This window comes from Megalopta genalis, chromosome 4, assembly GCF_051020955.1.
Source record: "Megalopta genalis isolate 19385.01 chromosome 4, iyMegGena1_principal, whole genome shotgun sequence".
NCBI lineage: Eukaryota > Metazoa > Arthropoda > Insecta > Hymenoptera > Halictidae > Megalopta > Megalopta genalis.
This window is the reverse complement of record NC_135016.1, coordinates 30,392,061-30,464,149: the sequence shown is the minus strand read 5'-3', so window position 1 is coordinate 30,464,149 and position 72,089 is coordinate 30,392,061. Positions and strand designations below refer to the sequence as shown.

The 72,089-nt window shown below is 34.4% G+C and overlaps 3 protein-coding genes across 9 annotated transcripts; all 3 read right to left on the bottom strand.

Annotated features, from left to right (window-relative positions):
* Positions 1-426: 426 nt before the first annotated feature.
* Positions 427-12,724, bottom strand: LOC117218408 (uncharacterized). Of its 3 annotated transcripts, XM_033466752.2 has the most exons (12): positions 12,517-12,724; positions 11,870-12,001; positions 11,628-11,720; positions 10,636-10,800; positions 9,863-9,994; positions 9,585-9,790; positions 6,779-7,039; positions 6,000-6,329; positions 5,650-5,934; positions 5,252-5,402; positions 1,247-1,467; positions 427-674 (listed from the first exon to the last, which is right to left on the bottom strand). In XM_033466752.2, the coding sequence occupies exons 1-12, from the start codon at positions 12,707-12,709 to the stop codon at positions 546-548; spliced, it is 2,298 nt and encodes a 765-aa protein (XP_033322643.2). In that variant the 5' UTR covers positions 12,710-12,724; the 3' UTR covers positions 427-545. The 3 variants fall into 3 exon arrangements, with proteins under 3 accessions (XP_033322643.2, XP_033322644.2, XP_076377066.1); XM_033466753.2 differs by lacking the exon at positions 12,517-12,724 and having other exon boundaries at positions 11,792-11,932; XM_076520951.1 differs by lacking the exons at positions 427-674; positions 1,247-1,467 and adding an exon at positions 4,542-5,178.
* Positions 12,725-12,869: 145 nt separating this feature from the next.
* On the bottom strand, positions 12,870-31,977 carry LOC117218410 (endoglucanase E-4). The gene is made up of 7 exons (XM_033466756.2): positions 31,621-31,977; positions 27,079-27,448; positions 20,934-21,171; positions 19,347-19,625; positions 18,346-18,683; positions 16,708-16,957; positions 12,870-15,067 (listed from the first exon to the last, which is right to left on the bottom strand). Exons 2-7 carry the CDS (start codon positions 27,106-27,108, stop codon positions 14,781-14,783), a joined length of 1,422 nt encoding a protein of 473 aa, XP_033322647.2. The 5' UTR covers positions 27,109-27,448; positions 31,621-31,977; the 3' UTR covers positions 12,870-14,780.
* Positions 31,978-36,304: 4,327 nt separating this feature from the next.
* On the bottom strand, positions 36,305-68,864 carry LOC117218442 (alpha-tocopherol transfer protein-like). Of its 5 annotated transcripts, XM_076520950.1 has the most exons (12): positions 68,769-68,864; positions 67,751-68,157; positions 66,714-66,870; positions 66,151-66,366; positions 64,263-64,525; positions 62,265-62,543; positions 57,676-57,735; positions 57,564-57,611; positions 42,822-42,960; positions 40,307-40,466; positions 39,599-40,068; positions 36,305-37,685 (listed from the first exon to the last, which is right to left on the bottom strand). In XM_076520950.1, the coding sequence occupies exons 1-12, from the start codon at positions 68,854-68,856 to the stop codon at positions 37,534-37,536; spliced, it is 2,439 nt and encodes an 812-aa protein (XP_076377065.1). In that variant the 5' UTR covers positions 68,857-68,864; the 3' UTR covers positions 36,305-37,533. The 5 variants fall into 5 exon arrangements, with proteins under 5 accessions (XP_076377065.1, XP_033322709.1, XP_033322708.1 ...); XM_033466818.2 differs by lacking the exons at positions 57,564-57,611; positions 57,676-57,735; positions 62,265-62,543; ... (3 more) ...; positions 67,751-68,157; positions 68,769-68,864 and adding an exon at positions 52,147-52,321; XM_033466817.2 differs by lacking the exons at positions 57,564-57,611; positions 57,676-57,735; positions 62,265-62,543; ... (3 more) ...; positions 67,751-68,157; positions 68,769-68,864 and adding an exon at positions 47,460-47,522.
* Between the last annotated feature and the right edge of the window lie 3,225 nt (positions 68,865-72,089).

The window sequence follows — 72,089 nt, the reverse complement described above, 5'->3', positions numbered from 1 at the left end:
ATATTATTGTTATTTTTACAAAGTAACATAAAATAGTTGTTTTTAGTGCTCCGTAAATCTAGTATCGATAATATATAAAGTTTGTATATACACAATTTCAAAAATGAGAGACGTTTACTCGAATGGGGTATCTGTGGTTGTTTACGGCTATCGACGGGATACGCGCTCAGAATTTCATGACACCGATCCCAAAGAAAGTACATAATTCCCGCGTTCGCGGATGTATAACACGGGAAACTTAATGACAGAGGATTAATGACGGTATGAAAATATATTCCTCGTCTTACGTAAACTTTCTTACCGTTCTTTCGTGCTCCATTTTGGCTCATGTGCGGTCTCAATGAAGCCGAACGTTCGGCACTTCTCATTGAACAAAAGGTCTCATTAGCATTGAAATAGGGTTCGCGCGATTCTTCCTCGACGGTACTCGAAAAACACTACTTTTATTATTACGTCAGTTTATTAGTACATCATATTGACGCTACATCAATTATTTGGTCCGAGTAACATTATCAATTCGATTATATTAGTCAATATGTACTGTGTTATGTTTTGTTATTGCGATTTTTAACATCAACGTGATCGTGGTCACTGGAACCGTAACTTGGTAAATTGTAAAAAGACTGAAGTCCCTTGTTTTCATAACTCGGTTCACGTGTCCTTGATTCCTTTTCCTGACGGCAAAGGTAAAAACTGGTTTATACTTCAGGTTGAGACGAAGTCGAAATTCTGTAACGTTTCAAATCACAACTCTCGACTTACAGGAATTTCAATTTTTATTCTGAATTTTATTCGTGCGGAGATTAAAGGAAAAGTTCTTTCATATTAATTAAAAGATTAAATATTAAAAATTAAATAAAGATATCAGTTATATACATTTCTTGAATATATATATATATATATATATATATATATATATATATATATATATATATAATTATATTATATACTTTAATGTAAAAGTGTGGATTGAAATAATATTATTATAATTCTTACATCTTACAAAATCGTATACATGAAATAAATACGAAAGAAATGCGGATTATGAATAAGTAGTCCACAAAAATATTGCAGTATCAAAAATTAAATAAATAACAATGAGTTAATAAAATCGTGAGGTGAACTTTCGTCGTTCAAAATTAATACTTCGCTTATAAGAATATTCAGTGTTTTAGACTGTAGCGATTAACCTAAATCTTTGCCAAGAATTCTGAAACATCATAGAATCCAGGAAAGTAGTATGTACCAAGTTTTCGACGTCCGTGTTTCGCTTCAACTCGTTCGAAGAATCGTTAGCTAGATCCATTGCTTCAATTAAAGTTTGTATATACGGTAGCAGAGCGTCTTCGTGCATCTCAAAGAAACGATCTAAATCTGCTGCATCATTATTCTCATTCATGATTTGGATCGATGATATCCCTGTATTATCGCCTCGCGATTGATCTGGCCGATTAGATCTCGCGATGTCTGAAACAGTGGAACAGAAATATTTTTCAAAAGCTCGCTACGATTTCATGACAACCATAAACTCAACAAGGACGTCAGAACTGCCGGTAGAAGCAGCAATTACCTACTCAATAGTTAATAACATATATTATATAACAGTTCTACCGTGCAAAGTGTTTCGTAGCTAAAAGTGGATTTCTACGAACGAACTGCTTGTTCTGAGAACAGATGAAGGATTCTTGTAAAAAAGGACGAGAAGAACATTTGGCAAGTTTTGTTGAAGAAGTCGATTGTGTTATAAATAGCTTAAACGTAATCCTTCTCACGTTCCTAATCCTGACCTAAACCAGACCCAAACCAGATCCAGACCTAATCCATGTGGACTTGTTTATGGAAAGAGTTAAAGTAAAGAAACGAGAATTTTTTTACATTTCTTTTACTGCATGAGAAAAATTCATTTTTGAAGACGAACGAACAATTTTATTATACACGTACAAGAATTATTGTAGATCGAAAGTCATTCTTCATTGGTGATTTCTGCCCTTTTCATTTGAAAAAGAAAACGTGAAATTAAAATGGAAATACAACCTAAATTCCCAGGTGTTCCGGATAATAATATTCCAGGCATCAAAACTGTGTGTTGTGTTCCACCACCTTGTGATCAGAAGAAATTTCGCTGATGGGTTTTCCCAATATCTACATCATCGTTCGTTTCCAACAATGGTTAAATAACTCCAAAAACATAATTTCAGGAAGAGAGTTCGAAGCTCTAAATTGTTATAACTTTATAACAACGTCGCATTCAAATACAAAAATTGACAAGATGTCAAATCCTATTCTATTATAGTATATAATATATACTATAGTATTATAGAGAATAGGATTATATACTATAATAGAATAGGATTTGACATCTTGTCAATTTTTGTATTTTAATGCGACGTTGTTATAAAGTTATAACAATTTAGAGCTTCGAACTCTCTTCCTGAAATTATGTTTTTGGAGTTATTTAACCATTATATATATATATATATATATATATATTATTTTTATTATATATATATAATACTATATAATAAAAATAATATATATATAGTATACTCTAATATATACAATAGTATTATATATATATAATAAAAATAATATATATATATATAGTATACTATACATATTGTATAGTATTTGTAAAATCATCAGTTTATTATGTATTATTATATTTCTTATACGACGTATCAATAAAAGTGCTAAAATGTTCATGATCTCCTCCCGCCTTTTCCCTAATCATGAAGCCATGCGGCGGTGATGTAATTTATCTGGCTCGTCCATCCGTGAGAATAGTTTCGCCCTTCGTGTTTCACAAGGGAGACGTGAGGGAGAGCTCCAAGTACTCGAGGCGTTCTGTTAGGTGTACAGAACCGTCAAATCTCCCCTTGTGAGTTCACGGACCAGTTCCACCAATGGTTCCCGTAATCCACTTTAGTTAAAAAAAATCTTAGAAAAAAAAAATCCTATCTTCCTTCATTCTTCCTAATTGGGTGTGTAGCCAACCGTCTGGGCACTGTTAAGGTTGCTATCCAACCCTAAGCCGCACTAAGTGCTTCCTTGTCAGTGTCAACAGTGGGTATTGATTTTTCGGATATGCGTGTACAGTTTTGCCTGTATTCGATGAAGTATTTCCGGAACAAGACATAAATTCGAAGAGCTGTACCTTTTATGGTTGACGTTAACTGTTGTATAGCGCAGAACGATTTACCCGGTTATAGTAATTTTATGATCGGAAAGACATATAAAGAAGCAAACCAAATGTCAACGAATGCATATATTGATCTCACGTTTTAATGTTATTTTCTGTTGTTAAATTCTCTTGGAAAACGCGCGTGTGGAAGGGTTAATGACTAGATTGTGGATGAATTACTATATAAAGTTGGAAAAAAATTTATTCCGTTGGCTAGAACATCCCTTATGGCGTAATAAATTAGAAATGTTTCTAATGGACTAGGGATTTCATGCATTTATGATTTGAAACGGTTAAAAGATTGAAAGAATTAAAAAATATTAGATTATTATATCCAACCTGTTAAAATGATTCAAACATTTATTTTTCATAATTATTAAAGTCTGTTTAATTTAATGTTAAGCTGCACGTTGAGTATAAAGTTACTGGCACATACTCACACATGCACAAAAATGCATTATCTCTTAATAATCGAATGGCTGGTGTCTGTATAAAGATCGCATTTTTTAAATAATTGGTGAACAGTGATATTGAAGGAAAAAACCCATCTCCTTTTATCGATATAGGAAGTAAGTAGTTCGTGGAAACACCTGCGGTTTTTAATTTCCCTGCAACATTATATAATAGAATAAAGAAAAAAGCTCTTAAAAAGGGATTGCGTCACTCAACGCAACTTTCTAAAAATGTTAAATCAATTGCCGTCGGCCTCAAATTAATGAAAACTAACCAGGATACATAACGGTCTTAAATATGTTGCCAATTAAAATTACTTCTCGGTGGAACCAGGTTTTTTGGTTAGAGGGGGGGGGGGGGCATCCGGAATCGTTGCCCGCTACCTCTTTTTGTATTTTTCTGGGGGACCGATTTACGCACGCTTTAGACTACAGCTGTTTGGTAGCTAACGATGCTGAATTCGATAAATTATAGTCCCAAGGGGGTAACGATACGAAACTAAACACCGTGAATTTTATACGCGATATAATAAAAACCGACGGATTTATTTTAGCAGCGATTCGTTTCACTTTCATACTTTCGAGGAAATTTTAACAAGTAGCATATTTGTTACTCACTTTACTAACGAAAGTTTATTTTGCATCTTTCTTTCTGCTCCCTGCAAGGTAATTATTCGATCAATTTTATCTTTTCTTTACATAATTAGTAAAGAGCTCTACACGTTATATCGTTCTTCCTTAAATAAGTTGTTATATCAATAATATTATTTGTTAGAATAATAATATATTCATGATATTAGTAGACATGCGTACAAAGAATTCAATTCTTCAACGAAACTCGAAGTGCATTTTGGAGGAAAGTAAAACAAGTATTCTGTTGTTATTAACTAAAATTAATGTTTCAACTGTTCAGAAAAATTCGATTTATTCGTTTGCATGCCTAGTCTTTCATATTTTCGTCGTTCATATTTTTCTTGAATTTTTATTTCTACGAAGCACGGGGCAGCGTCTTTAACATATCTAAAGTGGAGAATTCAATTAATCTTTCCGCTTGTTACTTTCGATTTATTATGGACAATTGAAGCGCCGTGTAAAATGGAAAAATTGAATACATAGATGAATATTCTTGGGTGTAGTAAACTTTGTTAACGTAGGATAAAAATTTGTACTGTGACAACGAAAATATTAGTTTTATTTAAAACAAATTTCTTAATATTTAATTCTTATTTCATTTTGTATTTTCTTTTTCTCGTTATTATTCTTTTATTTGTCATATACACAAAATTGCAATACACTATTGCAATATAAACAATGCGTTATATGCTTAACTATAATATTTTAACATTTAATTCGATAAAACGTGTATTTATTGAAATATCAAATTTTATTCAAATGTTAACGATATGTAATGGTTTTTAACTTTCGTCGACAAGGGTTGATCATAAGAACGGATTATCTATATTTGTTTCTTTCCATTGATTGTTCATAACTGGAGCATGATGTTGAATAAAAAAAAACATTAATGTATTGAGGTCTGCACCATATCTGAATCATTAAAGTGTAATGGTCTCGGAAGTTCAGGTATAAGCAAACTTACTTAACTTGTTGAAGAACTTACCATCGATTCTTGGTTCGGAATTGTACGTGAAGTTTATGCGAGCTCCGCCGTAGAAAGAAGATTGGTCTGCAACTTCTTCCAAGTTTTTGCTCGTAAACCGGTCTTCACCGAAATAAGGTACTGCACTTGAACTGTAGTTTTTATTCGCATTCTAAAACAAGCGGACAAATGCAGAAATTGCTTTCAGCATCGTTGATCTTGTAATATTAATGAAATTATTTTCACAATAAACTGTAAAGTTATTGATTACGTGCACAACTTAACGAGTTTCTAATAAGAAGAATCATCGATCAGTATCGAAAACTGCGTTCGTATTTTTAAGCACGATATCTTGTAAGTGTTGCATTCGGGAATATAAAAAGAAAAACTACTTCTACAAATAAAATATAAGAACTTACATTTGGATGATTCCGATCGAATAAATTTTCATCAAAATTTCCTTGCACATCTTCGAATGAAAAATGCGGCAATGATTTCACTAACATTTCTAGGAAATCGGCGGAAACGTTATTTCTATATCGTTCCGTGCCCGAATATGTTTCAGTTTTTGAGATTTCGTTAATACGAATGGTAGTATCCGCCTTTCCAGAAGTTTCCTTGTCGAAATCTTGATCGAATCCCGTCCACAATGATGGCAGTTCATAATTGCCGACAGATAAATCCCTTAACGTTCCTAGAACGCTCTTAACAAAGAGAATGCAATAAGAAACAAGACTTGTAAACCGATTGGTTAATAGGAAATACTTACGAGAGAGAAATCATTAACTTGTGCAGTAGGAATTTCTTCATTTTGTGATGTTAGTACAATTTGTTTGTGAACATTGCCACGAGTATCAGCGTTAGGACTGCTGATTTGAGTGTCCACGACCTCCATGGTGGCATCTTCATTGTCTGGTGACGAAATTTCCTTTTCCTTTTTCCGATGATACAAGGTATCTGTTTCTGAATTATTATGTACCGGTAAAAAAATATTTTCGTTAATAAACGACTTGTCTTTCAAATTCGTCAAATTCCATTCGCGTAGAAGGCTATTTATTTCTTCTGATATCTTGTTTAAATCGTCTTGGGTTGGTTCATCCTGTAATCGGTAAAATAATGAGAATCAATGATAATGTTGTGTTCCTCATATTTTAAATAAATTAACTTTTAAAAAGGTACAGATGGTTCATAAAATTCTTCGTACAGAATTATATGTAATAATAATATTCAATTGTAATGTTATCAATTTTACGGTAATTATTAAATATGTCAATCGGATTGAATTAAATTTTATATACGTAAAATCAAATAAGTATTTGGAATGATGTATTCGTTAACGCAAAAATCAATATTTATTCCCGATTAATTAATGCTAACCCAATCTACTAAATGTTCTCTGAAAACAGTCTTATTTTTTATTCGAAACAGCATTTCACCCAGACCACGACCCACTGACGATTTCGCTCCCGAATGTTAACTATTCCACGAATACCATCAATTAATTTAATCAGTGCACTGAAAATGCAATCGAAATTCTGCCGCGTTTACCAATGTATCGTAAATGGAATATTGATTTCCCGCCACATCCTGTGCCCCTTCCTTTTCTGTCCGCACTCGTCCCGGAAATTTCAATTTTGCGCGTATGCTGTCATGTTTATCCACTTTGCGAGAATCGTGTGTCTGCGACGCTCTGAGCCATTTTCGAAATTCCTCGCTGCGCGACGTCGAGGCAAGAATTCCCTCGACCCAGTCTGCATACGCACTGGGAGTCAGTATATCGCGAATGGATTCAAGCCAATCTTGAAATTGCTGGAAGTAGCGGATCGTAAGCTTTTATCGTGGAATGTCAAGCTCGTGAACGCAGAATTGTATTACTTAGGATATTGCGCTCCGGCAAGAAAGTAAACGTCATTTTCTGGGCCCGGGTTGGTATGGGACAATAAACTGGCAACTTCCTTGCTTTCGCAACGAAACCAAAAAATACATCGAAAAGTTATATTCTGGGAATAACCATAAAAAAGTGAAACAGAGTTATATTGTAATACGATTCAAAATCATTCATTTAAGCGAATATATAGATTTTTCGCAACATAGGACGCGCCACACGAATTAAGTTACTGTAAGATTGTATGAAAGTGTAAAAGTTTAACCACAGAGCGCACCATCGACTTTTGCCATGAAAAAGTGAATAGAACGTATTTAGGGAAAGCCTGTTTCATTCTCTGTCCACGTTGCTCGTACCATTTTCCCAAAAATTTTGGGAAAAGCCATGAAAGATAGCGAGCAAGAAAGTTATCGCAGAAGAGCTATAGTGTTACTGTGCGAATGACGAAAGAATAACCTTAAAAAAGTGAAACAGAGTTGTAGTAATATTGTAATACGATTCAAAATCATTCATTTAAGCGAATATATAGATTTTTCGCAACATAGGACGCGCCACACAAATTAATTTACTGTAAGATTGTATGAAAGTGTAAAAATTTAACCACAGAGCGCACCATCGACTTTTGCCACGAAAAAGTGAATAGAACGTATTTAGGGAAAGCCTGTTTCATTCTCTGTCCACGTTGCTCGTACCATTTTCCCCAAAATTTTGGAGAAAGCCATGAAAGATAGCGAGCAAAAAAGTTATCGCAGAAGAGCTATAGTGTTACTGTGCGAATGACGAAAGAATAACCATAAAAAAGTGAAACAGAGTTGTAGTAATATTGTAATACGATTAAAAATCATTCATTTAAGCGAATATATAGATTTTTCGCAACTTAGGACGCGCCACACGAATTAATTTACTGTAAGATTGTATGAAAGTGTAAAAGTTTAACCACAGAGCGCACCATCGACTTTTGCCATGAAAAAGTGAATAGAACGTATTTAGGGAAAGCCTGTTTCATTCTCTGTCCACGTTGCTCGTACCATTTTCCCAAAAATTTTGGGAAAAGCCATGAAAGATAGCGAGCAAGAAAGTTATCGCAGAAGAGCTATAGTGTTACTGTGCGAATGACGAAAGAATAACCTTAAAAAAGTGAAACAGAGTTGTAGTAATATTGTAATACGATTCAAAATCATTCATTTAAGCGAATATATAGATTTTTCGCAACATAGGACGCGCCACACAAATTAATTTACTGTAAGATTGTATGAAAGTGTAAAAATTTAACCACAGAGCGCACCATCGACTTTTGCCACGAAAAAGTGAATAGAACGTATTTAGGGAAAGCCTGTTTCATTCTCTGTCCACGTTGCTCGTACCATTTTCCCCAAAATTTTGGAGAAAGCCATGAAAGATAGCGAGCAAAAAAGTTATCGCAGAAGAGCTATAGTGTTACTGTGCGAATGACGAAAGAATAACCATAAAAAAGTGAAACAGAGTTGTAGTAATATTGTAATACGATTAAAAATCATTCATTTAAGCGAATATATAGATTTTTCGCAACTTAGGACGCGCCACACGAATTAATTTACTGTAAGATTGTATGAAAGTGTAAAAGTTTAACCACAGAGCGTACCATCGACTTTTGCCACGAAAAAGTGAATAGAACGTATTTAGGGAAAGCCTGTTTCATTCTCTGTCCACGTTGCTCGTACCATTTTCCCCAAAATTTTGGGAAAAGCATGAAAGATAGCGAGCAAGAAAGTTATCGCAGAAGAGCTATAGTGTTACTGTGCGAATGACGAAAGAATAACCATAAAAAAGTGAAACAGAGTTGTAGTAATATTGTAATACGATTCAAAATCATTCATTTAAGCGAATATATAGATTTTTCGCAACATAGGACGCGCCACACAAATTAATTTACTGTAAGATTGTATGAAAGTGTAAAAGTTTAATCACAGAGCGCATCATCGACTTTTGTCATGAAAAAGTGAATAGAACGTATTTAGGGAAAGCCTGTTTCATTCTCTGTCCACGTTGCTCGTACCATTTTCCCCAAAATTTTGGGGAAAGCCATGAAAGATAGCGAGCAAGAAAGTTATCGCAGAAGAGCTATAGTGTTACTGTGCGAATGACGAAAGAATAACCATAAAAAAGTGAAACAGAATTATAGTAATATTGTAATACGATTCAAAATCATTCATTTAAGCGAATATATAGATTTTTCGCAACATAGGACGCGCCACACGAATTAATTTACTGTAAGATTGTATGAAAGTGTAAAAGTTTAACCACAGAGCGTACCATCGACTTTTGCCACGAAAAAGTGAATAGAACGTATTTAGGGAAAGCCTGTTTCATTCTCTGTCCACGTTGCTCGTACCATTTTCCCCAAAATTTTGGGAAAAGCATGAAAGATAGCGAGCAAGAAAGTTATCGCAGAAGAGCTATAATGTTACTGTGCGAATGATGAAAGAATACTTTAACGTTGTCTTCGGGGGATTGAACGTTAATGTCTTCGTTGCTCAGCGATCTTCTCGCAAAAGATGAATTATTTTGCGGTATCGCGATGCATGTTCTATTCACGTTGCAGTTGTTCGATTCGCAGGATGTCACAGTTTCCGCCACACATTTGTGCTTTCGAGGACATATCCATCCGCGACAATGCTCATCCGCCATTTCATTTTCTGTTAACATCGCGAACATAATAATTATCTCGATTAATTGTACGAAGACGTTACATTTCTTCTCCATTGTACCTGCAGCCGTTATGCAATCCGTCGTATGTTTACAGGGCGGATTCGAGCAGGTGTTCCGTGGTCTTCGTAAGAAGCAGTCAAACTCCGATGAACAACCCAAACTTCGACATTCGCCGAACCAAGTGTGCACGTCTAAGAAATAGATCTTTTCCATTAAAGATTATCTTCGAGTCGATAACAATGTCAAACAACGATCATGCGTTTACTTTAATAAGCGTTCTTATAGATTTCGATGCGCTGAACACGAATCTAAAAGTCGTGTATAAATTAATTGTAGTTGATTATAAATGATTAATCGACCGCAGTTATAGTGCAATAATTCGACTCCAGATTTTACGCAATTATAGCAAAATTGAACGGTTGTAATATAAAATAATAGAAATATTCAAAGAATTTAATAATGTCAATGTGTTATATCTGCTAAAATTTATGACGACAAAATTTATGAGTATTTTAACTCTTCTGGTTTCGGTCTATCTTTTTTAAGACGTAAAGACGAGTAAAAATCTGTGCTCGGAGATTTTTATAAGCGATAATTTACTTAAAAACATGTTTTACACAAAAGTGTTTACACAAAATCTCTAATAATATCGTTAAGTTGCAAATAATCTAACGATATACGTAAATTCGTTTAATCTGTCTATTAGTTTAAATTTCATCTACTCACATTTTTTATAAATGTATCAAATCTGCGATTCAGGTATAATAAACTTTGACAGGAATTAAGACTAACACAGTTGACACTGCGAGTAAATAATGGCGTTAAGATTGACCTCTGTTCTTGCTGCAGCTCCGTAGTAGTTTGCAGGGTGGATTGGCGCAAAGTGACTCCCGGAGGATACACTGGTGTCCTTGAAGGCACTTGAACCCGGCACAGGATGCCGGACCATCGTAATACTCCTGCTGAGACACGCATCTTGCTATCTGTTGCTTGCACTCTGGTAAATACGATGAAAACCAGCGAATCATTTGGTACTCTTGAAACTCTTAAACGTTGTTGACCGTTTGAGATATCGTTATCGATTTCTATTTATCCCTTTTTCAACAATTATAATACTTAATAATTTTATAATACGAATAATTGGACTGCGGTTGTTTATGAAAAACAAAAATTCTCCGCAATTGCAACAAACAGGAGCTAAATAAACATTTATTTAATCTCTCAAGCATTTCAATAAATTGAAAATAATATTATAACAATCTCAAATTCCTCTAATATTTTTACTATTTAAAATTGTATTAGATCTACTTTAAGAAATAGTAGACATACAGAAATTTCTCTCTCTCTCTCTCTCTCTCTCTCCCTCTTTTCCTCTCTCGAATAATCTTACCGAGTTGGAAATAATACATCGACGTCGTTAAATTCTTTTAATCTGCCTAGTGTTTCAAAATGCACCATCTCGTTTATGTCTCGAAAGATCCGCAGGTACAGAGATCAGATAAAACAAACATTGTTCTATTGGATCGTTCGAAAAGTTGTTTCGTTTTTCAAAAAAATTGTATCGGTGTTTAAAAGGCACTCGAGTCAGTATTTTGCGAATAAAAAACAAGGTCTTCTACTAGCATAAGATTTCAAAGCTGCCAGAAAACTGACAAAAGTTTTTGTCTTTTTTACACTAAGCATTAACAAGTCGTCTTCTTTCATTTTTTTTTTTCGCGAATGAACGAAACAACTTTCCGAACGACCCAATATAATTATCTTGAACGTTTCCGATTCTCCGATTTTTCCTCAATTCCGTTTGCGTAAATTTATCGATCTACTTACTCTGGTCCCAAATGCATTGTCGAACTTTCACCATGCACAAGAATCCGTTGCTACAGTGCACGGTATCGCAGGTAGAAGGGCCTCTCTGTGATTCTGAATATTTGATGCGTACACGAGTTAACGAAATCCATATAAAATCATTTAATAATGCACTCAATGCTCACCGAGAGATTTTCGAGACCTTGACTTGTAATACGCAGTAAAGACCTCCATCTAGTTAGAAAATTCGCTGAGCTGCTTACCTTTACGAGATTTCGCGCAATAAAGCATGCCGGGACACGGAGGATTTTTGCACCGAAATCTACGGTGCACGCATGACTCGGCCTTCTCGCAATGCACGTACGCGCATGCTAAATGATTATTGCCACCAATTTCTATTGTTAAACAAAAAATCACATATTCCGTAATCAGGATACGAAATAAATGAATCCTATCAATCAATTCTGTTCCAACGAAACTATTCTTTATATCATTTGATAGAACTGAAATAATTTTGTAATTCGACGCGTTTCGTGGATTATGTTAACGAATGTCCGATTTATTTTAGTCAATTAGATCGAACGAGAATATCAATTTTTAGGAAAGTACATTTACGTAACGAATATTTTGCAGAACTGTTTCTATGTAATATAGAGGAGAAGATAATCTATCTAATATAGATAATTCTCTGTCTAATATAGAGAATAATAATAATAATCGTAATTTTACAAGAAGCATAATCACGCATTGATACAGCTTCTAGCTTATTTGCGTGTCAATCAATTTGCTTGATTTTGTGTGTTTGCAAGACAATTTACGAAGATGTCGATTGATTTTCGTTGAAATAGTTTGTTTGCATAATGTAATTATAAAAAGTCGGAGATTATAGTAATAAAGCAAATGACCTTACCTGTTCTAATCAGGTTCTGAAGATGCACACTCGTTACGAACAGAAATAGAACGATTAACGTGAAATACTTCAAAGATTTCCTCGGCATAGTGATATGAACAAGAGCGGTAGATGCTACGGAGTAATGATCGATCGTGATTGCACTTGTTGCCAATACAATTGACATAACTGGTACTGGCAGACCATTGTACATTTCGTTGCACACAGTGCATTCAGCGACGTTGTCAGTTCACTGCGAATTCATTCTCCCTTTCCTTAACCATCGTTACAATTTCTTACGATTTGTTTTATAACGAAGGAAACTTCGATGGTAAAACTTCTATTGGACAACGCAAAATTTCTGTTATTCATAGTTTCGTATTAAAAAAATTTATTAAACGATACAATTGACTAACGGTGTTTGTCATGAACATTAACAGTTGTTTGTATACTATTATTTTCTGTTGACCTCCTTATTCATCTATTACAATTTTCTACAAAATTACCGAGAAAACTAAACCACGTTGCACCTGCGTAAATGTTTATAAATATCTGCGCTAGTAGAAATAATCAATAATTGTCAGGCAAATCTGATAATTATTACATATGCTATGCGTACTAGGCTAATTATAAAAATTCCATTCGCTACGATATACGGTTCTATGTTACGTCATAAATAATATTTCTGTTTTTTTTTTCTTTCAATTTGATCTATTTGCAACCGAGCGAAGATATAACTCTGAATTCACAATTTCTTGTTTTAAACAAGTTCCCCTTAAACGGTAATTTCAAACTCGCATAACGAATCCTAAATAATGCTTCCAATTATATTAATTAACTGTGTTGTTATATTCGATCTATTTCATAGTTATTATGTACACAACGTATTCTAGTAGAAATAATTCTAATTAAAATCAGCATCAACGTCTATCACATGAACTAGTTACCTTTCTGTGTAACACTTTATTAGTTTGCAAAATCTGTCACCGTTGCATGTGAAGATATCAAATAACTGGTAATATTAAATTGAGTTTTCAATTTTATCCTCCATTGAAATTTATTTCATGTTACTTAATAAATATTTCGCTTCTTTATTTAATATCTTCTAATATCTAGCACCAGTGACAAGAAACTAGTACTATTTATTTATAAAGGGCGTTTTTTTTAGTTAGAACTTAGGCGTTTTTAGATAGAACTTTGAATTGGCATAAAACACATAAAAATTTAAGATTGAAGCCAATTTTTTTAATTTTAAAGATAATTTTGTGACATTTAAGTTTTGAAAATAATTTCCGTCATATGTCTACTGCGACTAACTTTGATGAATCGGATTGGATCGGTTCAATTTTTAACCACTTTTTCAGGTAATTGGGGATGTATTTCGTTAATAACACGAGTTATGTCTGTTCCCATGGCGTCAATTGTTACTGGTTTCTCAGCATAAACCTCCTCAAAAAAAGAAAAAAATAATCCAAAGGCATAAGATCGCATGATCTTGAAGGCCAAATCACTGGACCATTTCTTGAAATAATTTTGTCACCAAATTGTCCTTTCAATAAATTGAACGAACCGAACACTGATTTTGGAAATAAATTTCCACAATTTGTAAACGTTGCTGCGGCTTCAGACTTTCCACGTTGATTTGTCAAAGCTTACTGAACTGAAATGTCAAAACAAAATGTTATCTACCAAGTGTCAAATGACAGATAACCATATTGGAAGTTCTATCACTCTAAAAAAAAACACGCTTTACAAATCTGAACTGAGTTCGATTTAGATTCTTATCTTCTTTGCGTTCGGTATGCTTGTATTCTTTACTAATTATTTGATCAAACTGATAGTTTCCTTTATGCATAATCTCTCTATTATAACAATTTAATGAAGAATTTCCGCTGAGAAAAGCATCACGAACAATTAGTAGCGTGAATCTTTATGCATCGACAGCATAACAATCTTATCGAAAAGCGATAAAGAACAAAATTCAATAAGACTTGATACAATTCTCAGTTATCTGCGATGAAATTCTACTTATTCCAATTTTCTTCTATACTTCGTCTAAAACGAAAAATGAGAAATCGCATGAACAATTTCTCATTTTAAAAATTAATAATTACATAAAATTTGTTCTCGCTTAGGTTCACAGAACGTATCCGTAAAATTTAATCCTCGGCGAAGTTCTAGAATCATGGGTCTCGCAATACCGTTTCTCGCGCAAAAACGTCGCTGAAACTAACGAACTGATTCATTCGCAATTAGAAGTTCGCGCTGTGACCAACGGTCGCTCGTTAAGTGGTGCTTTTGACCCGTAACTGCAACAACCCTGCGAGCGCGCTAGTGAAACCAGCATTATAGTCCAACGTAACTTCGGTGTACACGTAATCATCTCGATGATCATGGAACTTGTCTGCCTCATCGGGACCGGAAACCAACGCCCCGTACAGAATTTGAGGATTCGGAGCATCCTTGTCGAATTCAGGCCATCCGCAAGCCGCGGGTTTGTCGGGGCAAGACGAAGCCGCGTGGTGGGGCTGCTTCGGAGGATTTCGACCCCAGCCGATTACGTAGCTCCTCCCTAATTGCAGAAAACTGATAGTTTATAGTCTGGTTTATAATAGTTCGTGTACGGAATCTAGTGAAACCGGTTTATTTTCGCGTTAAGGGGATACAGTGGTGTCTCCCTAATTGACGCTAAGATTCTGCACAAAAATGGACAATTTAGGAAGAGGATATACAATTATTCGAGCCTTGTAGCTCGTTTTTATAGTTGTCGACGATTCGTAACTATAAAAACGAACCGCAAGGCTCGAATAATCGTATCTCCTCTTTCCAAATTGTTCATTTTTGTGGACAACCTGAGCGTCAATTAGAGAGAGAGAGGGAGAGAGAGAGAGAGAGAGAGAGAGAGAGAGAGAGAGAGAGAGAGACATTACTGTGTTCTCTTTTGGAAACGTTGAAGAAGTGTTCTTTTCTGTTGCATCTTTTCATTGTCAGATGCGTATGCTTCGATTGAAAACAATGACACGGATGCCAAAAATTGAAGAATTGAAACACTACGCGTAAATGAAATGGCGCATGGGGCAAGGGGCAAGGGGAATCGGTCACCCGCGTTCCACCTGGTCTCTTCCAATATTTGTTGATCCCAGACTTTTGATTATTATTGGCTATGCTACGCGCTGAACAAGTGACGTGATTAGGTGGAGCGGCCGACCGATTCTCCTTGCCCCTTGCTCCTCGCGTGGATTAGCTTGTGGGACCTCTTGTTTATCAATAATAGTGGGTTTCGGGAGATCATTTGGAGGGACTACGGGCGTGCAGACTAGGCTGAGCAAGTGGAATACCCCCTCGCCCCTTTCTTAGCAAGGGAAAATATCTCAATTCTTCAAAGTTCTGGACAGCAATTTGGTGAACTGTATTTCAATTACGTTGTATTCGATTATATCGTATTCAATTAGATTCTATTCAATTATATCGTATTCAATTAGATTCTATTCAATTGTATCGTATTCAATTAGATTCTATTCAATTATATCGTATTCAATTAGATTCTATTCAATTATATCGTATTCAATTAGATTCTATTCAATTATATCGTATTCAATTAGATTCTATTCAATTATATCGTATTCAATTAGATTCTATTCAATTATATCGTATTCAATTAGATTCTATTCAATTATATCGTATTCAATTAGATTCTATTCAATTATATCGTATTCAATTTGATTCTATTCAATTACATTGTATTTCAACTTTCTTTTATTTCAATTGCATTGCATTTGAATTTCACTCGTCATTAAAATAATTAGCAATTGAATTAACTGAAAGGTTTGAATATTGTTATTCAATTACAACGCGGTTAAATTACTACGTAATTGAAACACAATATAATTACATTGCGAATTTGAATTACAATGTAATTAAATTAGCACGACTACCTATGGTGCATACAAATATACCCATTAGGAGAATAAAATTGCTAAATTGCATGTTAAGGAAAGCAAACATCAGAAAATCTAAATCTTAAACATCAGAAAATCCTCCAAGATACTTTACGAAAATTATGACAAATTCAGGGAAATCTAACGACAATCCAATACGTGGACAATGTCCATTGAATATTTTTGTACCTTGCGCCGCATTTATTAACGAAAGTAATAGAATTTTCTAGGTTACGACTACAATTCTTTGCAGTACCGTTTTATTAAAGCTTACCACCACTGCCCAGCATATAGTGAACTTGCTGTTCGGCGAATTCACGGTATTCCTGGGGATTGCCGATATCGGGAGAGTCAGCCGCCTCCAGGCAAACGAACGCCACGTTCGCGGCATGGCACAAAGTACCGAATTTGTCGATATAGAGCAGCCCCTTCGGGGTGCGTTTTTGCTGGCGCACCGAGAAATCGCAAAAAGCGCGCGCGGCGTTCTGATATTCCGTTTGCCCCGTCAATTGAGCCAGCAAAACCTGCAACAGAAAAACGATTCGATATTCGCGCTTTTTGGTGATTTATCGCCGGCAGACGCAACAAACGATCCGCGCGACTCACGGAAAAAGACTGCTTCGCGAACATTGTTAACAACAAGTTAACGCAATTTGCGAGTCAACGCATCGCGGTTACGCTGCCGCGCGTATCGATCCACGCTGTCTTAAAGTTCACGTTTTAAAGATCAGTTAAATAAGATCTCAGATAAACTACATGCTTGCACGAACTACAACTTATGTTGTGGGACATTTTCTAACGCTTTGCGACTCTGAAGTGACACTGAAAATTGCACGATTCAATGAAATGCAATGTAAAAATTGTTCTTAAATTTCTTAAAGCGCAGTTTAAATAAATACGTTTAATGGATCGAACGAAATATCTGGAGCCAAGACAATTTACAATACAAAGGGCTGAAGATTGCATTTAACCCTATGCGAATCGAGCGAGTAAATGTCACCAAGCAGTGAAAGCATCTGAATAATGTAAGAATATATATATATATATATATATATATATATATATATATATAACGTAGCAATTCCTCTCTTAACGAAAGAATATATATATAAATAATAAATATATATATATATATATATATATATATATATATATAAATAATAAATATATATATATATATATATATATATATATATATATATATATACATATATATATATATATATGCAATTTTATATAATAATTTGTGACGTTTAAAAGAAGCTTTCGCCTTATTTAAGACTGTTTTTGCTGTATATATATATATATATTCTTTCGTTAAGAGAGGAATTGCTACGTTTTTATTTACCTTCTGCTATTTACAATTGATTCAGAAAAATTTCGATTTTGCATAAGAATTCGCAGACAAGTAACAACAGATAGCAAAAACAGTCTTAAATAAGGCGAAAGCTTCTTTTAAACGTCACAAATTATTATATAAAATTGCATTTATGATACAAATAGGTTGGCTATAGGTTGGCTAACAGTGGGGAGATCAAAAGAATGGATGTTATTAACGCCTCATTAAAATCATTGAACAAAGAAGGAAATTTCTGTGCTGTCTCTGTTGCAACTTATAAAGAAAATTTTTGTTCCGCACAAAAGATCCATAGTTCACTTATAACTAACTGAAAATTGAAACGGTCGGAGTTAATTTATCTTCAGGTAGTTTGCGAAAGATTAGAAAGAATGTTAGTAGCGTTTTTATTGGATTCGCTTGAAATCATTTATTCTTGCGGAAGGATACTAAACAGGAGCAATTGTCGCATAAATGAAATTGGGTAAACTTAAATTGACATGTCTCGTCGCTAACAATGTTTCGAAAACGAAAGACGTTGATTCACGTCGCTCGTTGATAAAGCGCTCGGTTTACCTGAACACCGGCGACCTTCTTATTGTAAAAGAATTCGTTCGGCCTCTCTTTGAGATGGAAATGTTGGTAATGATGCTCTGCGTCGTCGAGGTAAATCGAGTCGTTTGTTGCCTTGTAGAGCCAGGCAGCCGCCCAAGCTAATTCATCGCCGTAATCTGTGCTCTCGTAGTATTGAGCAGCGCTGCGAATCGCTTCGTGATAGAGTCCCCGATATTTGATCGCAAATCGGTACAACTCTTTGGCGTGCTTCAAACACAGATCACTGTACTCGGGATCATGACGAAAGACAATGCTCGACGCCGCGAGAGCGGCCGACGTTTCTCCTGCCAGGTCGGAACCTAAACAGTTTTATAAAAATTGCTGTAGTATAAATATCGGAGTACGATCATAGGAATATTTCTAATTATACATTCATTTTATTTAGCCCTTATTATCTGTTCCATTAGACAATTTTGTATTGTTCCTAAAAAAGTAGCGCATACTGCAGATCGATTTTTTATTTCGGGGCGATGCAAATATTTGAATCTTTCGTTAGTCGTTATCGTAATTGTTCATTTTCAAAGAAAATATTTATAGATATTTGTTCGTCTGTTACGTCGCTTTTTTATAAGGTAAGTTGAACAAATAAGAGATACGTGGCAGCTAACGAAGTAACGTTTGGAAAATGAAGATCTATTATCGTGTCTAAGTACTCTTTGTATTTTGTAGCATCTCACAGATTTTAATGTTCGTTAAATTTAGCACACTCGGTACGTTATGAAAAAGAATTAATTTCTTTTTAAATTTAGACAAGTAATTGTCGCTGCGAACGTGTTAAATATGTAATGATTATGTGTAGATCGTGCGGTAATCGGTACGTAATAATCGATCCGTTAAAGAAGCTACTTTGAATTCGACGCAATTTATTTATCGATTCGCATTATGCAAAGACCTGTTCTTAGATTAAATCGACCTGCTAAATTCCCGAGGGTTTAAGCGGTTTACATATTTCATCGACATACCAGGATGTTCTGCATCGATTTTGTAAGCAGGTCTGCTGGTATTCAATTCCTCGGGCCTTCCCCAAAACGTATGGTCAAGAGAGAAATCGCCGACTTGCCCGTAAAACACGCATTCGCTGACGTGGCATTTGATGAAGTAGTCTGTAGCCCATTTGATGGCTTCGCGAAGTTCGTCAAGTTGTCCCGCAGCGTTGTACGCCTCCGGCCAACTAACCGCACCCCAGGCTAAAAGCGTTATCGTTGACGCCATAGTGAATCCGAATTTCACGAAATCGCCAGCTGAAAAACCGTATAAAAGGATATCATTCCATACAAATATTCTGCGATTTTTACGAATCGAATATCTATTTCAATGTTAAATATCCGGGTTTCCTTGAAATCAGCGACAATCATTTTATCGACAATGTCTTCATCGTCACGATTTCAGCGACATCGCATTTCATCGACATTGTTTACATACCGATACATTGAAATCACCGACAAAAATGTTTACATCGACTCATAATGATAATTAACTCTATGCCGTCCGGTGGCACCACGCTGGTGCCATGCAAAAACTATCTGTTGTATGCCGGTGGTGCCATTTGAAAAAACTGAGATAACATTTGAACTATATTTCTTGGGTGTTAAAAGGCAGCAAACTAACTATAGCATTGTGCTTATTTAATTAAGAATTAAGTACGAAAATTCTTGGATGACATATCTTAATTTTAGGAATTTATATTACCGCCATCTTCGAAAGTCTTTTTTAAATCTAAAATTTCCAAGCTATTATGCCAGTGTCAAACAAAAGAATCGTATCTAACATCTGCGGACGGCGTAGTGTTAATAAAAATGTTGATTAATAAAGAGTACCGATATAAACATATTATTGTCTCTATTTCTACGTTTCTTATACACGAAGCGTCGATGATATGAAACGATGAAACGAGCGTCGATGTAAACATTTGTCGGTGATTTCAACGTGTCGATATGTAAACATTGTCGACGAAATGCGGTGTCGCTGAAATCGTGTCGATAAAAACATCGTCGGTGAAATAATTGTTTGTGATTCCAAGGTAAGCCAAACTTTCCAACTTGTGAAAATCATTAACCCGAGAAAGATAACCTACGTCGCAGAGGCGCCTGCGAAGACTGTTGATTTTTGTTAATTTTTCATAGAGGTCTAGTGATTTAAGTTTAAAATTACTTAAAATATAAAAAAATATAATATAAATGCATTTTATTTTTACAACAATGCCAAACCTTTAAAATGACTAGATTAACTTAAATAAATATCCATTGTTAGTATAAAATTGACGCCTTAGAAAAGCATGCGCCTCTGAAGCGTATGGTTATCTTTTACGTACGTTGTCATATGGTTATCTTTCTAGGGTTAAAGAAAGAAACAGATTCCTCCTCCTATCTTTTGCAATAACGAATATAAACAATTTTTATTTCGCATAAAAATCAGCGATCTACCAATTAGAATATATTTGTTAGCGTATACCATAGAATAAACAATTGCTCGAACTGCAAAGAGAATTTGGACGTATAACGTGCCCTCCGTATGTAATCACCAAATTGTATACTCGAGATTGCAATTACCATCGTAATAACCACCAGTCAGGTCTTCGCCATTCAAACCATGATCATCCAGTGCCGAGTCCTTCCTCCATGGAATTCGATTGTTCTTCGGCAATTTCCCTGACCGTTGCGCTTCATAAAACAAAAGCGAGAGCTCCAAGACCCGGGCGTAGTCGTTCTCGTCCTCGATGGGTTTTACGTAGAACGTCGGACTCGCATTTATAACATCGATCAATGCGACAGACGTTATGATCACAGTCTGTAATCATTTCGTTTCTACAAGTTCAAAACGATTTGGCAGAAGGGCTATGAATAAGTAAAGCAATAAAACGCATTCCGAAGTATTTTATCCGCCATCCATTAAAAGTTCCAGTAAACGAAGTATTGGGTTGGCAACTAAGTAATTGCCGATTTGTTCAATGAATTAAAAAAATTTTTTTTACTTGGAATGAAGTTTAATCTGTAATGTATTTTCCATTTTGTTCGATGACCTTTTGCCATCTCTCTGACAACTTGAAAATACCACGCTCGTAGAAAGTCTGATCCTTTTCGGCCAAAAACTGAGTTAAGTGAGATTTTACAGCGTCATCATCATTAAAAGTTTTACCACGAAGGGAGTTGTCCAGGGATCGAAATAAGTGGTAATCCGATGGCGCGAGATCAGGGCTATATGGTGGGTGTAACATCAATTCCCAACCAATATCCATGAATTTTTGCCGAGTGGACAAAGACGTGTGCGGCCTAGCATTGTCCTGCTGGAAAATGACACTTTTACGATTGACCAATTCTGGTCGCTTTTCCTTGACCGCTGCATTCAATTTGTCCAGTTGCTAACATTCACGGATAATGAAAAATAACATAATCATCATAATAATAATAATTTTACAATTTAACATTTACGGATATCATAAAAATGGGAGTGAGAGACATCTATAACTGAAATCGGCAATTACTTAGTTGCCAACCCAATACATTTTCCTTTTTGGCATAATTTAGAAAAGTTTTAATTATAAATACTTGATAATTATAAAGTTGCGGTTGTCTCATACATTTATGGTGCACAAGCAAATTTATAGAATATTAGAAACAACTCTAGGACAACTTGTTCCAAATCATTCTTTTCATAGTTGTAAAAATTGTAAACCTACTTTTGTGGATCACTGTTTATAACTTTATTTACTCCTGCGCGTATTGAAATGAAGATCGCATGTTTCATTATATTAATAAGCATAGATTCATTGTATGCAATCTTTTTTTATTGTATACTTATGAAAGCGAGTGTACTTACTCGTATCGCATTTAAATTTTTAGTAGCTTATTTAGTGCAAAATTGATTTAAATTGGAAAAACACACGCCAATAATTTTTGTAGGACACGATAAGTCAGTTACTTTTATTATTTTTAGTGTTAAACAAAGTCAGATGTATTCTTGTCTTACTGTCAACATAAAAAGTCCTCCGTTTAACGAATAAAATGTTTCCTTGAAACTGAATGCGTTGAAGTTAACAAATCGTCGGTACAACAAAGTACAACAAATTCGTCGATAAATTACACCGTGATTACTAGTAATTACTTCAACGATTTCGGAAGTTGAAACTGGTTCGATCCAGGCCAACGTTAAGCTTCGAGAATGAAATTCTTCTGTTCGAATTTCGGAACACTGCGAAGACAATTTTTACTGTAAGTATAAACAGAGCGACTTATCGTTGATACAGGAGGCAATACGATAAACTCATAAAACTGTGATCAGTCCGCAACGCACGTACGAAAAGCCTACGTGACAAATTTTAGCAGAGGCCACCGAGGACTCGTGGACTAAAGTTTCGTTATAACATTAGGGGCTCGATAGAAAATCTCCCGATACGAAACCACTCCTCACTTCGCGCGCGCGCGCGCGTGTTTCAATCGCGAGAGTATCCTCAACTTGCAGTGCTCGTAAAAGTTTCTAAAAGAAACCGCGAACTTCTACGAGTTTCGGAGGAACGAAAGTAATAGGTTGTGTGAGAGAGATCCTTCTTCGCTATACTCACGCGTGGTTAACTAAGTTCTCACGTCTTGTTGCTGATAACTAGACGGCGGATTTTTATGCAGAACAGAAATTGTCCGCGTTAATTGCAACATCGATGTTTATTTCTTTCCTTAATTATTTTAACGAGCTAGAAACATACGTCCGTACCGTTTTGCTTTTGATCTACTCGTTTTCCTGATAGATTCATAAAATCTATACGTAATCGACTGTAAATGTTTGCGTGAATTATAATTATAAAGAATAGGGGAAAATTTTATTTATTGTAATAAAAACTAGGAAAAGTAGAAGCGACATGAATGTTTCTAAGGAACGTGCGAGGATTACTTTAATGTGAATGAAAATACTGTTACTATTACGATAAATATGTAAATGGTAAAAATCTTTTGAAGATTGAAATGATTTATAGATGAATAAAAAATTGACAAATCAGAAAGTAAATCTTTTTTTCTAGGCTTTGATACACGTAGTTTATGAGCAGAGTGATTAACCCTCTCAATGTTCAGTCCGTATTAAATAGTTTGTAAATAATTTAAATAAATAAATAGTTATAATACAATAGTTATAATAAAATAAATAGTTTATGTGAAAAATTTAATCGATCATGATCTTTGTATAATATATAACATGATTATAATTTAACTACAAATAATATGCTCTGCAATACAAAGTAATACGGAATTACGAAAATAATATAAAAAGTGGATGCTATATTTTCTGATTTTAGTCAGCACTCAAAGGGTAAATTCTTGAGTCCGGGGGACGGGGTGAAATATCAAATGTGCGGTTAAAAAAAATGATAACAGTTTTCCGGCAGTGTTTACGGAGTTTCGTTAAAAATAAAATTTGTCCGTTTTCCAATATTACTCATGAAAGCTTGCCGAAATGTTTGTTGACAGTAAAAATTAATTATAATTTGTTTTTAGTAGTTAATAGTTAAATTGTAATTTGTTTTTCATTGAAAATCTATTTTTCCGTTCTTAATAAATAATCGTTCCCCCAATAATTATTCATAAACATTCCGGATTCTCTGGTACCGGTGCCGAAGAACGCGTGTGCCAGCGATGTGAAAGAGGTACGTGGAATGAGTTTGGAACCGTGTTCGGAAACTCTTCTTTGCCCAGGCGTGTACGTCTGTTCCGAGAAGTTCTCAAGGTTCGTCGACCACGTAATATCTGTGTGACAAACGCCAATACCTTCCGCAAATACCGCGCCTATTGTCAGCTTGTGTGCCTGCGTTTTTGCCGCGGCGACGACAAATTTTGTCTAAGCTCGGTTCACCTGCTGAAACCCGGCGAACGTGGATTCTAATATTTTCGATTGTAAACAGTCGCTTAACATCTTCTGTGACAAACGCGAGAGACATCGCAAAAAGTTTGTCAATTTATAATTAAAACGTTAAACTATTTGAGATTTGTTTCAACGGGTATCGGATAATGTTACAACGCGATGCGCATTACAGCGCGACATTTAGACAAAGAAAGGATAAAAACGGTTGATTCAGTTCGTTGCCTTCCAATTTACATTTGTTGGGAACTTTTCGCCCTACGTATACGCCCTACGTATTCCCAATTGCGGGTGTAGTACCGTTCGAAGGTCAGTCGAAGCAGACAATAAGAATGCAGACTTGCGTGATGGTAATACACGTCTGCCCATAAGACTTGGGACCGGAAGTTGATGTCCAGGTCGTTACGTCCGGCCACACGAATGAGTTTATGGTCGTCAAACTCGGGGATTCGCAACGATCGGGAGAAATATGATTTATTGACAAGCTATCATCATATGCGAAAGTGAATTCCATTGTTCGTGTGACCTACTGTTACTCGATTATTTGACTTTTTATTTTACTTGTACGTTTTATAAATTAACGATACAAATATCAATTCGATGTTAACTCGTATAATTAAATAGTCCAGTTGCCTGGTAAATATAAAAAAATTTTCATGTAGCTTATATAACATGGTAACGATAATTTTTTAGTATTGTCGAAGGTTAAATATCTTATTCCGTGTATAGAGAATTTGTCGAAAGAAATTAATGTTGATCGAAAGAAAGAGATGGATAAATATAAAATGTTTCAGTATGCGATATCATGTGTAAAGGTTCATATGAATTGCATCATGCGAGAAATACCAATAGGTATTCAGTGATTCAATGTCTCGCATCTTGCTTGATAAGCACGTAAGTTTTCCCGATGATGAAAACAGCACGATGAAGAAATCAAATTTAACACACGTTCAGGCGAGTTTAACAAGTCAATTCGATGTTGCATCGCATTTTTTGTTCCACCGAACGACGAACAGATTTTCAAGCTTTTGTAATTTAGTCCGTTTCTCTTCGAATTGTTTCTTAACCCCTTGCCTTACGATTTATTTTAACGGAAACGCGCGTGTGCAGACAACTTAATTTAACAGAATTATATAGCTAAAATATTCCGATTTTTATTTAATATATTTGTATAAATGCGGACATTATTTCACTTGCAATGGAACAGTTTAATAAAGTAATGCTGATATTAGACAAAAATTTGAAAAATATATCCGTTACAATGAAATTAAGAGAAAAATTCTTAATTGAAATTATCGTTAACAAAATTTACAAACTATTTAAATTCCTTTCTAATATTGTTTATTTTCTGATCATTCATTGTAACTATAATGATATTATTTTGGACAAAAAAATAAGGCGAGAGAATGTATAAGTATTATAACTATTTTTCTTAGCAGTTAGAAAAAATTTATATGGTTTTTAAACATTTAAATATGCAGCGGGCGTCGCCTCGTCAGATTCGAGACTAGTCATTTCCGCTTAAGTGGTCAATAAGCGACGATGTCTTTGGAATTTTGTAAGAATTTTGCAACGTTGGATATAAATAGCTCAGAATTCTCTATGAAGATTATACTTAGCCTCGTAACCGCCGTTCGTAATACTTTCCCGTGTAAGTATACATATATTATATGAACCTTTCAGAGACACGGTCTTAGAGTAATCTTTCTTTTTAAGGGATATAAATTCTGTTGCCGTGAATATGAAATGTGTCGCCAGTAATAAAACTAGAGTGCTAGTGCAGTCGTAAATTTCATTTTATCATCTATTCAGCCGAAAAACCAAATATCGCATAAATATAACACAGGTTTTTCACTCTGTTTATTTTCCAGTTAATTTATGACGTAATTTATTCTTGAACGTTCGTCGATTATACCTTTCGCGACATTGATCCTGGAACACGGAATTTTCACGAACAGATAAAACATTGTTTACCGATTAAAGAAACATCGTGTACGTCAGCAACCGATCGCGTGAACACGGTTAAATTAAGTAGACATCGGTGTCGGTCTGTTCAATGACGCTTAAATGAATCTAGCTGCAGCGCTGATGGCACATCGGATCATTTTCCAAATGAGTAGAGCTTATTATCGCAAGTTACGCCAGGTAGAAATTTAATAATGCCTGGATAAATGAACATCTCGCACAGATGATACGACAATATTTTAAGATCTCTTATACATAACTGTATTTCATCGATGGCATTATAGTTCAGTCATAAAATATTCTTGACGAAAGATCTGCGATAAAAATTTTTTAACGTATATTTACTCAACAAAAAATCATTAAAATGTTGCGATCTCTTTCAAAAGAAGAGTTTGTCATATTTTATCCTGCAACATCAATTTCGAAGTTCGTTCCGTTCAATTAGAAAGTTAGATTGAAAATAAAGTAATTAAAAACTCAACATTTTGCTAGAAAGAATATATAGATATTTGAAATTGTCCTGGATAGACCGACGACGTTTATGCAAAATATACAAATTTTCTCCATCAACTGCAAGTAACTAGAGAGAGTTAAGTAAAAATTTATCTCTTGAGCTAACAGATTTTAGGTTATAAATAATATAAATAATACATATTTTAAATTCTACTATTTTATATTATTCCAATATTGTTCGATTAAATACTAATCATAATATAAATAATTTCTGTTTAAATGATTTCAACGTTTATATTCCTCTTATCTATCTTTAGTTCGAATAAATCGAATTATTGTTTACGTTTGAGCAATTACTTATCGTTGCTTTTTATCGAAATTCAGGCATCTAATCGCATCGGCGAATCTATTAGGCAACTAACTTCGATTACTCACCGTTACACAGGTGAACACGTTCAGCTTCATCGTCGGTGTTCCTCCACAACTACTTATGTGGGGACACGGATAGTTGTTAATCACCTTTTAGTCGTATTTGCTAGAGCCAGCCTGGAGCACGTCCCGTGATGCATATCGATAATTTACGAGCGCCTCTTCATCAACGTTTTCACCGTAATCTGAAGTCTCTACTTCAATCGCGAAACGTTCATGGAATTCTTCTGTATCGCAGATTCAACACTCCGCTGTATCTTGGTCAAGTTGGAAATTGAATCTCAATCCTCCTATTAAGAGTATTTCCACAGTCTCTGTTAAATACAGAGCCATGTTACTCGTCACGTGTCCTCATTTCAGGCAACCGTCTCTGGTCCTGCGATATTTCCAATAATCAATTAGCAACTCGGTTGGAACTTATTGATTCGTATCGAGTAAAAATTAATTGTTCCGTCGAGACTGTACATTTCAGAAATTTACGGAAATAGTAGCGATTGTCTGGAGAGTCGGAGGCTTCCGTTAATGTAGACAAATTCATGCGGAATACAGTGATGTCTCCCTAACTGACGCTCAGATTGTGCACAAAAATGGACAATTTGGGAAGAGGAGATACGATTATTCGAGCCTTGCGACTCGTTTTTATAGTTACCGATTTTCGACAATTATAAAAACGAGCCGCAAGGCTCGAATAATCGTATCTCCTCTTCCCAAATTGTCCATTTTTGTGCACAATCTGAGCGTCAGTTAGGGAGACCTCTCTAATTGAGGCTCAGATTGTCCACAGAAATAGGCAATTTGGAAAGAGGAGATACGATTATTCGAGCCTTGCGACTCGTTTTTATAGTTACCGATTTTCGACAATTATAAAAACGAGCCGCAAGGCTCGAATAATCGTATCTCCTCTTCCCAAATTGTCTATTCCTATGAACAATCTGAGCGTCAATTAGAGAGACGTTACTGTACTTCTGATTACATTTTTCATTGCAGCTTGAATCATTTGTAACTTTCATTTTGATTCTTTCAGTTTTTAGTTTTCCAAAGTAATTTATTCTCTAAAGTACATTTTCTAAAGTACATTTTCAAAGTAAAACATCAAGAGGAACAAACATCGTGGAAAGATTAGTGAAAGTCAATTTGAAATTTTTAAATGCGAGTCTCTGATTTAATTACGTACTTTTAGAGCTGATATTTGAATCTTCGAAGCGACTTTTTGTTAAATAAAAATTTTCTTTACGAAGCACGATTTTATTCGTATCTATTAGCTTATAATTGCCGATCATTGTTATACTGTTATCAGCAAATCTCAAACTTGCAAAATCTTTTTCTCTGAGCAGTGACGAGGAAACACCGGGAACATCACCGACGAGGAAAACCGGCGAACTGAGATATTCCTTTCATTTTCCCTTTGGTAATCTTTAGTTCTGTAGATGAACAATTCACAACGAAGGTTTTCTATATGTACTATCGGTGTTTACATACAATGGCAGAACTCTGTTTCCACGAATTTTGTCATTCGTAATTTTCTCCTATTAAAATTCGGTATGCAATGGTTAAATCGAGATCGCGATAGAAACGGTTATAATTTAATCTTTCTGTTGCAGTTTCTTAGAAAACACGTGCTCCAGTATTTTTCACACGAAAAGAAATAAATAAACAAAAATAATAACAACGAAATAATGATAATACCTTTTTCTCGATTCATAATTTTCTCAATAAAATGCTTGGAATTTTATTTCATTTTGTTGCGTTTACAGTCACTGAGCTACCCGAGTTTTATGAAATTTACACAATAAACGTAAGAAATAGAATATACAATTTGTCGTAACACCAGTTTGCACAGTTTCAAGCCGATTTTCAGTTTACCTTTAACTCGTCGACACCGATAGCGAATAAATACAATACAATTTTCATCGATCGTGAATTTTCCCAGAAAAATATGCATTCGCGTATAGTGTTTCGTAATTCAAATGTAAATCGCCGCTCTGTGTTTCAAGTTGCAATAGTTAGCGAATGCATATTACGGATTTGCATCAAGATGCATTGCAGTTCCTTTTACTATTTTTAACCGTGAAACAAGAATTTACATTTGTATAACACCGAGATTGCCATTAATTTCGCGATAAGAGAGAGGGACGAACGTGTCAAAGAATTCGAATTGTCCTCGGTATACGTTATTTGCATTCCGTGAGGAATTTCTCGGTAAAACGATTGCGGAGATATCGAGGAAGTCGAGTGCGCAGGAAGTTTGGAAAGTGGACATTCACTGTCGCGGCTAAATATTTTGTCTGCGCTCTTATCTGCGGCGAATTGTTAAACAACGTTGATGAAAATGGAAAACCAAGGATCTCCTAACCTCCGGGTAACAGTTTTCTTTTTCTTTATAAATGTTAACGTTTCGAAATATTCCGTTTTATTGATCGTTTGCATAAAATTTCACTTCGATAACATTCTCTCCCCCCCCGCTCTCTCTCTCTCTCTCTCTCTCTCTTTCGATTTAATAAAGCTTTCTCTATCACTTTTTGCTTTCGAGAAATTTAGTGTAAAAAAGGTAATATTTTCAACATCCAAAATTTGTTCTGCTCTAATCGTAAATAATAAATGATTGTCAACTACAAAGAGTAGAAAGCAAAGAGAGGAGGAAAAATATAATTTTCTTTTCTATAGAACATCCTTGTTTTTCGAAAATGGCGAAAGAACAAGCAGCAAAATCTTTTCGATTTAATAACGTTTCCTCTATTACTTTTTGCTTTCGAGAAATTTAGTGTAAAAAAGGTAATATTTTCAACTTCCAAAATTTGTTCTGCTCTAATCGTAAATAATAAATGATTGTCAACTACAAAGAGTAGAAAGCAAAGAGAGGAGGAAAAATATAATTTTCTTTTCTATAGAACATCCTTGTTTTTCGAAAATGGCGAAAGAACAAGCAGCAAAATCTTTTCGATTTAATAACGTTTCCTCTATTACTTTTTGCTTTCAAAAAATTTAATGTAAAAAAGGTAATATTTTCAACTTCCAAAATTTGTTCTGCTCTAATCGTAAATAATAAATGATTGTCAACTACAAAGAATAGGAAGCAAAGAGAGGAGGAAAAATATAATTTCCTTTTCTATAGAACATCCTTGTTTTTTGAAAATGGCGAAAGGACAAACAGTAAAATCCTTGAGAAATTCGCGAGTACGGCAACCAAATGGATCAGATTCAAACTAACGATCGGTTAGAAACTCTCGTTACGACGAATTGTACGGTAATTATAGATTGCGTTTCATACGTCAGGAAAGTGTCAATCTTATCGGCTACGCTCTCATGGTTTCAGTTTAGCATTCGGTTGAGGACGTAAAACTACGTTGTTGTATAAATCGAATTTCGACGTTTCTTTCACAATTAAATGCACATTTTACGTAAGTTACCAAGATTGTGCTCATACACGCTAATCGAACCAAATAAATGGTATAACCTTGAAAAATATTTCTTTTAAGCCTGCAATGTTTCATCGAGCATAACAACTGCAGACAACGTATATCAGAAGATTGATTGTTACGATATAAATTAAATAACAGAGTCGTAATAAAATACTATATTTTTAAATTATGAAATGAAAATATTGAAATGTTTGAATTAAGAATTACATGGAAACAAATCGCTTGTAGCGTAGTAACAAATCGCTTTAAAAATTGTGTGCTGTTAAGTACGTAATTATTATCTTTAAACTTTACATAACTTGACTTGCCGACCTGATTAACGAAGAGTTAGGATCGTTACAAAGGTTAAGCGTAAAGTTTTTCGCTGAATAATATTTTGTGACGCGTTGTCGATTCGTTTAGCTACCGTTCGCGAATGATTCATCCAAACCATGCATACCGCATGTAAGAAACATGCACGAAAGATGCTTCGACGATCATTAAGTCGATACTTTCAATGCAGATTCCATTGAGTCATTTCGTAAAGATTCGATGAAAATTTAGAAACGAATACCAAGTAATATCGAACATGTGTACATGTAACAATCCGATAATCGCTGAATAAACCTGTTTGGTTTAAAGCATAAACAAATAAATAAGTAAACGACTAAAATAAATCATTTACTTTGAACTTCGAGTATCTAATGTATTCGAGTATTATCTGTATTAACGCTAATAATTCCGAATCGATCAATTCTGAAGACAATTTAGGATTTATTGTCATATCTCATTTCACATTTTACGAAAGACGAAAACGAATGTTATCTGACAGAACATCGTTAATTTTCTGTCACGAAATTAACGAAAAGTTAAATTAACATTCAAGTTTTTGAATTATCCGAATATTAACAACATTACATGCGGTATTCAAATTGGTAGTTTCACGTGCGTATGGTTACCGAACAGTGTAAAATGTAATGAAAATCTTTATATTATTTTCATTTTCGCAATTCTTAAAAAATAGTCGAAGTATCTAATTTGCGGTTTTCATGGAAATTTAAATTCGAGCGGCAGCGAATCGAGCGTCTACTTTAATGTTGTGCCTCCAACTCCTTCGCCAGTAATTAAATGCTCTGTGGTAACGACTTACCTACTACAATCCCGTAACTAATCCTCTTTGGAGCTGTTGCAAACATGAACGCACCAGGTATCTCGTCCGTACACGTGTGTGTCTTCTTTAGCCGCGCAACAAATTATCTCCGGTTTAACATTGCGCCAGCAATAACTCACTGAAACGGTCGAACATACCGCACGTTTTGTTGGGCGAACGCACTGTCGGCCAGAAAATTCGTCCGCCAGGAGTTCCGATAAATCACCGTTGTTGGTCGATTCCGGCGACGATCAGCCAAACGGTTCAATTGATTCACCGACTGATCGATTATGTGTTTGACTGGCTGACTGACTTACTGACTTACTGACTGACTGACTGAGTGGCGAGTAACTTGCCAACGATCCCAACCGGCCAAAGGACGATCAGGTGGGGAGGGAGGTGGGGTAACTACTCGAGAACGAAAGTACTCGTCTCGCGATTTAATTGAAACGATTGTCTAATGAAGGTGTCGGCAATCTCTTTTTGGCCGCGTGTCACAATCAACCAAAATGTGGCTACTGAAAACAACACCTTTCGGATCAGCGGTATTTTCATTTTAAAACAGTCTTTTAGCTAATAATAAGATGAATTCTAATAAGAGAATAATTGCAATGTGCTTTTAAACTTTAAACGTAAAAATTCAAAATTCTAATTCTAATTATTATAAAAGCAAACATAATTATCAAATGGGTCGCTTGGCGACCCGCGGGTCATAGGTTGCTTCGTCTAATGCATCGGGTCGAACCAAAACTGAAAGTTCATTTCTGTTCTTCAAATTTTTGTCGGTTCAGCATAACAAAGTGATAAGAGTCCAACACATTTCATACAAATTCCTACAAAATAAAACTAATTTAATACTTGGACGGCGAGTTTTGGGTCCACTGGAACTTTTAATATAAATATTGTTTTACTTAACTCCTAGCGTTTTAGTCAGACCGACGAAAATCTCATACATAATCTACTAAATATGTATGTTCTTAATTTCCTCTAACTTCGAAACAAAATTGATATTTTCTCTTATCAAAATTTTGTTATTAAAACATTGTCTTATTCTACTAGAGAAATTAAGGACGAAGAAGTGTTAATCGATTCAGCAGTTGTGAAAGAAATCGAAGTGCAAGAGGTTAATTGCAACCGACTTTTTGAAAATTAATTAAAATGTTCAAAAGCATTGAAAAATATTGATAAGTAAAATTATAAATGGTCCTCGGCATACTGTGTTATAGTTTTGTCGAAAAGGTCAGCTGTACGAGCGTTAATTAACAAAACCGAGATTAGGAAGTGAAAATATATTATGGTACTTAACACGTTAATTAATATTCGCCCGATTCATATTCTCGATTATTATTAAAACGAATGATTGCTACTCTATTCAACCATTTTCATTGATACTGTCGCTTCGTGCTCGTTCAACAGTTTTTCAATGCCTGTGTCTGGAGTTATTTATGACTCGGCACAATAAAACCAACAGAAGGTATACTTGGAACCATTTAAATTCATTGGAGTAATAGAGAATCGCATTCGGTGCGAGTACAAAAATAATATGAGCCGAGAGTTTTCATAGTAATTGACGACGCGTACTTCAACGTTTTAATAGTTAAAATCATTATGTCAATTTGCAAATGTTAAAATGTCTAGAACCGCGCGCAAATTAAATAAAACTTTAGAAATATTCAATTACAGTAATTTGTAACATGTGGTCGTAACTAATGCGCGAACAAGACTGTTACTTAAGAGTGAAACCTGACAGGATAATTAATTACGAAACCATTTATTTGCTTTTACTAAATACGTTTCACTAATTTGTCTTTAATGATATGTTCTCATATTAAACCTATATAATTGCAGACATAATATGCGTATAAAGGTGCTAAGAAGATCATCTCGTTGACATAAATAGTCACTTAGCGAGTGTAAGCACTCATCGAATTCACATACAATTATTCATGCAAATCCGGATTGTCAATAATTTAGAAGAACAGAGGATCTGCAAATTAAAACATCGTAGCGATGAATTAAAATTGTACATAATAATATAACAAAGTTTCAAGTTCTCAATAACTTAAGGCAAATATAAGCTAGTTTTAAAGCCGAACTTGTGGCAGAGTTATTTTAACGAAAATCTCTACAACCACTTTAATATTTGTCAACTTATTTATCCCACTTATCACTTCGAATTCCTAGCACATGTATGATCATCCCGCAAATTACCGTTGATTTTGACGTGCGCAGTTCGGATTACGTGTTCTTCACATTTACACTTCACATTTCGTATTCGATGTTAAAAAAAGAACATCGCAGCGCTTTCATGAATGATCGGCATCTTTTTTGTCAGAATTATAATATTTACAATATACACGTGCTTGTGTTGATCATCAGTTAAAATTCGGTTTAACATACTTATGGATTATAAAGTGAAAAATTCATTTGATCACAGTAGATATACATATGTATATATGTATAATAGTTTGTCAGAAAAGTGCTCATACACTTGTTACAATTGAGTAACTTTTGTAAACTAACTTTTTGACATTGGTAAAAACTTCATTTCGTATAAATTGATTTTAAAAAAATGATGCTATTTTAAACGATGTACGGAGTGACTTTTTTTGTGTATATTATATGTATATGTACGTACACATACAGGTGCAACGTTTGGTGCACGTTCGCTATAAAAACGCCCGAGTAACCGCAACCTGCATGGTCGAAGTTAACGGCAAGCATTCGGAGAGTCAGTGTATGATTTGTGACTTATTGTACAAACTGAAGAAATTTTTGACAAGCTTACAATGCGTTATTGTTTTACCATTTACTTCTTTGTCATACATATCCATTCTTGAATTATCGCACTATTGTTTCCATTCTACAACTTCGAGAAATAGATATTTCAGATAAAAGAAAACCTGAATGAGGTACTAAATTAAATTCTTAGACTAAATTGTCATTGAACAGTATAAGATGTCCGGTAGAAATGGTTTTTAGCAACTAGACCTTGGATTTTATGAATTTATGACAGAAACGAATAGGTGAAGTGCAAAGTTGAAAAATTGTAGAAATTTTCGACTTTTTAAAACTTTTGAACGTAGAACCACATTTTCATTTAACTTTTATTCTTTACAATTGATTTTCAAATAATTTAATATTTTCCATGAAGATCTTGATAACTACGAATTTAACACGACATCAAAGAGAAGTTAAGTAGTAGTATTAACCCTTCTTTCTGTTAATTTTCTATTTCTAATTCTATTAAAATTTTCTATTTCTAAAATAGAACCAGATATAGATAATTATAATCACAATTAATTTAAGCGTCCTTTCTGCGACTTTAAGAATCAAAGAAGGTAAAATTGTTTAAAATTCTTTTCGCGATACATACGCTTTTTCTAATTAATTTCAAACGATACTTTTATAAAATTTAACGACTCGCAAAGCGGCACACCTCTTAACTGCAAATTGAATTCAAGTAGCAATCGTGGGAAATAATTTTGCACGTTCTCTATTTTTTATCCGGTGCCGCGAATTGCGCACGAACCAAGCCTATTTTTCATAATGGGGCGGGCGTGGTATGCAATTAAAAAAACGAACGTCGCTTTCAAAAAACGAAAGTACCATACTCTATGTGCGTGTGGTGCGACAGTGTGACCCACTTTCGACTCCACAATTACGTGAAAATAAACGAATTATCCGGGCGTAGACGATCGCGCGTGCAGTTGCACGGTGTTTCTATACTTCGAATGAAAGTATTCAAGCATTCTGCACTTAAAAGATCATTTCTTAGAACGCCCGTGTCGGTAAGTAAGTTTGCTTTTTATAGTAAATTTGAGCGTAACCGTGCATGTGCAACTGGATTTTCTCTTTAGTCTAGCATGTTCGCCCGACGAAAAAAGGAAACAAGGCTCGTGTCCTGACGAATACGAAACGTTTTGTCATCTGGTAAAACGCACACGCACACACAGACTATTTTCAGTATGCGTGTAAATACTGTAGAAGGATCTCTGAATACCTTTGTCTTTCATAAGTGTGTGTGTGTGTGTGTGTGTGTGTGTGTGTGTGTGTGTGTGTGTGTGTGTGTGTGTGTGTGTGTGTGTGTGTGTGTGTGTGTGTGTCAGAAAGCTGCCGAATTCGTTAATAGCAGTGTTGAGCGTATTTTATTCCGATAACGAATAACGAATAAAATATTACTCATAGAATTTATTCAAAATATTATTCGAATGAAATTTTATTCTACGAATCTATAATCTATATTTATTCGAATAAAATCTTATTCGAAGAATTTATTTGAAAGATTAGTCGAGAGTAAAATTTTATTCGAAAGATTTTGTAATGTTGATCCAATAACATTTTATTTTTACAATGCTCAAATCTGGTTAACAGTTATTTCACTACCGGTATTAGAATGTTAATTAAAGAGCGTAATATCGAACACACAATGTAAAGATACTTGATCCGAATATTGTAATCTCGATTTCGATTACCTGATTATCATGTGTACGTACAAACATGCAATCCGTGTACACGTTTACCGAGGATATTGAACTCGTTAATTAACAGTATGTACACGTATCCCACGTGTATGTGTATGTTCCCACGCGTTCAAAGCCACGCCTTCTAATTAATATGTCATTATGACATACGAATACGCAAAATGCTGAAATAATATACATATATTTCTGTACATGCTCAGTTTTCGTTTAAGTTCTCCAATCTATTTATTATTATAACGTATAATGTGATACAACGATTTTTTTAATGATTTTATATGATCTGCGCACACGAGTTATAAATCATGATTCGTTCAATATTTTATTTTCTTGTTGCTGGAATAATATTCTTTTCTTCTCGTTTCATGTTACAATATTTTTGGAATTCTATGTACAGTGGAAATGTTGTTATTAGGTTATGGATGCTATGTATTCACAGAAAATATACATAATTTAATACAACATAAGCGAACAAGGATTGTAATAAAAAATGCTTAACATTATATGGTTTTCTTTTGTTACGTGAAACTGTCAAAAATTAAAAATGTTCATTCGTAATATTCGTAGTAATAGTACTATACATATAAACTTCTTTTTTTTGTACGCACGCAAAATTCAATGATTGTTGTGTAGTGTTTCAAGATCATTCGCGAATAAACATACATTGTATTTTTTTTATGAAACAGTGTTAACGTATTAACCCTTTGCACTCGAGTGGTGACCCCGAGGCACCAGTAAAATTGTTACATCACCTTCCAAGATGATTTCTATATTATAAAAGCTTAGATACAAAAAATTGTTAAAAGACTAATTGTTGTACGAGTCACAAAACTAAATTTTATATGCATAAAATGCACTTTGTCATATAATATATAAATACCGTAAGTCAGAAGAATGAATTTAGATTTATAATTAAAATAGCTTCGAGTGCAAAGGGTTAAACACTGGAACTACGGAACCCTAACGGTGACTGATGTATATTGTTTTATAACAACGATAAGACTGAAGTTCATAAATTTTTTCATAGAAAAGTTTTTATGATTGTCAGCAACTGTAAAGGAACGAACTAGAAACAAATCGTTTCGATCCGTCTGGTAGTTATAGCGTTAATTCTCTATGCTTCTGCGCTAAAAGTAAAAAAATGCGGTATAAGAAATAGACGATTTTCAGTAATATATTACTATCTAGTATTTTCAATTAAAAGCTCTTCACGGTCGATGTATAAAAAGATAAATACATAGTTTGATACTGAAATCAACTACTCTAAAATATACATATAATGAACAAAATATATATAATATATCGTAAACAAGTTTTTTAAAGATCTAAAAATGTACAACACATCTAATTTATACCAAATATTCTTGGTGTTAGCACCAAAATGAGAATTGCTTAAGATTACACAATTTTCCGCCAGGTACGTTCTTAAATCTTAATCGATGGACAATTGTCGAAACGATCCGTCGAGGCCGAACAGATCGTCTTGTGTTTTTGGTTTCCCAGGTCGAAGAGCTTCGTTCGATTTTACAGATTCCTGTTCTTTGAACCACGGCCCGTACTCTTCCAGCTTCTTCATCCAGGTATCTGAAACCAAACAGGCGGTCAATAGCTCTGAAATTTTGCCAGAAGGAAAAGTGAAAGATTCGTTCTTCAATTTCGCTCCGTTCCTCGCAGAAAATAGAAAAGCATATATTTTTGTAATATCAATGAAAATATTTAAACACGCAGACAAGCTTGAAACGAGATCAACGCAATTAATTCAACAACTTTCTCGCACACTTTTCAATCTACTTCAATTTATTCGTTTATTATCTACGAGAAAGGCGTATTGATCGTTCGAGAGTTCCAAGAATTTCCTATATGGAATAATGTATTTCATATTGCGCACTCCGTGGCAAAATGATGGCTATTTCTACAGGGTGGTCATAAACTGGAGCTTCAGCAGATAAATAGCATAAGTTGTCAATGCGATAAAAGAATGGTTTCGGAGTTTTCTTTCTGTCACCGAAACGAAATCGTCAACACGATCGGATCAAATATTTGTACATTGTGTCCTTACAATGTCTTTTTGTTGTTTCTAGCGTAACAGCAATTTGTTTAATATAACTTCCGAAAATTGAGCGATCATGCGACGATTTCAATAAACTGGGTCCGAATAACCCAGTAACCGCAATGCGAGGGTGAACTCGAAGAACTTTATACTTCGGTACAGTAAATTCTTCCTAATTGACGCTCAGATTGTGCACAAAAATGGACAATTCGAGAAGAGGAGATACGATTATTCGAGCCTCGCGGCTCGTTTTTATAATTGTTGACGATCAGCGACTATAAAAACGAGCCGAAAGGCTCGAACAATTGTCCATTTTTGTTTCCAAGCTGAGCGTCAATTAGGGAGAATTTATTGTACCTGTTTTAGATTTCCATGTTTAAAACATTGAATATTTTATACGACAGTCGCAGGAACGAAGCAATTTTGTAATTTTAATAGACTGCAATTTATTCAGAAAATCTCTCGAAATAATCGCTCTGATACTGACATTCATAAAGATTATGCGAACAAATAGTGTGCTCATTTTTCTGTTAACGTTTCACTGTTCCGTAAGTTGTTCGAACAAACTCTCGAGAAAACCTATTGTCAATAACTATAAAAACGAGCCGCGAGGCTCGAATAATGGTGTCTCCTCTTTTCAAATTGTCCATTTTTGTGCAGAATCTGAGCGTCGATTAGGGGGAATTTACTGTACCGAAGTACAAAGTTCTTCGAGTTCACCCTCGCATTGCGGTTACTGAGTTATTCTGGCCTAGTTTATTGAAATCGTCGCATGATCGCTCAATTTTCGGAAGTTAAAAACGAATAATTGTATCTCCTCTTTCCAAATTGTCCATTTTTGTGCAGAATCTGAGCGTCGATTAGGGAGAATTTACTGTACCGAAGTATAAAGTTCTTCGAGTTCACCCTCGCATTGCGGTTACTGAGTTATTCTGGCCTAGTTTATTGAAATCGTCGCATGATCGCTCAATTTTCGGAAATTAAAAACGAATAATGGTATCTCCTCTTTCCAAATTGTCCATTTTTGTGCAGAATCTGAGCGTCGATTAGGGAGAATTTACTGTACCGAAGTATAAAGTTCTTCGAGTTCACGCTCGCATTGCGGTTACTGAGTTATTCTGGCCTAGTTTATTGAAATCGTCGCATGATCGCTCAATTTTCGGAAATTGAAAACGAATAATGGTATCTCCTCTTTCCAAATTGTCCATTTTTGTGCAGAATCTGAGCGTCGATTAGGGAGAATTTACTGTACCGAAGTATAAAGTTCTTCGAGTTCACCCTCGCATTGCGGTTACTGAGTTATTCTGGCCTAGTTTATTGAAATCATCGCATGATCGCTCAATTTTCGGAAGTTAAAAACGAATAATGGTATCTCCTCTTTATAAATTGTCCATTTTTGTGCAGAATCTGAGCGTCGATTAGGGAGAATTCACTGTGGTCTACATACCATGGATATCCTGAATTGGTCCTGCGTCACCGCCGTACTCCTTCGGCAATATTTCCTGGGGTATGTAATCGTACAATGTTTCCAGGTTGCTGTGCATGAAGATCCTGTTGCGGATCTTCTCCTTGATGAACGGCTTCACGAAGTTCACGATAGTGTCCACGAGCGGGCTGACGTTCACGACGTGCACCTCCTTCAGCTTCACCGGGTATGCTTCTTGCACGCAAACCAGGAATTTCTTCACGACCGTAGGCGTGAATTTAGCGAAATGAGCCGGCGTCGCTACGCTGGCATCCAGGATATAAACGTCGCCAGCGACACCGACGAGTTCTTCTTTCAAACGAATGTCACCGATCATCATCACCATCTTCATCGCCTCCGTTATGTTCGGGGTAGGTATTTCCTTGTCGATTCCCCGCATGATGATCACGCGACGACCGTTTTTCGTCAGACCGGGCAACGGTGGGATTTGTCTAAAAATAACGATGCTCGGTTATTAATAAGTTTATGTAACAATTCGGAAGAATAATATTCAGTATTCGGTCATATGTTACAGATTGCTAGATATTTTTCGTGAATTTATCTTATTTAGGGCGAATTTTGCGAAAAATAGTCTTTGAAGTAGACTGCGAAGTCTTTGCGTAGACTCGACTTGCACCTAGCTGTGCTATTGAAAAACTTCTTGAGAATGTAGAGAAGAATGATTTTTACATCAGTTTGCTGATTTCCCTCAGTTCTGGCCTCGTAATGTCTCGGTCAGCGAAAAACTCGGGGATCGCTGTTCTCATCGTAAAATACATGTCCAACTTTCTTTTGCACTTTTCCAAGGAGAACTTACAGCCTCGCAGGAACGTCATTATCCTTTGATCGTCTGAGAACAGCAAGAATTGTGTAAACAAGATGGAGCGAAATATATCAAACGTTGATGCGTAAATCTTTCAAAGAAAGGTGACCGATTACGCGAGCGATTGCGCTCGTCTTACAGAGCACCTAGAGAGCACGTATTTAGGTAAATTGTGATTATCTGTAACGCGAGAAAAATAGACAGACGTATTTCGTTGCCCAAATGTAGGGTAACGCAATGCTTACTGGAGTGCGAAAGTTATAGAAAGCTATTGAAGCGACACAAAAACGACACGGAATGTTGAAAACATTATTGTGTAGATAATTAAATTATCAGAATTTAAATTATTTAAATTCTATTACATTATAAATAATAAAATATGAATTATGTATTTTATTTAATATTAAATTATTTAACAGCTAAATGTTTAATAATGCATAAACTATTTATATATAATTAATAATAATATATATATATATAATAAATTTGTTATCTTGACAAAAATCTTGACAGAATGGTTATATGTAATTATTTCTAGAATATATCATTAAATGATTTGAGAATAATAAATGTTTTTAATAATAAATGATTTATTTCAAAATATATTTGTATTTTAACAAATTATTATTAGTCTTCGAAAAGACTAAATAAATAATAAATGTATAATTAAATTATTATTGCTCCTCAAAAAAGCTCTGAAAAATTTTTATAAATGTATACTTCTACATACAATCTAAATTACGTAAATTCTACTAATTTAATTATCTACACAATAGTGTTAGTAAATAGTTTATATCCTCATGATTTAAATAATTCGAATGATAACGTAGCAAAACGAATCTCTATTTACACGTTCACAACTTATAAACTATTTCCATACTAACTTTCGATTCGCTCAATTAATATCCTTCGCCTTAAAGGACAGCTTCTATTTCACGCGTTACCTAAATCTTTTTTCGCAATTAGAATCGCGTGCAATTTAAGGCTGGTGCTGTCGCAATGACCCGAATAGTTTTAATAACAGTTAATCACGAAGTAATACGTTCATTACTGTCTTTATTACCGCTCTAGTTTCCAACCTGGGTAATATTTATATTTCAGTGACAAATCTTGTCTTCTCCATGTATTCATAATTTATATATTGAATGCAATGTTTTCTAAAATAATATCAAAATATTCTCTTTTCTTTGGAGTTTTTACTGTTCTTATTTATTTTATCCAATTTCGCCATAAAATAAGTCAAATTAAAAATCATTTTGAAGAATCTATTTGTCGTACGATAGCGGTAGAAACCGCTGGTGTCTCCATCCAAGACAGTATTTACAAACACTAACAATGATGGAAGCATTCCATTTATACTGCTCTAGTTCGCAACAATTAATGTTTGTAAACACTGTCTTAGGCGGAGACAACTGCGGTAGAGGAATAGACGACAAATAAATCTTTTACAAAGATGGACGAACTTTAACACTAAACCTATCGCGGTCAAAGTGACCGCTTTCTTATTTTGCAATTCTGCAAAAGTTCCGAGACTCTTTCGTGGAAAACGCTTGAATAAGTTATTATATATTATTGGAGCAAGTTTTATAATAAAAACTTTACAAATTCTAAATAAATTCGGTCTTCTCACTTTTGTGAAGCAGTACATGCCAGTTTTAGTTTAGTGTTAAGATCAACTTTCTCGAAAACGGAGCCCGGGATAAAAAAATGTTATACCAAATTTTTGTCTTATTTCTTCACATAGATGTACATGCATCCTGTATCTGCACTATCGATAGCAGTGCATAAGTCGTAGTTTTCCAAAGGACAATGGTTTTTCCTGTTTCCGTTTCAGTTTCAAGTGTCGTACGTGCAGACTTCATTGACATTTATAGCGAATTGTGCAATGTGTTCCCTGAACTTCATTATGCAATGTTTAATTTGTTAATCTGTTTACGTGCAGAACGCGCTTTTTACACGCGGTTTTACATATCCTAGGAGCACACTCAACAACGTGGATTGGTATTAAAAATGATTTGCTTCTCTTACCCATGAATAATGTATCGGCTAAATAATAGTAATCATTGACATAAAGAATATTTACCCTCGTCAATGCGTTTACCAATAGTTGAGCTCTGACCTATTTTCTTCGAAGCAACAACTAAAACAAAGTCTACTAACATGTTCTGAAAAAAATTTGTATTAAATTCATGAGACAATTTGAACGTTTCTACTTTACACTAAATTTTCTTGTCTGCGCGTTACACGTTATAAATTAATCGATGAAAATTTATATTAGCATAAATTGGCTGTTAATTCGTTCGTCTCTAGATATACATACACTAAGAGCGGACTAGGGAACTATACTTTTCATAAATGACAAAACATTGAAAATTTCATTACCATCGAACTTGGGCAAATGTGGTTGTTTGGATAGCCATTCTTTGATGATTTCGACGTCTTTGTCGCGTGTCGTTACGTTCTCGTTCAACTCCTCGCGAATCTGTTTCGACATCTCCTCTGACGGCTGAATCAGCAACATCTGAAATCGTTTTAGAAACACATCAATGTCTACTATTAACCTCTGAACTCATTAATCGGATGACTTTACAATTAATGCACGTGTAAGTACAATTACTAGACTGCGAAACTTCGAGCGAAATACAAATTTTCTGAGTCAATTGTAAGGAACAGAAAATAAATAAAAAATGAATTCTTTCGTTCGATAATGTTAATAAAAATAGTTCTATATTTCACACATTCGGTTTTTTTTACAAATACGTAAAATCTGCAATTTAGCGACTAATATCGTTCCGCGCAATCTGAAGAATGCTTTGTTAGCAATTATGTATTATAGTTCGTTAGCAATTTTATAGTTTAGTAACGAATCATTTAATTACAAACTGGAATGAACATGAATAAAGAAGTAGAATATCCTTGCACCAGAAATGTTACTTATGTTTGGAGATCAAAACATAATGTTCTGTGATTATTTTATTTTAACACTTTATCGTCCGGTCGTGGTTGAGGCTGCCACTCAGTAAGGACTGGCTTAGTCGCGCGCGCATTTGCTCCCAGTACCGGCTAAATTTTCGCTATTCATTGTGTTGTGCTTATTCCTTTAAAAATAATAATAAATAATAATAATTATTATAATTATAATTCATAAGGATATGGGGAGATCAGCATACAGGAGGTCAGCTACTAACAAAACAGTAAAGAAGCGAAAACCGTCGATAGCTAAAAGTCGATTAATAGGCTATCGGTCGATAAGCATTGGCAATCGAAAAGCCGATTAATAGGCTAGCGATCGATAAACATTGGCAATCGAAAAGCCGATAAATAGGCTAGCGGTCGATAAAGTGTTAACACGTTGAATGCCACGCCGGTTTTACAGAAATTCTCCGTGGCGTCACGATGAATTTTCTTTTATGCGATACATATAATGTTGAAATATTATCTGCAATAGATAAGTTACAGTGTATAACTATGTTTGACATGTTAATTGCGACAGGGGTCACTGTTTGAATCGACGATGGTAATAATACAAAATTTTAGATATTGACATTTGTTTGAAATTATATATATATTTCTATCAATTCGGGTGCGCCGGTCACCGGTGGCCCCCATGGCGTCACCGCCAAGTTAAGTGCCGGTCACCGATGACCCCCGTGGCATTCAACGTGTTAAAAACCAAAATGTATTTGCCAGTACCTCGGGTTTCTACCATTGTAAACCAAATGAACCCCACTGTAAACCCAAATGTCCACTCGACTAACAAAGTATACTCGAGCAACCGACCATTCGTCTGCACTCAGCTGAGACATAAATGACATTGCGAATAAATTCATTCATTTACATAGTCCATCACTATGCGTGCTTCTTTTGTGGATTTACGTTAATCCAAAGCGTATGCTTCGCGATGTATCATTAACATTTTCGTAGAATTCGTGAGATACTCGGGAATTCTCACAGTTCTAAAACTCTAACCATTTCGAACTGTTGTAAGCAATAGACAATTTTTTGAATCTTTCAATATTGAGTACTAAAAATATGTAAGCCGAATAAGTTTAGTGCAATTTTACAGACAGTTATACAATGCGTTTAAAGATAATATTTTCTAAAGTAAGCAGATCAATTTTCTTTTTCTATCCTCGAAGAAAGATATTTTTGTAACGACCATTACACGAAACATTTTACATGAAAAATATTCTTTATGAAAAAATCTCTTTCCACGTTTTCAATTCGGTTCTGTGTTTTTTACCGGCCACAGTATTCGTAGAACAATTGCCTATAATTTCAGCTTGTACTTCACAGTTGTTTGATCGCTCATCAACAGGTAATTGCGATGCCCTTACGAAACAAACAATCTTCCTCAGATACCAAGAATGAAGCTAATTCGTGGCAGATAATAAGCCGAATTTGATTGGCACATATATTCTTACGTGAAACAACCTCTTGCGGAATTAATCGGAAAGTACATTGTCTCTGACTTCATTACGAATTTCCGGCAGGTGAAAAATAATCAACGAAATCATCGAGCATTCGTACGATTGTCTATTGTTCTTTGCAAAACGAAGCAAAACATTAGTGCCGCCATAATTTGTAGGTAAATAATCCGACAGTTTTTAACGGCTCGTAATGTTCTTTAAACTTTTTAAGTATAATGATTCGTAAAATTCTAGACATTTTGACAAGATATAGTCCACGATATATGTATAGATATAGTTGGTCATAAGGTCTTGTTTTCTTTTCAGTACAGTATTTTCAGTACAGTATGAAAATAAGCGTTATACATAAATAATATATTATTCATAATATTTTAAAAAATGACGTATCAAAATAATCGGTATGCATAAATAATATATTATTATGCCACGTTATCAATGAATATTATCAAATCAAATGAACAATACTCACAAATCCTAATTCAATGAAATAAAGTTATAAGCCTTCATTGATTAATTTAATAGACTGCGGATCTTTTTGCATTTATAATAAAATTGAGTAGTTGAAACAGAAAACAGCAACATTGTTAAAAGAATTGAAGAATTTAACCTTTGATTATTATATCTAATAATATTATATATATTATATATATTATTATATATATAATATTACATATATTATATATATTATTATATATATAATATTACATATATTATATATATTATTATATATATAATATTACATATATTATATATATTATTATATATATAATATTATTATTATTATATTATTATTATATATAATATTATTATATTATTTATAACTCGTTAAAATTATTTTTCGGCAGGAATAAATGTCTATGCATTTCGTGGTTATTGCAATCGATGCACAAAATTTGTATTTCGCAGAAAGATCCGCAGTTCATTGATAAGAAAATATAAGTGGCACTATTGTCCAAGTAATTCTTTCGCATTAAAACATTGACGGTGTCGCAAGACTTACCTAACATTTCGACCGAGATTTCCCATATCGTAAACTGCATAGCATGATACAGATCGGAATGTTCCCGAACTATCAAATTTCCTAGCAAGAAATCACTGTTCAAATTTCGACCGTAATCATAATACTTTGTTGCAGTGTTGCACGTGTTACGCGAAATGCGCAGTGTAACAAGTTGCGCAAATGGTCGACATACATGCATATTCTACACACATCGGTCTTATGCGAGAAATTAATGCTGACCAGAAGCAGCTTGCTCAACGCTAAACTTTCTCTAGGCTCGTCACGGCTGGCCGAGAGGAACCTGTATTTCACTACTTCGTGAAAGAAAAGTGTCGAATATAGTGACGTCGCGTGATCGCGTACGATTTTTGCACGATTTTGTCCGCGATCTGCGATTAATCCGACCTGATCTTGCGCGTATCATTTGAATAGAAAACGGCCTCTTTCAATGATCGGCATAGCACCTGCGACTCGCAGGCTTTAGTGAAAGTGCAGAGGTGAGTGATCTTTTAGAGATCATCTCGGTGATACGGAGACTTATCTCAGACGCACGGATTTATGTAAATTTCTGATGTAGATTCACCTGTCCAGTAGCATTTTTGTCATAATATAAAATATCGTTCGTTTAAATGTATTTTTGACAAAATTAGACGAAGTATTTATGGGCTAATAATAAATTATTTCCACACGAGAAGTACCACTGTTGCATAAATAGCAAATTTCATTCAATATTCTTATTTTTGTTGTTATATTATTTTTCTGTTTCTTGTGAAAATGTACACGTCAGTCAAAATATTAACATTTTAATAGCAGAATAAAGCGTATTTCGATCGGTTTTCTATTTATCGTATAAATGAAGAGTAAAATTTATTGCACATATTAGTGAGAATATTATACTTTAGAACGAAATTAATTTTTAAATATTATAATACTTTACACGAGAAATATGCGTACTGTTGTCCAAGAATTTGGAACTTCCTTTGCCAATTTGATATTTATCGTTCCTATTTATGTTAACTTTCTGTGAGTTATTATCAATAATTAATATTTGATAATCTGTAGAACATCAAAATCTTCGAACAGTCGTGTAAATTAAGTTTCATCAAAGAAATTTGTTTTAAATTGCATTTATGGCAAAAACGAGTAGCTGAAATATGAAATTGTGGAGACGTACGAAGAATTAAATAATATATTGTTACACTATTTTTAGTCTATCAAAATTATTAAAAGTAACAATTTATTTTTATTTCATTTCTGGTTTCTTACGATAGTCTTCAAAAATTTTTGGTTTGCATAAAAATTCGCGGTCTAGTGACGACACATTCGGTTACTTGTAGAAAGTGAAAGTACAGAAACAAAAGGTACAGAAACTATGCGTAAATTCTCCGTGCAAAGTGCACCGTTTTTATGGTAAAACTTTAACCCGACGAAATCTTCTGTTAAACAACGTGCTGGATAAATATAAACGCGCGATAAATTACTAGCACGATTTTTAATATTTCGCGATATTGTACCTGTATCTCAACATAGTTGAAATGGTTGCGTACGCGAATTTACACTACTTTAAAGAGTTAACAACCGCGTACTCACTTTCGACACGCGAAAGCCTCTCGCTCTAATGCATGACTCACGAAACATTTCCACACAAAATACCACAACCCGACGGACATAGAAATGAAAGTTAGGCGCGCATCGAAAAAAGTTCGCTGGCCACTCTAATTTGTGTCAATAATATTTACACAGATGGTTTAGAAATTTCTAACGATCGCGTACTCTAGAACTTCTTTCGCGAAGCTCGTTCCCGTGAGACGTCAACTGTTTCTTCCTTGGTACCCATAAGTTTTGGTAATCTGAATTTCGAGAGTGATTCGAGTCAATTTTTGGAAACAGATTTGTCATTTTTATCTATAGTAACGATATCAATCTATTTATTAATAATCAAAATAAATTAAATTGTAGAAGAACGTTTATAATTCTATTTATGACGCGTTTTCTATGGGAAAAGAAGAAATAAATATAAAAATTGTTCCATGTTAGCTTTCGAAAATGATGAACGAATAAAATAAAACTTGAATCCAGTTTCGTTTCTTTAATTGAGTCTAAATAAACGTACGTAAATATCGCATGTAAATAGTTTATTTTTCTTCATTCCAAATTGGTAACGCATAAAATAAAATTGTTCCGAGTTTCATGCTCACAGCGATTCAATGTTGTCGTTAAATTCATTACGATTTATAAAACATAAAAATAGATCTTTAAAATAGAAAAGTCGTTCGCTGGGACAAGCAGCGAATAAAATAAAAATTCTATCGAATCTCGTTTGTCTACATTTTAGCAATAACTATAACAATAACAATAACTATACTGCCGATTTTTAAACGTGTATTGCAAATATAAAACTCCGCATTTTCATCGTGTATCTTTTTTATTAACTGCTACTAACAAATTAGATGCAACAACAGTAACAAAACTGTAATTAAAATGACCCTACGTTCGCGATGCGACGATCAGGACACGCGGTGCCATTCTTATTGGAAACAAGCATGAAATTCGATGACAAGCAGCGTTTAGAACGTACCGCTCGTAGAAAGGCTTACGAACATTTCGAAGTTGATAAACGTCGGCGACTTTCAGGAGAGGAAAAACTAACATTGCCCCGCGCCGTGCTCGTTTTTCTCGCGGAGAAAGAATCGCGCGCGGTTCGTGCACCACAAAAAAAAACGGGAATACAACCAAAGACAGTCCTTGGTAAAACCTGAAATTAGGCAACCTGATGGAAAGGCGACTTGCGGACGTGACGGAGTAATGAAACGGGTAGACATACCCGAATGGAATTTAGTGGATCGACAGGAAATTCGACAGGTGAAATACTAGACAGACTGTCGAACTCGTGCTCGGTGTCGCGAGCTTACAAACAGACTGTGCGGAACTTCATGCGAAATAAAAATTGCTTGCATCAATTGCAAGAAACAGAAGACGAATGGAAATCTCATTCTTTCTTTAATAATTTTAGCAAGTAGAAAATGGTACGTTGATGTCGTTAAATTCATTTAATCTTCTCATAGTTTCAAATCTGACTTACTCATTTTCGTCATAAATGCATAAAATCCGGGATCAGAGTTTGCAAAAGTTCAGCCATTATTTAAAACTTCCTGAAACTTTACGCGATTTTGCTTTTAGTCGCAGCTCTGTGGAATTATTAACGAATTAAACGAATTGTTCATTCTAATATAATATAATATTCTAATAATATAATATATATACATATATATATAAAATTCTGGTAATGTATTCGGATAATATAATATTCTATGCATTGTTTTATGTTCATCTTGAATCAATTTTTGCAATGGCTGTCACGTAAAAATGCAACAGTTGTGCTATTTTTTTCGTAGATGCAGTGAAACTTCGATTGTTCCATCGTTCGAACAGTTTCAATGTTCCAGTTCTATGTCGGCGTCCATTGTGTAAAGCTGTCACTGGCAGACGTGAAAAAAGAGAGTCATGACGTACAAAGTTCAAAAGAAATAAGAACAGTTAAGGTGAGAAGTCACCGAGTAGATCTGACTCGAAGGCGCAGACACTAATGGTGTTCCCAAAGAAAGAGATTTTTGTACCGTTCTTCGTACCTTACTCCCCTTTTGCAATCTAGTCTTATACAAGTTACGCGTGGATTATTAATCATTGAAAATGACGAAACAATTTTGTTATATAACACCTTTCACGTGGAATTCTGTGTAGGGTTTTTGGTTCATTATTTCTTTTCATGTAGAGCTAATTGAGCACGGAAATTGAGCACGCAAACGCTCGCAAATGTTTAAAAAAAATTGAAGCGATCATTGAAATATACTTAATTCATTAATAAAAACTTATCTCTTCCCCTGTTTTCGGGGGAAAAACATCCATTGGACAACTTCCTCTTTTCGTAAATTATTTGTTTCATCTCGTTGAATGATTAAATATTATATTGTTGGTTATGCTGTATTGCTACGTTATTAAAAGATGATTAAATTTGCTTCAAAGTCGGGGAGAAAGTGGATAGTCCTCCGAAAAAAGGTTCGAAGCTTACACAATGCGAACGATTTCAATAAACGCTGTAGGCTTTCCGTCTAGTTCTTGTCTCCAGGTTTCAAACTTTAACAAAAAAAGCTTTAAGTTTCGAGGAATAAAATATTATTCGAACAGTACATTTTTTAAAGCATAATTTTGCATTTTCGCGAGTTCTTCGTATATAAGATAATATAAGATTTGTCAGCTCATATGAGCCGTTTATTTTGAAAGTGGCATAAGTCACTTTACCGTAATGAAAAGTGGTGATTTTTTCATGTTTATACGAAATTATTTATACTGAGAAAAACATCAGTATCCTGAGATAACAAATACAAGTAAATCTTCTCGAAAGTTAGCATCCATATTTTTAAACGTGTTAAAACGCAAACCCTTAAATATATCGACTTAAAAACAAAGCGACTTATGCCACTTTCAAAATAAACGGCTCATATTTCGCAAAAGAGTAAACAAAATAGGATTGTCCTTCGTCAGAAAAAGAACAAAAAATAAAATTCTCTCTTGCAATGAAATATTCCTAATCCAGTTGCAACTTCAAGGATGGATTAGGTATTTAGAATGTCAAGTTTTAGTTCACGTTCATGCGCCGTAGATAATGACGGCGACAAAGAAGACTAATTACGTGCGTGACTATTGCAAATGTTCATCTATGCATCAGAAAAGCTGTAATAAAATAGTGCGAGCGTCATGGTTACGTTAAAGATGATTCTTTCTTCATAGCTCGTAAGAAAAAAAATGATGTCAATATTTACAAATCTCATTGATTTTATTTTCTGTTTTGAAACAATCGATCGTAGAAGACGGCCGTCGCAGTTCTCATTTAGTAGATCTGACGTAGACGAGAGCAAGAAACCTGTAACGCTGTAATGTAGCAATGAGTTTTTTTTGTAGTTAAATACTGAAATGACAGATGCGACCAGAGAGCTGCCATAGATACTAGAAACTAGATCTTTACGATGACAATATTATATTTGAAAATAGTTTAATGTGACAATGAAGCGTTGCGGAAATTATTTATAATCAGAATAAGTTCGCAAATGTAAGAAGCGATGATACGTCTTTCTTCGACGGCTTTTTATTCCTAATCGTTGTTTACATGTGTTATCCTACATTATGCAAATAAACAGTAATGTCTAGTTATACATATATTTATGCTTCGCTTCAATAATGACGATTATTAGAATTTATTTGCTAGCATTGTCCGATGCAATTTCTAATTCATTTATTATCCAGGATTTTGCAAATGAACAGAAATACCTAATTTTATAATGTTTATATAAACAACAGTAATTAGAATTATTAAACGGAGCACTAAATTTTAGTTATTGCGAAGTAAGTTAACAATATTTTTATACGTTTTTGATTCCCTTAGTTTATGCCTCATTTACTAATTTTTCTTATTATAAACACATAAAAGTCGTATTATGAATAATAATAATCACTTTAACTCATTTGCTATTTTATTGTCGAAAAAATACCTAATACTTTTGTTATCCTGTGTAAATGTATAGAAATATGTACTTTTCTATCTATGCTTTATTTCATTTGATACGCTGCTATTATTAGAAATAATTTCTACTCCGTTTGATGTCTTGTAGTTACATAAATAAATAAAAATATTCACTTTTATACCTGTACCTTATTACTTCGAATGTCACAATTTATTAATTAACAGACAGCTGATCAAATGTATTTCGCCGGGCTACTTTATTTTAATAAACTGTTCCTCACAATTCTGACGAAGTTTGAAGGAAATCCAAGTATTGGAAATAGTAACTTACTGTGACTTGTCAAAGAGATCAAACAAACTATGTACTACTACTTGCCAAAACGATTAATGAAGCTACTACTACTTGTCAAAATGGCTAACATCGGTCCCTGTATCTTCGCTGGAACAACGAAAACGGTCAAGTCGAAAGTTGTCGCATGTCACATTCACTACCCTACATTCCATCCACTGAGTTCGTCACGAGACTCGAGAAAACAATTGCTCGTCTTGGCGGTCCAACAAAACGTAGAACGTTTACAGAGAATTTCGAGGAACAATTTCGGCGATAATTTTGAAAACGTCTCGGTACTCTCGACACCATGAGTTAGCAAAAACGAATTCTTCCCCGTGGCAGATCCGACAGTCCGTGTCCGACACGAGCGCAGTTTCTCCGGCGCGGAGCAAGGACAATGAAAAATTTGTCAACTGAAATCGCCTTACCTTGATCAGCTGACACGGCGGGTCGATCACGAATATAGGCAACAACGACAGTGAATCGGGAAGAACGAGCGGCAACGAGGTTCTACCGGTCACGGAAAGAGAAATGGAAGAAACTCTTACGGTGAACTGAAGAGATGGAGAACGGTTTATAGAGTGGGAACGATTACCTCTTAGACCGGTTCTCTTTTATATCGTGAGATGCCCCACTCTCTGTTTTCTCTCCGCGAGTCACATGGGACGATGAAAACCCAGACACAATCGATACTCGGATACCCGCCGACAAGGTGGACTCGGTTTTTCGGCGACGGAAGCCGACTTTTTCTTGCCCGGTTAACCTCCGTTCGATATCTAATAATACGTAAATTGCGGTTCTTACGTGCAATTTCCTATATATATTTAAACAATTTAATCTTTGAAACAGTCAAATGAGAGACAGAGTTTTTTCGTCGATTGGCAAATGCGTTGTGACAACGCTGAATTAAAAAATCCTGTTCTTATTTACTGAAATATGCTGTCGGTTATTAACCCCCGTTCGATCTCTATAATATGTAGATTGCGGATCTTACGTGCAATTTCCTATTTACACGATTTAATCTCTGAAACAGTCAAATGAGAGACAGAGTTTTTTCGTCGATTGGCAAATGCGTTGTGACAACGCTGAATTAAAAAATCCTGTTCTTATTTACTAGAGTATGCTGTTCATTTTTTTACAATATAAATGTTTTTTCGTACTTCGTAAATTTTTACATACCATAAATGCATAGAGATACGATTAAAAAATCCTGTTCTTATTTACTAGAATATGCTGTCCATATTTTTACAATATAAATGTTTTTTCGTACTTCGTAAATTTTCACATACCATAAATGCATAGAGATACGATTAAAAAATCCTGTTCTTATTTACTAGAGTATGCTGTCCATTTTTTACAATATAAATGTTTTTTCGTACTTCGTAAATTTTTACATACCATAAATGCATAGAGATACGATTAAAAAATCCTGTTCTTATTTACTAGAATATGCTGCCCATTTTTTACAATATAAATGTTTTTTCGTACTTCGTAAATTTTCACATACCATAAATGCATAGAGATGCAATTAAAAAATCCTATTCTTATTTACTAGAATATGCTGTCCATTTTTTACAATATAAATGTTTTTTCGTACTTCGTAAATTTTCGCATACCATAAATGCATAGAGATGCAATCCTTGTATATCTAGGCTACATTTTTATTGGGAAATAAAGTAAACTGATGTTAATAATAGTCAAAGGAAAAACAAACGATTATGTGTAATTTTTAGAAAAACACGTTAAGATAGACGAAATTTAGTAAATGGGTACCCATAAGATTTTACTATTATTTAAAAACGAAATATCAATTTCTGCGAATATTCTTTTTTTCAAATTCTCGAAAAATTGTAAGATTATGTACTGAATTAAGTGTTCTTTGTCACTGTCGTCGAAAAATGGTTTATCCTTCGTTTCATAAACAATTAGAGTCAATCATTTTCGATATCAAGGTATTCTTACAATTGTGTACGTATTTTTTTTTTTTATCGTTAATTATATTACAAAATTTGGTAATTCTGTTATTTTTCTGTACAGTTTCCTGAATCATCCTATCTCCGTATACCGGGCCTTTACTTTCGATTATTTACCATTCGATTATATGTATATGACATAATACGTCGAATATATTATTTCGATGCATTCACGTATGTAGCAAGTACACATTTCTTAAAAACCGAGTAAAAGTGAAACTCTTAATAAAAATGTAATAAAACCGTTATGTTCTTGTTCAGTAAATTGATCGAGTAATCTATAAAACGTAGCCAAAACTTACTTTTATTATGACAACTTGAAATTTATTCATTTTACTTTAACGTTGTACTTGCATGGCGTTTAACGTTAATAATCTAGGATACATAATAATGCTTTTCGACTCGGTGATACTCGTTCAAAAAGCATTTTTCTTTTAATGAATGTGTGATTCATATTTATATATATTATATTCATATTTATAATAAAATAACGAAAAATTTCAGTTTCAATGACACTTTCAGTCATCTCCAAAACCAGTTTTGGAAAATTTGGAAAATCCTTTAGAATTGGCCAACGAACGCTAGATGTTTATCCAGTGCAATGTTACGCCTGTCATTTTTTAATTATTGATTGCTGTTATTATAGTTACTAAGTAGTATAAATATTTATATATTATATAAGTTTTGTGTTGCAATGGACTTAGTATACACTAGACGATGGTAACTGCGAACATGACAGAAAGGTCAACAGATTCTTACTGAAAATTCCAACTACTTGACAGAGACTGTTCATATTTAGCTTAGATGTGCTTAAAAATGAAGTGCTTTTCGCGTCTTTGAGACATGCACAATTACGTAAAATTCATTAAAGTGTTTAGTTTTTCTTCCTTAACACGCGACGTTGTCGATATATAATATAATATATATTTTCACAGTGCAGAAAAGCAATAAGAGATATACGCCTAATATTTCTTCACACGTAAGTAATTGCACCGAATTACCATTATGAAATACTGCGACTCTCTATTATTGATTTCTCCATAGCATAATAAGGAGTTTATAGGAATCTGTTAAGGGGATGATTATAGATAAATATAAAAATAATACACGTGATCTGATATACGATCGGTGATTTCGTGGATAAAGTCTTTAACGAATCCAAACTAAATAAAATAAAAAGTTCTCTATTCTGGAAGCTAATGCGATTACCGATCGGATTGCGACATAATGGTACTTGGGACATAATTAGCAAGAAAGTTACAACATCGGAGAAGGTGCAACGACGGTATTGGAAAGATATTAAGCGTATGAAATTCTATGAAACGATAAAGTGCATTGTAGTAGTATTACCGAGGAGAAGGTAAACAATTTAGGTGAACTGGCCAACGCACCCCAATGACTTATCACTATTACATTACTATACATATTGATCACACTTCAATCGGTTCCGAGAATTTTCTAATTCAACTTTTAATTTGCTCTCTTATACTATTTTCATCGCAACGATTACTTGCGATTTTCTACCTTTATTTGCCTATGTTTTTTCGATTACCTGTCTCTGCTGCGAGCCTCATCGTATAAATCTCTGTTCAGTTCCTCGTGTAAACAACGTGTCAATTTATTCTACAAATAAAGCGTCGGTTCATTCTACGAATAAATTTGTTAACGTTCCGAATTAAAATGCCGAATGATACGAATATTCTTTAATTGTAGGAATGCGATATTTTTCTGTGTCTCGAAAGCATAATGGACGCAGTAACAAAGTAAACAGCACAAAGGATGATTCAGTGATCAGTGGCGAAAGTGGTAGCAGCCCACAAATTTTAGAAACTTTTGAAATCGGTCAATTATATAATTCCAGAGCAGGAAGTAGAGTAACTGCGTGAGGTGCATCGTCTTTTACCTTGATAATCATCAAAATGCTCTACATTCGAAACCAGTGTTACAGTTACGTTGCGTACGTGTAAATTTATGCGCGTTGCTGGATCAGTTAGAAATCATTTTTGGTGAACAAAACTTCTATTGTATCATCTACGCACCAAGTTACTTAATTAAAGCATTTACTGTTATTAGTTTATAATTTCTCGTTGTAGAAATAGTGAACGAAGAAAGAGATACTAACTGAAATAGTAATAAAATATATTTTCCGTAATTAGCATAAATAAAGAAAACAAAATATTTAATTTTTTAGTGCATGAAGTTACATCGTCGAGTGTTTACTGTTATTAGTTTATAATTTCTCGTTGTAGAAATAGTGAACGAAGAAAGAGATACTAACTGAAATAGTAATAAAATATATTTTCCGTAATTAGCATAAATAAAGAAAACAAAATATTTAATTTTTTAGTGCATGAAGTTACATCGTCGAGTGTTTACTGTTATTAGTTCATAATTTCTTGTTGCAGAAATAGTGAATAAAGAATGAAATAGTAATCCCTTCTCTGCATCGAACTTATGGCACGTATAGGTGAAATATTGTTAAAATATATTATTCTAATTAACAAACATTTCAAATAAAAGTAACAAAATGTTTAATTGTTAAGTGCGTAAAACTAGTCTATAATCGCATAAATTTTATAGTAAACATTTGTTATTTAAATGATCCTTTTATTTTCACTATAAATTTACAAATCACGTATCGTACAATTACAAAAGGTCCATTATAATTATTGTTATTTCCGATTCGATTGAAATATTTACCCCTATTCTGAATTAATTTATGCAATCGTTCTTGTTCACTGTCGTTGCGAAGCTTCTGCGAATTTTCTAAATTGCACTTACTGCAGTACCGACTGTATATGCTCGAAAATGATACATACAGGCTTTTATTAACAGTATCAACTTTATTAACTCAAAAGCACGTGATCGTCTGCGAAATTATTATTTGCATATTTCATTGATGTATTCAGCAAAAACCAGCGAGGCTTAATAATGCACGTGCTATCGTTTCGATATCATCGATATCGTTTTTGCTCAACGAAAATTTCGCGCAGCTTTCGTGGAAGAAAATGGTCGAGATCCCGTGTAAAAATTGACGCCAAAGATATTTTTAGGAAGCAAGGGTGAATGAAACAAAGATGGACGTGATTGTGCTGAAAATTGTACAAAATTCTGTAGTTTTCATATTTGAGTTCGCCGAGCTTCGTTTTTGAGCATCCGATGATGATTCTTTGGTTTCACTATTTTTCTCTTCCTGCGAGTGACGACGTAAAAATAAACATTTCTATTCATAGACTCTGTGCACAATAAAATACGAACATATAATTGTACTACAGATATTTATATTTTCCGTTTATATTATAGATGGAGGGTGTTTCACCTAAAACAAACTGGCTTTCAAATCTTTAAAGAGTCTAGATATTAAAATTAAAATAGTTTTAAAATTGAGAGAGAGATGAGACCGAAGTCATTCGAAGTCCATACTATTGTACATTTATATTAGCTGTAACATACATCAGAAAAATTATATGCATACATGTAAAAAATTGTATCTATAATAAAATTTCTTTTTCCTTTGATTTGCCTCTTGATAGCATTCAGCACACAAGAGATATTTCTTATATGTATAGTCACAAGTAGAAACGATAATTGAGTGACCTGTTCTAGGTGGACCACCTTGCATATGTTAATAGAAAGTGAAGTAAAATGCAATTATATTTATGATAACATATGTGGTAATAAAGACAAATTAGCTTACAACAGCGTGGAACTTTTTAAGCTCAGCATTTCGTACTTAATTAAACATTTCTTTGAATTGTGAAGTGATAATACTCTAGAGATCATTCATAACATACCATTTTAAATTCGTGTTTTATTGTGTAAGAAGCCTCTGTTAATTTTAAATTAAATATAATAATTTAAGAATACACTACCGTTGTCTCCAATTTCAAAACAGGCATAACCTCCTTAATCTGTTCACCCTATACAAGAAAACAAGCATTACCATTTATTATTTAAGTATAAAATAAGTGTCTTATTACCTACCTCAGCATTCGCAGCAGCATTCGTTGCAGCATTTGAACTATCAGTGTTATCATCGTTCATCTGTACATAGGAAAAGATACATTTCATGTAATACTTTCATTTAAATGTTAACGTAAATTTATAAAATATTTTAAATTAATAAAATATTTTATAACACACGATTCCCCAATGACATGAAATCGAATATGTTACAGGAATTAGAATTACTATTAACTAAAAAAATATTTTAATGTCGGACTCAAAATGTATTAACGTATAAATCAAGATATGCATTGTTAAGTTTAATGTAAAAATGATAATATGAATTTTCTTTAAAAATATCTGCAATTAAATGTTATAAAGTAAAATAGTGCTCAGATATTGAAATATAGAAAAGAAATGAAAGATATTGTTTGTTTTTAACCATCTACAATAGCAAAGGCAAATATTATAGAAACAATTTTCATATTTTAACAATTATTATCTTGGTTACTATACAACTTTTTTTTACTAAACAACTCTCATGTACATGAAGATTGATTGTAGTATCTACGCAAGATGTTGTTATCGTTAATTACAGATGTCAAAATTTATTATTGCCTTATTTATAAAATTAAAAATAATTAAATATCGACGGTGTACCATACACAAACCTTTATATTGTTCTAAGACTTGTAGAAGTTTTATTCAAACTAAAACTTCTGCTTCAAAAAGCTTTTCTTTATCTATTCTCATCAGAACTTATAACGTAAGAACGTTCTTGAAAAAAGTATCACGGTTTATCCTTTGAGTAGAATTTATTAAAAAGTTCTGCATTACTTTCGATCATTGATAAAAATGATTTTGGATGTACTCTAAATATTTTATTATCTTGCATTCGAAGATGGATTGTTATACAGTATAGTATTTCTGCGAGCTAAAGTGTATCGATTTTAGTGTGAACAATTTTAATAATTTGTCCTCGGTATACACACTTATAGATACACGTAACATTTATACGGACAGTTTCAAGTGTCAGCCTCTCCTTAGTCTTGCATTCTTCGCTTCTACGCGTTTCCCCGTCTTAAATTCTATCTGATACTCATTGACAGATGTAAAAGAAAAATTCAAGATAGCTGGTAATCTAAACCATAAATGCGTGTTTGTTTACAATCTTCGACGTGTCCAATCTCTGAAGGTGTAACGATCCCAAAATTGAAAAGGAAAATGAGAACTTGGCTGGTTTGCCAACGTGTGTTAACATTAGAAGACACTTTTCATGTTCATTGAATTTTAATACGCATGCAGTAAAATAACATTAATACTTGGAATTAAATCATTCATTGAACAATATTTTGTTATTGGTTGCAAAAATGTCTGTTTCACATCTATTCACTGTAACTACTGTTATTTACCACTTGTAATTGTTATTGGCATTTTAGATAAAATGTGCACTATCCTGATATTACGAAATTTTTAATTACAAATATCTGTATACTTATTGAATTCTTTCCATTCGCAATGTAATTATTATCAAATAATATATTGTGATACTATTTACTGTATCATGTATCACTCGTGTTTAGGATTTCAAGGCGATTTATGGTGCGTACGTGACTTCTCGTACCATGACAAGGGGGCCTTTCTCAGCATTCATGGGAACGTTCACATCTGGCATCACAAACAGAGCGTCTAAATTCGACACTCGAACTTTTCCTTAAAACTCCAAGAACCGAACGACGCACCATAAATCGCTCGAAATGTGAAGAGCGCTTGCGGAACCCCGGGACGGACCCCAGGTCGCACTCCACGCCGGACCACCGGGGTGGGAAAATTACAAGGCCCGGTCTGTCTTAACGAACAAATGGGCGGTACTATTAACAAATTTAGGATTGGCTAGTGGACATCCCCATCTTGCGGAAAACCTCCAAAGGGGTAGGGGTTGGAGTCAATGTGTGAGGTGGGCCAAGAAATTTAGAATCAGAATCAATTCTCACACCGAAGGCAAACGTGCTCTTCGTGTATAGACCAGTATGGTCATCACACATACAGTAAACTAAGTATAGAAACAACGGCTCTTGCCGGCCATCTCTTGATGGTCATCTTCAATATACGAGCGTGATTGTGCACCAGCCACAATTCAACCCGCGCTTGTTAACAACTCGTGTATGTTATTATTTCTAATAAAAAGTTGCATAATCTTGTCGTAATGAAGTGGTATATTATGAATGATTTGTTATTTGTTTTATAAACTTTTAATTATAATCCTCCTTAATAAACGAATCTTTTCAAGAATAAGAACTGCTTCGTATTCAGCTACGAGCAATGCTACGTATTATTATAATCAATTTTTATTTTAATAACGAATAGCAAATAAAATTTTACCGAATCACTCATTTTTTGAAATGAAATTTTATTTTGTACTATTTTCGATTATTTCTTCGTTTAAATCCATATGTCCTATTTATTCATTATGGATCGATTTTATTCGTTACGTTTTATTACGTTGTTTCCAATAACGTTCGTTAAACAATGACAGCAAATATATCGAGTCGGACCGTTCATTAAATATTTTACTCTTGCAAATACAGCCGGATTATTTGTATTTTAAAGCGATATTTTAAACACACGTTGAATCACGATTACGATTTCATGTGTCCAAAGATCGAGCAACCTAACAAGCGTCATTTGCGGATTAAAGCAAACTTTACATACCCTAACAGAGATCGATCCAAGCATAGCTGCAGCACATGTTAGAATTTCACTTGATTTATCTTATACCCCTAAGGTCACGGTTAATTTCAGGCTGCCCTGTCGATGTCATATCAGAACTAACAATGTCAAGCTGTTCGCATAGGTGTCAATATCAAATCGATGTCCTTTCAGAAACTCTATGAACTACCCTCGCGATGACGTCAATCTATTTACTAGAAATTAAAGAAAAAGTAAAACCCGACAATCGAAATCCTGCATTCGTTTAGGAGATCCTAACGCCGAAGCAATGAAATGAAATTATGTATTGCTAAAATCGTCGCAGAGTCAATGTCTAGGACAGCGTCGAAGCATACTATTTATAGTGGCAGCAGTTTATGATCAGTTTTAAACTATCGTCATACGTGACGATTCGCTTAAATCGTTACCCAACGATAGTTTTATCAAATATAACTGCAGTGCAAAGAATTTGATTATCGTAAACCATTCTACAGAAACCAAAAGGAAAATTGATTTTATTCTGTTCCATTGCCACTTCATTTTAGAGTGCAAGATACTAAAACTGAATAGGAGTTATAGGCAGAGAGAGTTGGGTATTCAAGTAAATATTCATTTGAATGATTATTTAAGTACGAAAAATTATTTGTTATTTTGAAGTTTAAATAGAAGAGCAAAATATAATTGCTTATTATTTTTATATAGATCTAAATAAATTATTTAAAATAATACAACTTACTTCTCACTTATAAATGGAAATTGTTACTTATTAATTATCGTTCTTCGATAATAAATATAAATTGGAAATTGATATTTATTACACAATAAACGAAAAAAAGCAAAAATTACTTGTTATTTGTTTTCGCTTAAAGTCGAATAAAAGATAACATTTTATTCGCAAAGAAGAAATAATAAATAGATTATTTGTGGAATTATTTAAATGATATTTTAATTTAAAAAATTTAATTATTATTTGCAAGTGAAACATTAATTTAATTCGTAATTTGTTAATCACATTATTTAACATAATTCTCAAGTCATTTTACAAAAATTAGGGGATTAAAGGAAAGTTTCTTTCGTCACCTAAAAGATTATTCATTCGAAAAAGAAAATGAAAATACGATTCAATTATAAGTTGCTTTATATAAGTCCTGCGTATGCCATAAATGCGTATCGATTCGCAGTATACTTGCCAATATTTATAATATTAATGCATATTTGACTGACTCGCGACTTTCATCGATTAGAAGCTATTTAAACTGTACTATTTAAACTGTGCAGTCAAAGTTCTTTTGTTCTGGATAAGCTTTATGTAATGAACTATATATTGTATGTCTAAATAAATCATAGGTATACACTGCAGGAAATTGCAGGCTTCCTTGAGAACCAAGTAGCTTAACCTTCAAGTGGTGACTGTTTTATTATTACCAGTGGCAACGTGATGTCAAATTTACTTCGTATTAATAATGATGATTTGATGACAAATCGACTTCGTGTCAATAATGGTGACTTGTATGTATGGTAAAAATTATAGTTAAAAATTATCACCATTAATTGATACGGTGTCCACTTGACTTTAAGTCACTTGACTTTGTTTACGAGTTATTAACGAAAAACAGTGACCAATGAAAGGCGAGATCAGCTGGCGCGAGGCGGCCGAGCCAATCAGCGGAACTGGGCTTCGTCCACTCGTTGGCTCGGCCGCCTTGCACCAGTCGAGCTCGTCTCTCATTGGTCAGCATCTTTCGTTAATAACTTGTAAACAAAGCCGCGGATCGTGTTTGCGCTAAGGAAAAAGTTACTTCAAATGACCTCAGGAACCCCTCGTTTCTCAATTGCGAGTGACTTTTGAGACACCCTGTATATTAAATAGGTGTAACAAATGGTGTGTAGAGTTGTTAATATGTTGGCGATTAACTTACTACTTTCCCAGCGACTTCGGATGCATTTTTAGAAACGTTTTCTTTCAACGGTGCAGTCAGCGGCTGGCTGACAGGGGGCAGATTAGTATCGTGCCGACGAATTCTGCAGCTAGCATCTTGGCATCCGCCCGCGATAATAGTCCTGATGACTCTAGGAAGGTCCCAAATGGATGTCGCTTCATGAAGTGATCTGGCAGCCGGTCCGTTAGCGAAGAACGGTATTAGTTTGGCATCGGCCGTGCAGAGTCCGGCTACCACCATCAGCATATCTTGGGACATCTTAAATTTGCAAGATAATTTACAAACTATTATTATTATTGAACATGCATTTGACGCATGTAGAAATTTACTCGTGTCATTGTTTACTCAATTCAAATTAACTTCTTGAACATTAATCTCGATAATTAGTTTCATTGTCAAAGCAACATCGACGATCGAAAATTGATTTTCAAAAGTTTGCAAAAGAAGAAATCTTAATGGAATTATTAGAAAAGTTTTGTAGCCACGTCGTGGTCTTCTCTTTCTTTCGCGAATCTCAAATAGTATAGTGAAGAGCTTAAGAAAAGTTTGTGTGTGTGTGTGTGTGTGTGTGAATCTTCAGAACAACAAAATACTCCAGCAGATTAATATTTGTCCACTGTCATACAATAATTTCTTCTGTCGAATAGAAAAGCTCAAAAATTAATCCTTATTGTCAACATAATCACACCTATTTGTTAACATTGTTTGTTTAAAACAATTAAACTTAGTACACTAAAATATTGCTATTCAAATGAATTCTTTTTTATTCGGTGTATTTAATCATTATGCTATGTATCTACTTTGAAATCTACTATAAAAATCTGTAAGCCTCTAAAGCTGCAATATTCTCGCCCTTCGCTGAAAAATATATATTTAATATACAGTGTGTGCAAAGGAACGTATGAGATCGAACTCGCGTTTCTGGAATTGACAACATAATAAAAATGCGATGACGTCTGTTGAGACGCGCGACTCTACTCTACATGCAGAGGTAGTTTACAATCGATAACATCAACACGTACTATTTTACTACGAAGTGCGTGTTAGCCATGTTGTTCACGCTATGGAAACGAAGTAATGAAATGTCGAATACCATTGCGTTACATGTTCCATCAAATATACAGATGGCGTAACAGGATTGAAAGAATTAAAACGTGCTATCGATGATACAGGCTTTTGGGTAGTGCACGCCTAGCATTTAATATTCGATCATATATCTGATGTCAAAAATATTTTTATTAATAATAAAAACAAAGTTCGATGGTAGAATTCATTCTACACGGCGTCCCAAAAATGTCTCGTAATCTGGAAATGGAGGGTTCCTAAGATCATCTGAAGCAAATTTTTCCTTGGCGAAAATGCAATCCGCGGCTCTGTTTACGAGTTATTAACGAAAAACACTGACCAATAAGAATCGAGCTCGGTTGACGCGAGACGGTCCAGCCGACGAGTGCGCGAGGCCCAGTTTCGCTGATTGGCTCGGCCGTCTCACGCCAGCTGATCTGGCCTCTCATTGGTCGCTGTTTTTCGTTAATATCTCATAAACGAAGCCGCGGATTGCTTTTTTGCTAAGGAAAAAGTTTACTTCAAATAACCTCGAGAACCCCTTTTTCCGGATTGCGAGACATTTTTGGGACACCCTGTATATATAAAGAAAATACATTTGAAAATGAATATATTTGCTTCTTCTATAGTTGTATTATTATACTGTTTTTACAGTAATATGGTTATAACTCATTAGTTGCAGGATAAACAAAGATATTGATATTAAAAATTAGACGAGCAATTTCTATATTGTCAGTCTTAGTATTAAAAAGTGTAACTAATAATTTTCCATATTATCCACATTTTCGTATAACTTTTAGAAAATGCAAATAGAATATATTATTTTGTATTTTATAAAGAGATAAGAGCATATATTTTTTTAAATATATTGCCAAGGATCATATATCATGAAATCAAAGGAAAGTTACGTACCTCCCGTTGCAGAATCGCCATAGCGGAATTGAGTTCGCTCGCAGGCGCCGCTGCGACCAATATGAAGCCATTCTGGTTTTGGATCGACTTGAGTTCGCTAACTATATCAGCCAAATTGGTCCACATCGGGCGCGATCTGCCGTAGGGATTCGACTCCTCTGAACCAGCAACGTTTCTGCCCAAGGATTCCAACAGGGAACGAAACAGCGCCGTTCTTATTCTGGAGAACATGTCGAAGACGTTCCATGCGGTATCCTCCGATCCTGTGATAAACAATCGAATAGGCGTTAATCCAAAACCTGATCGATATTTTCGTACACAGTGGAGCTCCGTTTGTAGGAACTTGGATTTATATAAATTCGATTTATATGAACACGATTTATCTGAGCTCGATTTAGATGAACACGATTCAGATGAGCTCGATTTATAAAAACTCGATTTAGATGAACTCCATTTTTCTGAGCCCGATTTATATAAACTCCAGTTATCTAAACTAAATTATAGTATAGACTAGTTATCCTGAACTGAATCCTCTTATACAGAGTGTCCCATAATTATGTTAATTCCCAGAAAGAGGTGGTTCCTGAGGTCATTTGAAGTAACTTTTTCTTTAGCGAAAATGCAATCCATGGCTTTGTTTACGAGTTATTAATGAAAAGCAGTTACCAATAAGAGGCGTGCTCGGCTGGCACGAGGCGACCGAGCCAATGAGCGGAACTTGGCTTCGAGCGTTTGTTAGCTAGGCTGCTCATTGGCTCGGCCGCTCGTTGGCTCGACCGCTCGTTGGCTCAGCAGCTTGTTGGCTCGGCCGCTCGTTGGCTCAGCCGCCTTGCACCAGTCGAGCTCGCCTCTCATTGGTCGGCATTTTTTTGGCCACCTCGCGTCAGCCGAGCCAACGAGTGATCGAAGCTCAATATCGCTCATTGGCTCGACCGCCTCTCGCCAATTGATCTTCGAGTAAACTATCTTTATTATAAAAATTTTAATGTGTAACTCTGCTTGTTGTATCACGATTTGTTAAACAAACCTATTCTTGCTACGAAATTGTACATCGATCACGTAACGATCTGTTGGAACTAACGATTGTAGTTGTCTTTAAGTAGATCGACAAATGTCACTGTTTACGGCTCAAACTTCTTGTTTTACGATTTCTTGGCCGAACGTATTCGCCAGAACTATGCTATTATTAATGATTTCCTACCAGGAAAAGGAATTATGTCTGCTACGAAATTAAATATGTTCATCGATCACAAGGAAATCTATAAGAAAACTAACGATTACAATTATTTTTCTAATTAGATCGACAAACGTCGCGGTTCACGATATTAACTTTTTTGTCTTACGATTTATTTTGTTACGAGGTTCACAAACCGATTTCGTTTTTAATGATTTGTTGCAACAATTAGTTTAACAATCATTTTAGTAATTTTTTATTTATTATTAAATTCTAATTTGGATCATCATCAGGAATATGACAGTATTCTATGACAAGGGATTAATCATATTTCAAGATACATGATCGTCTCATTTGAATCATTTACACTTATTCCTTTGTACATATGTACTAAAGAAAAATAAAGAATGAAATATTTAATTGTTTCTACAGTCGCAAACAAAATTAAATACAGTTTATAACGTTTATAAGATTGGATCAGATCAATTTACGGTAGTTATAAAATTGGATCAAATTAATTTATAGTATTTACAAAACTAAATCAGGTTAATTTACAATATTTATATAATTGTGTTTTTTAAATGATCAAGATTCGTTTTAAGATTCATAAAATTGGATCACATGTAAACTTCTACCAATTGTGATCGTTGAATAAGTCCAATTGTTAAAAAAGCTCACCCGTTTAATAAGTCCAATTGTTTAAAAAAAACTCACCATCTTCTCGATTATTTGGCGAAAATGGCATCGCGGGGGCACGGTTGGCTGCTTTTCCTAAATCAATCACAAACCAGTCGCTGCGAATTTCAGGCTTAGCTTTACGAACGTTCAATTTCATGTTTTCATCCAGTTCGTCGAATTCCGCCGGAACGCTAACTGGCTCCTCAGAACGGAACAGCGATGGGATAGTGAAATTCGTATTTAACAGTGTGCCTGAATACAAATTAATGTTGTACACATTAAATTTGTGCATTCGAAATAGTTGAATATTGCTATTAATACACCTGAATAATTTAAATACAACTATTTACATTCACTACAAACGAACAACAAATCAAATGTCATGCACAGGGAATATCGTTTAAACTTTCCCACAATAGAATCATAAACGAACATGCATTTCATAATTGAACAGATAAGAATGTAATTACTGTGAAATCATGTAGCACCTCAGTTTCAGGATTATTACGTTCAAGATCGTTTTTCATAATGCTGTAATTTAGAATCCTATAAATGAAATTCCGATAGCTAAAGCGTTAACATTATTTTTTTAACTTAACCTGTTGTCATCCCTCTGACGTCACGGGCCCATAGCAGTAGCGTAGCAACATTTGATCGTAAGTATCGCTCGCAATCGCATTCCGTGTCCATGCTTCCTCCAATCAATGCTTTGTCCAAGAAAAACCGCGTCGCTTCTACTTTGGCGTTATGGCAGCTCTACATGTTCAATGAGATATTTCCGTAAGAAATGTACAAGATTGTACACAATTCCACTCTACTATATCTACTCTGCTATTTAATACTAATGTATAATATTAGTATATATAATATTACTATATAATATTATTAATTATATATATAATATTATAATGACAAGTACAATATAAACTGTTCAAAAAACTAAATAATGTGGATTTGCATTTACGAATAAGATAAATCCATTATTAACGATTCGTATTATATATAATACACTATATTAATAAAATATAATAATAAAAGTATAAATAATAATATAATAATAATAAATATATAATATAATAAAATAATATATAAATATATAATAATGTAATAATAATAATAATAAAAGTATTAATTATAAAAGGAAAATTACATTTATTAACATTTCTATCACATTTAATATTATTATTAGCGTACAATTTAGTAAATTCTGGGCTATATCACCTTAAGCTAATCATTTCTCTATGGATTACTGTTTAAAAGACAAGCTTATATTACAAATAATAAAGAAATATAAATAAAGGATCGTATCATAAACAGTCAAAGTCAATTGATTTTATTGACATCGAAGCAACCATTGGAACTCGCTTGGAAATATAAAATTCTATACGAATAGATTGAAATTATATCACTGAACTGTTGATAATTTGTCATCATTGTTAATCACAAAAACAAGAAATGTAGAACGTAACATTTATCGGATAACAAATTGAACACTTTCCTAAACAAAACCTTTTTAAAGAAAAAGGTCGAGGAAATAGTTGGCATGATTTCTTTGCGTCATATGAGAATCATTAATGAGTTCGGAAATTAGTTAAGAAAGTACCAGTGTCGCAAAAACTCTTCGCTATTAACAAACCTGGAGATGTCCTTCAACTGGAAACGAGTGCGACATCCTGAAGTCTTTCCATAGGTCCTTTTGATCCTGGTCAGATTCCTCTACTAAAAGAAGAATGACGTTCCGCGGGCTGGAAACCGCGCTGCCAGCGACAGTGGTCTGTTTCGCAGAGTTGGTTGTAGCGTCCTTAACGGTTTTCGTGAAGCGGTTGTCGTCCTCGACGACTTCCGGAACATAATCTCTTTTGTCGCGTTCGATATCTCGGGAAATATTCTGCTCGGTGGATTGCGTCGTCTTCCTCGCGTCGGTGGCCTGCGAGACCTTGTCGAAAGTCGTCACCTGCGTGTTTCCACTCAGAGAGTGATCAACGGTGACTTTTTGTTCAGTTTCCAGAAGCGGTACAATGTTCCAACCGGTAGGGACATTCGCTGCGACCAAACAACGCAACGTGTCAAACTACGATGGCGAGACGAAACGTTTTCTTCCGATATCACTTCGCGAAGCAAATGTTTTTCCTCTTTTAATAATTATAATAAGATGAAAATAATTAACAGTATCGTTAAATTTGTCTAGTATCTTCACAGCTTTGTACTTGACCATCATTTATCATTTTTGACACAAGTGCGAGAAATGTTAATAAAGCTACTAGATTTGTTTGCCAAATTCTGTAATAAATCGTTAGTTCAGTATCGTTAAATTTCTCTAGTATCTTCACAGATTTGTATTTGACCTATTCACTTTTGACACAAGTGCGAGAAATATTAATAAAGCTACTAAATTTGTTTACCAAATTCTGTAATAAATAATTCCAGTGTTCCTTTCTTAAATTAATCGATAACAGTCCGAATTGATAACAGTCGAAAATATCTTAAATTCGACTCGTGCGAATTGTCATTAGTTCGGTTACTTTGCTTTCGTAGGATTTCTTCGGATTCTAATAATTCTTTTCGTAATTCAATCTCATATTTATAAAATAGATTTTCCGAACAACTATGTTACTGCTTGGAGGAGAATATGCTAAAGTTTTCGGAAGTTCTACCTGAACGATCGGCGGTGAATGCCGAACACGGCAGCAATATCACCAGAACCGCGACAAGCAATGCCACCGTCGAGGCAACGTGCATCATCTTCCCTTCTGTAACAGAAATATATAGTGCAGATATTAATATAGAAAAAACTGTAACTCTTTGCACGCGGTAGGTCGATTTAACTGAACGTTTTACCATACCTTCGCGAAGGTCCGTGTAGTATTTCTAATCTTCCGATATCACGAAATTCCGTCGACTCGAGATCGTGAAACGTGTTTCAAATTAAATCACAATTAACTGCAGGCAATCACCGCGTCTATTCGGTTACCTCGATCACAGGACAACTAATTGATAGCTTCACAATCAACAAAACGCCGTTGTCGAGCGAACAAAAAGAAGGATGCTGAACTTGTTTTTCCAACGACACTTGTGCCTGCTCTTCTACAGTAAGCTCTTGTTTCATGAAAATTCGTGCCTCCGTCTATAAATCTCCAATAGTTTTGCAAGAAAGTTAAGTGTATGTTACATGAAATTAAAATTTTTTCTATAAAATGCAATTCTGTTCACCAAGATTAACAGAGCGATGTCAAAACAACAAACATTTGTAAGCTTCCTGGCAATTAACTTGTACTCGGTGAACATTCAAAATTCTCAACAACAAATAAAGAACTCGATTAACTATACTGATCTACTCTCTTTTACACAGAGGATAATATCGTATCGAAATTATTTTTTAAATTAATTGTCACGCTCTTTAAATTCAGTATTTGCCAAATATCTTTGCGCTTGCAATTGGCTGGCACCTGATTATTCAAAATTAAGCAACGTTAAGTCAATTGGAATGAATTTTCAAGGTTTTCAAAGTATGAAGGCTGCTGTCTTTATGAAGTTAAATATATGTAAATGCGAAAGTAAAAATATGTAGATTAATAATGTAGATGATGATACTTAAACAATTTTACATTTGCAATTGTGGAGTAAGGATATGGATCAACGAAACAGGGAAGAAAAGATTAGAGACTTTATCGATTTTTCATGTATTTTTACAGAAACACGTGCAATTTGGTAAGAAAAATGTATAAATGCTGATTCGTTTAATATGCAGCCGCATTCGAACGCAGACAAGAGATGAAAGGAACAATGCGATATTATTTACAGTGCTTTCGAAACCTATAGTTCTAACTTTTATATACTTCAAATGATGCTTGGTGTAAGCGAACGCGTGTTCAGTGGCTTATAGGCGCTGCAAACAGTGCATTTTCTGCACAGACATAAACCGTTTCCTCTGCAAGCTGCGAGGGATAATCGAAGGTTCGACGGTTCAAAGACAACGCTCGAGGAAAACGAAACGAAAGACGCTGTTCCGTGTTCTTTGTGCAACAAACGAACGAAGAACTTTGTAAACGGGTGGTTTAATGAATCATAGAACAACTGCCTAGATTCTTCTGCGATTCATTTGAATAGTGTCAAGGTGATTTGGAGGTAAACTGGATAATAAGCATCTATGTGTCCGTATCTATAACGTGACCCAGATGTCCGTTCTTCTTCACGTATCTTTTCAACTTCGTGAACCGTGTACTTACGATACCACAGAAAACAATATGAACTCTTTTATATCAAACAGAGACAACGTATACTCTCTACTTGCATTTCGTTCGAACGAAAAGTATCGTAGTTGCAATTGAAACTGGAAATTCAATTCCCACAGTTTCTGTTCTATAAATTGTCGTTGCATCAGGACGCAACCAATTAGTTAGTAGTTACTGAAGATAAGAATTAAAATACATAAATAAAGACACAGAATCTTTTATTTATTAATGCCTATAAAATTTCTCAGCGATATAATGATTATTATTTCAATTCGACTTTGTAAAACTTGCTCCGAGTTGCTGGTAGATACATCAGTAACATCTTTCGAGTGCTGAGGCTTAATCGCGAGAATGTCGATCTAAAAAATTCAAATTTAGCATGTATGTAAGTTACCGGGATCTACAAAACGCATTTTTTAAATCTTCGTTATAAGCTCAGATAAAAAAGTTAAAATATGAGAGCTTTTTATTTTCCTTTGTCATTCTAAGCAATAGCAAAATTTTAAAAAACGCATTCTAGTTATGATTCAGTAAACCGGTGACTCTATCATCTGAAAAAAGTTCAAGTCGTTTAATCCAGTTCTAAAAAAGTTATTGCGTTTTAAAAGATGTCCTAATGTTGATGGAAGTTACTGTATATATGAGAAGAATGAAATCAAGCGATTGTTCTTAATAATAAGTTTATAATGTTAAAAGATAAAATTATTGGTTAAAGACCAAGAGTTACTAAAATTGTTATAGATACATCGTATATAATAGCACGAATCACATCGTAAGCTAATTAAGTAGTAAACGTTTAATCTGTTCGACATTATATTTTTTAGCAAGACTTTGAAAATTTTCTTAAAGATTTGCAGCGGCGCTGACGTAGATACGTACGGAAGGGTAAAGGTAACAGCATTTTGATGAATGAAAAAGCATGGCCTGTTTATAATATAATAATGCACAATACTTTACACACCATGAAACTTATGCTCGATGACAAGTTTACACAGAATGCGTAACGTTTAAGTGGGTTTGCCGTAGCTTATCGGTGACCTACGAGTTCGAAGTTTGCTACACTGCGCAGCAAACGTAAAGGAGAATTGTGTAGAGCGTTATCAATATGCGCGTATACATAATCATTTATTTAAGCCGGTAATCTTTACGCTGTCACGAGACGCTAACGGTGATTTATCAACCTGCTTCAAAGGTAACCACCCAAAACGCAATCGTAACAAATAAATCGTAAAATAACCATTTATTACTGCGAGCTCTGCCAATAAAAATGATCTATCGAACATGTGTATTTCATTAACCCCTTGTACCATGACTTCTTTCACAGCTACATTGATTAGCACTTCTTCGTCCTTAACCGTTTGAGTTCCAAGCAGCGCGATCGCGCTGTTCAGATTTTGTGTCGCGTCAAACTTTAGTGACGCGCGTACTGCGTCATGAAATAACCATTATACTGCGAGCTCTGCCAATAAAAATGATCTATCGAACATGTGTATTTCATTAACCCCTTGTACCATGACTTCTTTCGCAGCTACATTGATTAGCACTTCTTCGTCCTTAACCGTTTGAGTCCCGAGCAGCGCGATCGCGCTGTTCAGATTTTGTGTCGCGTCAAACTTTAATGACGCGCGTACATCGCACAGCTGTTTTTTTATTTTCTTTCTTTTACTGTTTGTTTTGTTTGTCAATCTTGACGAACGCTATCGCGACGCTTGGTTCTCTTCGCAATCAATTAAGACAAGCGCT

Bases quoted from the DNA above. Each gene is read 5' to 3' on its own strand.
- LOC117218408 (XM_033466752.2), bottom strand. From the start codon at position 12,709: ATGTACAATGGTCTGCCAGTACCAGTTATGTCAATTGTATTGGCAACA. The intron at 11,721-11,869 runs GTAAGCAGCTCA...TCAAATATTCAG, and splicing joins TTGCGCGAAATCTCGTAAAG to AATCACAGAGAGGCCCTTCT. The intron at 7,040-9,584 runs GTATTCTTTCAT...CGCTACTTCCAG, and splicing joins CCCCCGAAGACAACGTTAAA to CAATTTCAAGATTGGCTTGA.
- LOC117218410 (XM_033466756.2), bottom strand. From the start codon at position 27,108: ATGAAGCTGAACGTGTTCACCTGTGTAACG. The intron at 19,626-20,933 runs GTAATTGCAATC...ACGGTTTTTCAG, and splicing joins GACTGGTGGTTATTACGATG to CTGGCGATTTCGTGAAATTC. The intron at 15,068-16,707 runs GTAAGCTTTAAT...TTCTGCAATTAG, and splicing joins CTATATGCTGGGCAGTGGTG to GGAGGAGCTACGTAATCGGC.
- LOC117218442 (XM_076520950.1), bottom strand. From the start codon at position 68,856: ATGATGCACGTTGCCTCGACGGTGGCATTGCTTGTCGCGGTTCTGGTG. The intron at 57,612-57,675 runs GTAGGTAATAAG...TTTCTTGTATAG, and splicing joins ATGCTGCTGCGAATGCTGAG to GGTGAACAGATTAAGGAGGT. The intron at 40,069-40,306 runs GTAAAAATCATT...CGTTATTTTTAG, and splicing joins AGGGAAATCAGCAAACTGAT to ACAAATCCCACCGTTGCCCG.